Below are 72,089 nucleotides of genomic sequence, written 5' to 3'. Positions count from 1 at the left end.
TATTGTTAGTCAAGGCCATTCTTTTGTAGGGATTATTGAAAGTCAGCTGACGTTGCACTAAAAATATTGTGTGTCAGTTTAGTGATGATTAGGATGAGTAAAGAGAGAACTGTCAGAGTTCGTTCAGTTTTGCTCAGCTGTTTGAAAATCAAATAACGTAAGAGTTTTCCAGCTATGTCATTCTTAATTTTCAAAAGGGAAGTTTCATATGTCAACCCTTTGCCAGGATATTTCACTGGAATCTTCTGATTTACTTCTTGTAGTTTGAGTAATTAGTGTAGTTATTGTTTATTGCTACCGCATAATTGTCGAAAGAATTTCCTTTAAGTTGTTTTTCATTGTTGAACAGTAAAATAGTTGAGGCATGCATGTAGATCCGCACCAAATATTTCGCAGCCGCGCTTTCAGTTAACTAGATATTATTTTCAGTGCTATGTTAATGTGTTTTCTTATTTTTGCTGTTCTAATTGTGCTTTTCTGTGTTATCGTGTGAAATACGTGATAATTATGGCGTGTGAAAAACGTAACACTAGGCTCCCAAGTAAATTGGGAAATGATAGTAACAACGAGCATAGCTAATCAGCACAACCGTATAATGAATTAACAGACATTCAAAGCAGTAATTTGGTAACTGTGCGTAGGGAAGTGGAGCGGGCAGCAAATAATGGTGGCGACAGTAAAACAGCTAGTGAACGGGATAGTTTTGTCAATCGATCGGTCGGCAACAGCTCGCCCCAGGAACTCCAAATGACAAGACACGATCTTGGAAATACCGTAGATTCAGGTTTTGCGTCCTCACCTTTTTCTCATTTAAGTCAAGACACATTTTCTGATATTCAGAATGCGAATGGTGCCGGTGCAAATGCACTGCCGAAAAGCATAGAGGAACAGATTCCAGACACTAATAGATTATTGTTGCAATTAATGCAACAAATGAAACAAAATCAGAGATAAACAGAGCAACAGCTTCAAAACTTAGACATCAGGCTTGAGCAAACACGTGAACGTGTAACTGCTGAATTACTTAAAATCGAATATAAATGTCAGAAAGTTTGTAATGACGTAAAAAGACAAATTTGTGAGCATTTTCAACCTATTTTTTCGCGTCATGAAAAGGCATTACAGAATCACGAAGCAGCTATAAAAGAACCTCAAACTGTTGTTCATGAAAATCACGACACCTAGCGGGCTAAAACTGACTGAGTTGCATCTACCGATTCGGTTACGCGACTTGCAAAAACTTAAAGGACACAGTAGATACTCTAAAACTTGGTTCAGAAAAACATACGGAGGAAATCAATTCATCACACTTTTCTACAAAAAAAACCTTTTTTTCTATTTCTGATAAAACGTATTGTGATCCTAGTTGTATTTTGAGTGCGAATTGAAAGCAGTTTTTGGTTTTTTTCTGTCAGGGATAGTTTATGAGTAGTCGCAATTTTATTTCTCTTTTCAGTTTCCGATATAGGGCAGCAAACGTGAGGTGAAATTCGACAAACAAATGCACATCTTTATGATGTTATAAGTTCATCACATTGATGCAGGGTGGGATCTAACATATAACACAGTAACCTTTCTGTATACACTTTGAAGCATTTATTTAACATGAGAAATTACAGAAAATTGACAAACAATGAGCCACTGCCTTGTAATGCACATCACTTTTTCCTCTTGTATTGTGAATCTTTCTTCTCTGGAATGATATTCCAGCAATAATCTGCTAACATAGAAGGTACCCACTTCCCTTCATAGCGCCTTTCTATGGTAGATATGTCTTTATGGAATCTTTCCCCATGTTCATCCGATACGTCACTACTACTTTCTGTGAAGTAGTCCAGATGAGAGTCCATCATATGTACCTTCAAAGTCATATTGCACCCCAAATGCTGATATGCTTTGATCTTATCCATCACCATTGCTTTGTAGTTAGTAGCTCTTCTTCTTCCGAGGAAGTTTTCCAACACCATCTTGAAGCAGTCCCATGCGGTTTTCTCTTTATCAGTTAAACATGCTTCAAAATTTGCATTTTTCTGCAGCTCCCTGATTTGTGGGCCCACAAATACACCTTCCTTTATTTTTGCAGCTAAAAGACGGGGCAATTTGGTAGCTAGACATGCAAACCCACAGCCTGTAGGATCCATGGCCTTCACGAATTGTTTCATCAGGCCAAGTTTGATGTGAAGCAGTGGAAGTAGTATACGTATATTCAGGAGCTACCAGACTTTCACGTTGTACATTCTTTTCGCCAACTTTCAATCTATGCCTAGGCCATTTCTTTTTCACGTAGTGAGAATTTCGGTCTCGACTATCCCACTCGCAAAGAAAACAGGCTTACTTTTGTGTAGCCCTGTTGCATTTCCGGTACCATATCAATTACCTTGAAATCCGCACATATTTTCCATTTGTGTTCATTGTATTTTAATGAATTTAGCATCCTTTGTACGAATTCCTAATTCTCTTTTGTCAAACTAGCGTAAGCTACTGGAACAGAGGGTATTTTATTTCCGTTATGGAGCAAAACACCCTTCCGACTCGTTTTTGATGAATCTATGAAAAGTCTCCACTCCTGTGAAATATAAATGAAGTTCAGCACTTTCATCAGACCAGCAACGTCATTGCAAAATGTCAGTGCTTCGTCAGTTGAAAAATAAGATAAAGGCATGTTCGCTGTTCCTGAACAAACTGATTTTAGTACTTTGGTGCAGTAGATTATACTCTTGTAATCTTGATCCAAGCAGCTGAGACTTTTGTTTACTTAGTCCTAGATCATGTGATAAATCATTTAAATCTGCCTGTGTTAACAATGTGGCGATGACTCACTTGTGCAGTGATATAAAGAATCATCATGTGTGACTTCTTCAGTACTACTTATTTCACTGTCACTCGGAATTTGACCTCGAGCTCTTGATGGTACTGGAAGGTTGTCAGAGTGCTGCACTGGCATTCTCGCTGAATGCAGATCTGGGTAAACAATGTACCACTTCGACTTTTTGTTTGTAGACCCCTGAATTTTTGTAAGACAGAAATAACAATCAGTAACATGGTCCTTAGGCTCCCTCCACACCATGGGAAGAGCAAACAACGCCACATTCTCTTTACCTTTCCACCACTGAATTAGTTTGCAGTAACATGTAGCACAACTTAAATGTGGTGCCCATTATCTATCTTGGTCTCCTACCTTGTTTGTATGCTTTCTTTATGACTGAAGAAATTTTCCTCCTGTTTCTGGCAAATGTGAACTTCCCACAGATGTAGCAGAAGTTGTTCGGCTTATATCGATATCCACGACTACGTGGCAGTTCTGAAAATTTAAAAATAGCACTTTGGTAATACACCTGTATTAAATTAATAGTAGGGAACTATAGGAACGCTGATGTGTAAAAACCAGCAGTCGTTTTACCTTCAGCACCAGGCTCAATCAGTTAACACACAGGAAATAAAAAATTCAACCATGCTCGGAAATATGACAGACAGTTACTTGACAGCCAAAACACCCACTTGTTAAGACTGACACAAATTGCGGCTAACACCACTGTTGTAAACTCGATGCATCTGCCCCTAGGAGACGTGAAGCTTTACTGCCGACGCAGCGACAGGCTGTGGCCGTTCGAGTTGAAGAGATGTTTCAGGTGGTCTTAATGACATTGGTGTGGCGGGGGATAACCTAATGATGTCTGACTCTTCCCACCTGCTGTTGCACAAGAAATTATCACGTTCTATCACTACTGGATGCGGCAACATACCCGTATTTCTCTATAACATCTCTGTGTTTGCCATGAATTGTGAATATACATATATATACATATTACATAAAAAGTATCCCTGACAACGATATTTTGTTTACATATTTGAATTTCCCACGGTAAAATGCTCTAGAAGCAAATAATTTAATATCAGAAATAGAACCCATGTCGAACAGTGTTATTGGAGAAAGTAGTCTAACTTTCGGATCAGTTCACTAACTTAACTACAAAGGTAAATGATGATCTGAATGACACAAGACCGGTAGCCTTCACTGACACGGAAGAGTAAGAACAAATTAAGAAATTTAAACCAAATCAGAATCAAATTAATACACAGTACAAAAGAGAAATGCGGTAGGTACAAGATCAGTTGACACAGGTATTACAAGAATTACATATTTCAGAGGAGACTCCTGCTCCAACACGGGAAGAGGGACATAGAAATACGGAAAAGCCACAAAATAGTAAGACAAGGAATTTTGGAAATTATGTAACAAATTAGGAATGTGCTCCGAATTTTGAGATGCAACCACCGACACGACGTAACAATGACCGATATGCGACTCGCCGTCATTATGACTTTGACTATAAGCTGTTCATTACTGCACCTTAAATTCATAACATTTAAGAATTCCGGCAACGGCATTCATCCACAAGCATGGCTTCATCAATGCTCCCACTGTTTTCCTCCCAACTGGTCGTTAGAGCACAGAATACAATTTTTGTGTGGCTACTTGGAGAATAAACCAGCTGTGAGATTGCGATCAGTCATTCGCGATTGTCACAGTGAAGGAGAATTGTATCATGTCTTCGTCTCAGCATATTGGTCTCAAGCTACTCAAGATCGAGTAAAAAATAGGATCATAATGATGAAACATTTCAAACAATCTGAATTTTCCAGTCCGGTAAAATATTTTAAGATATATAGCACAAAAATCAGTATTTGACAAATCTGTGCAGCCCCTCAGATTTTATTCGCATTTGCTTAATTAAATTGCCTTAACATATACGACATACTATTTTGCAGAGACGACGTTGAAGCTTTTCAGGGACTCTTACGAGAATTGGAAATTGACACTGACAATAGCGGGACGCGAAACCAGGAAAACACTAATTACACGTCACAATTCTGTGAAGTCAGAAATAATAACTGGACACGACAAGGCTATTCTTACAACGCAAATCGTGACCAAAACATACGCCACCCGTATGACAACAGAGTAAGAATAGTTACAGGGAAATGAGCATGATAGAGACAATCATAGAAACAGGCAATATGGAACCACAACTATTATTAAGGGAGACGGAATAACTGCAGACGCAACAGTCCACCACGCAGTTACGATTCCGGGAGAAATTGTCCACCATGTGACTGACAAGAAAGAACCTATGGAAACTATTGACATGACGACAGACAATAGAATCTTAATAATAGACAGAATTTAACCACAATTTGCATGATTCAGACAGGATAGGGTCCTCTCGACAAGGTGAATTTGTAGAAGTTGGACCTCCAAATCCCAGTAACGGCGCGCGCCAAGAAAGAGGTAACAGTCAATGACTCGCACTGCAGGTGGTCATCTGCAACGGCTGGGCTTGAGAAAAGTAAGCTAACCTTGAGAAAAATTCCAGCATTCTATACCGACATATACTGGATGGTAATTGGTTTGAAGCTGACTCCCTGCGTACCAAGAAAAGTAAACAACTGCACCACATTTCACATGTAAAGCCGTTTATTGAGGGGTAGTCTGCTTTTTAGATTAGTCTTTGCCACTATGACACTTTGTCACACTTAGAAACTGTTACCATGTAACAATGTTTAGAAGTTAACTATCCACTCAAGAACCTAGGAAACTTATTTAGACAGTAATTACAAATGCATTTTTATAGTGAACAGACAAGACAGTGTTACTGTGTGTAATTCTTGTTTGTTAGTTGCACGATTATGTAACAACTATAAGGCTTAGATACTTAGAACATATACTGCTAATTAGACTAATGAAACATTTTACCTGAAAAGACATTCTTTATTTAAAGTACTTTCTGAGAGATTACAGATGACTTAGTATTAGGTTTGTTTGACAGCTAGATGATTAAATCACAACGCTACTAATAAGTGACACAATATACATTATTGCTTTTGTGCTGTATCTGTTTTATAATGGCACAGTTTTTCTACATTCTTATGAAAAGTAAAACATATTTATGTAGTAAGTTTTGTGGTATAGCTGCAATGAGACAGCCTTTTCCATAACACAACAGTATGTTACAGTACAGTACTTTCTTGATGATGGCAATGAGCGTAGTAAGTGCGACATCTATATGCATAGAATTTCACTTTTGTTTATAACAAGGCAAGTACACTGACTTTTGCTGAACCTTGCTTATGGACATATTTATCTAAAACAGAATTACACAGCTATCTGATCATTTAAGAAAGACGAACATTTTTTTCCTACCTCAGTGAATTCACACTTACAAAAATGTATTTTGTCTGTACTTTGTGAACTGTTCATATTTTTTGGAACCATTGTAATGGTATGAGAGCTTTGAATGATGTATTTGGTATGGGATTATATTTTTTAAGTACGGTTGAGGTATATGACACTATTGAAACGAGCAAAGAATTTTTTTAGGTTTTGAAATTATTAAAATAATCTGTGATGATTTTGAGATTTGATTGATGTGTTTTTATGATATTATTACGACGACAATGTATATTATGATATTGAGAATTGATAATGATTGTTAAGCAGATGATATATGTGGAATGTGATTACGTGTTTATAGGTGAATGAGTAATGAATAGGGGTTAGGGACTCTGGTTTGTGAAAAGCATGTTGGAAACCAAGAATCGTACTTTAATAGTTATGAAACGTGTGTACTTCAGTGAATTCGAGTATCACAATGCTGGCATAAATTTTTGGGCACTGTTATGAGATTTTGTTTCTACACATTTCTACTGCAATTTTTCGACCTGCCAAATTTTATTTGAATCAAACTGTCACTGTATTGGAAACTGCTGTAGCAAATATTTCGGTTAGTAAGGTAGGTGACATTGACATAATGCGCTGTGGGTGCCCAGCTGCGTGGCAGTCATGTAGAAGAAAAACCATTAGTATGTGCCTTTCAGAGGCACAGGTGGAGAAAAAAAAGAGGCCGTTAACCTTGCTATTGACATTTCTTTGTAGAGAGCATCGCAAATACGACACACTCATACATAAAAACGTATGCTTACCCTTTGGAGCTCGTAATTTCTGGTATTTGCTAAAATTCCTATGTAATCATAAGAAGTATTTTACATCTACACACCTGATTATGACTACTGTCTTTCTAGTTGAGAGTTTTGTACTGCTTTATGAAATGCCATATGGCTAGTGAATGATGTTTCATGCTTTGCTTTATATACTTACATTTGCCTATTTTGTTTAATATCTATTTTCTAGCTGCGATGCAGCATTGGTTAAAATAAAATTTAATAGATGTACTAATGTAAATATTTTCTGTCTAGAGATCCATTAAATAATAATTTTATAATCTACTTTCTTGAAAAAAGGGAGCACAAATAGACATTTCCCTGCACAGGAACTGCATACATATTTTTTTGTTTTTGACTTGGTAACTTGTTTGGTAGAGTAAGTAATAGTGATTTATGACTCCAGTGTTAACATGTGACTTAGGTATTAGACATTTCCTACCTTTACTGTAAATTTTTCTATGCTTGAGCTTTGTCATGTTTATGTATAGTTTATTGCTTTTGCTGCTGCTGTTTGTCAGGTCATTGTCTTACTGTGTTTCACATTTTATTACTCTGCTAAGCCAATTTTGCTACTAATTATTATTCTTGTTGCTGCACATTAGCTCATATTTGTTGTAATGTTGCTTTTGATTTGCTATTTCATGTTTATTACTGCTTGCTTTGCCATTCTGCATTTTTTCTCATTCTTGCTTGTGTTAATGTTCATGCTGCTGCATTGCCTCATTCTCTAGTATGTATATCTGAGCTCAGTAGATTTAAGTTAGCTTAAGAGGGCTAGATTATATAAGAGAATGAGTTGTGATGAATTGGAAGAAATTTATTGAGAAGCTATAAGAAAAAGGTTTGGCCAAAAAAGTTATGTACAATTAAGAATAATTATTTTGAAAGAGGATATGCACTAAAAAGTAGGGTTTAGGGACAACTGGCTTAGGTAGGATTTTCTTGGAAACAAATGATGAGGTAAGATAACTGAAAATACAGGAATCATGCTTAGATAAGACCTTTTCTACGAAAAAAAATGTTGAAATAAGAGAAAAGATCTATGGAATGAAGTTTTGGGTTGGACTGCATTACCAAATGTCACACTGAAAACAAACCATGTCCTTTTGTGTTATTCCGCTATTTGTTTGTGTACCCTTGTGTATTTGTTTTCTTCCTGTCTTTATGTGTATCTCATAAGAGTGATGTAGAATTTTTTCAATACTGAGCTACATTCACTAAGATGAGGAATACTATTAAACTCAAATACAATTCCCATTAATAGTATGTTCTATACTTTGTAATGATGTTTAGACATTATTTATTCTGTTCTGTTTTCAATGCTCATGTGTGAAGTTAATGTGTTCGAAAGATATCATCTTTTTTATTCATTTACTTATGTCATAATTCCTGTAACAGTGATGCATTTGTTTATTTCTATTCTTCTGTAACACCTGGATTACTACTAATGTTACCATTGTATTTTTAACGATGTTTATTGTACCTTTGTAGTTGCATTCTCATGTTATAAAATTAAACACCAGGTCTTCAAATTAAGTATGTAGAAGGGTTTCATTTCCCTGCACACATTTCTGTTGGTCATAATATATGCACAATATGTGAGAAGTTAAAAAAAGACAAGAAAAAAGGGACTGTTAGTGCTTGCATGTGTGTTGATATTTCAGCAAGGTTCTGGCTAACAGCATTGATGGTTCTAAGGACATTTCGAAAAAAGTTTTTGTGAATGTACAAGTGGTGGTTCATGGACTTGCTATATTCTCTGCACGACTTTTCAATGGTGATTGTGCACCCTCACTGTCGCAATGGACGTCTCCTGTTTATCTCTACAAGGACTACAGTGGGTCTGCACCTTTGGTGGTCCACCAGTACCATAATCCCTACCAAAACTACAGTGGGTTTCCACCTGTGGTGGTCCACTAATAACGTCATCCCTTCAAGAAATACTGTGGGTCTGCTCTGTGATGACCTACCTACCAATATTCTTCGAAACTTCGACTGACTCTGCTGTGGGTTTGTTCCGTTGTGGCCCATTACCTGTCTGCATGTTAAGAGTTAGCACTGTCTTTCCGTTGGAAGGACAACACCACTTCTTCAAGTGTTCATGGAAATCCTCTACTACCACGTGCACTTTCTTATACTGCTCAGACTTGTGCACAAACTGTCATTATTACTGTGATGAGTGATCAGGATTGTCTTTGTGGACTGTGCGGACAATTTTTGCTTTTGACCAACATTGTATCAATAAATGTATGCATTTGTAATCTTTGTTATTGTAATTATGAGAAATTGTATCAAATCAGTATTGCATACTGCCCAAACAATTTGTAAACTTTTTGTGGGGAGCATGGGGTCTATGTAAGTAGGCTGTTTAGGTTTTTACGTTTGTAACGCCGCGTAGTGCTCAGCATGAAAATCTCTGACTGCGCTGTGTGCAGTCTGTGGCTGGTTGGACTCATTGTTGGGATATTCGCTAGTGTAGTGCTGGGCAGGTGGATGTGAACAGCGTGTAGTGTTGAGCAGTTGGAGGTGAGATGCCAGTAGTGGTGGATGAGGGAGAGAGATGCCAGAGGTTTGAGAGGTTACTATGAGCGGACTATCTGGACGTGTGTCCGTCATAAAAAGGAAATTGGTAAGACTTTCAATGGAGCCTTTTAAAGCATCGTTGCTAAAACCATCCATTTGTGTTACAGGATTCTTGCTATTTAGATACGTTCCAGGCAAAACGAAACCAATCGTTTCTATGGTTGCTACAGCTCTGACACTTTCCTTGGCAATTCTCTTTACAGTTCTCTTGGCCGATACCACATGGTTCCCGAGTCCATTCTTGTGCATTCCAGTGTCAACAGTAGGAGACCTATATTTAAATTCACGTGTGAAAAAGTTATAAATGCGGTAAGTAATCCGCCTCGCGTGCTTGTGAAGTACTTCACGTATGTGGCCACCACCTGATTTATTTTTAATTGCACTTAAACATTTGCAAGATACATATTCTCAGCTATACTGCTGCAAGGAAAAATAAAAGGAAACAAAGGAATTGATAGTTGAATGAATAATTCGGCTGTCGCGAAGTGCAGCAAAAGTGCAGCGTGTAGGTGCGAGATTCTGGCTGTCTAGTTGTAACTCCCTGCTAGCCGCTCGGAAAAAGAATAAATATTATCAACTGCCAGTGGCTAGTGGAGGGGGATGCGCAGAATGGCTGATAATTGGGTGGCCTTCTTACATGACGCGAATAATCCTAGCCTCCCACACCAGTCTGTAAGGTGAATATAGGATTGCATATCCCAGTGTTCGTGAAACTGACTTCGCACCAGCACAGGTACGTCGCTATCCAGCAGTACTCTTCCAGAAGTAACACTGGTACTGATAACTTGCTGACTGAGATGGACAGTACTGTTTCATTCAGCCTCATCACAGATGACTCTGGCAATAGGCTGCCGCCAAACGGGTATTTTCTTCACCTCTTATCTCCGATAGAAGTTTGGATTAGGGTGAGTTCATCATAAATTCCATTCCTATTCCAAGCGCCATGCAGCTGGCATAGGAACCTAGCAACGAGAATAATACCGGAGGATTCTTTAAAATACTTTCCTTTGAATAGGTAGAGTAGGCTGTACAAATAATTACCTATGCATAATCAGGGAATTTTTCAGCCAAATGACAGGCGAGTAGGTAGTGGGGCACGTTAAGTACCAATTCTGAATAACTGGGAGTGGATTCCCAATTCTGATACTCAATTTACAACCAATGGAAAATTCTCAAATTCTTGTTCAGAGTCAACGGTTGGTAATATTTCTAATTAATTTTGAGGCAGTATTTTCGACAAAAAAATATGATGTGTGCTGTGATACGATATATTTGGTAGTGTACGTATCGCTATAATCTTTTATGCATATACAGGGTGTTTCACAGCTGGTATTACACAGTTTTCTGACGATTGTAAAGGGTAAATATTTGATGATAAACCCATGTCCGAAAATGTACTGTTTCTGTATTAAATGAGTTTGAAGATCGGAGTGGTTCCAAGTCTACAGCTCCACGGTACGGGCATAGCGGAGGCGAAGAGCTCTGACCTGTCTGCTCTACAGGAACGTTTTTTGTACTTGTGGATATACTACCTTTTATGCGATGAAGATACTTAATTCATTATTCCATAGATTAAAGATAAGATAAATGTTATACAGGTGAATATGTCAACAGAACAGACATGGTACTTTTCCCTTTACCTTTTACTTCCTCGCAGCCGTTATTGTAGTGGGGCTGAAGTGGCAAGCGACATTGTAATTACAACAGGGACTGACAACGGCGCCCTACTGACGACGGCGCCATGTTCTCAGTTTGTGTGAGCACCGAGAGGTAATACTTCTTTAGGAAAACCGTACCTACTAAGTCCACTGTACACCATAGAAACCCGTTATAAGAATTGTGAAATACTGTATAATGTGAGAAGGCAATGAGTGTCTCCATACATTCATTCCACACTGAAGAGCCAAAGAAGCTGGTACGCCTGCCTGATACCATTTGGTTTCCCGCGAGTTCGTAGAATGGCAGCAACACGACGTGACATGGACTCAACTAATGTCCGAAGTCATTCTGGAAGGAACTGACACCATGAATCCTGCAGGACTGTCCATAAATCCGTAAGAGTAGGGGGCTTAAGATCTCTTCTGAACAGCCCGTAAGAAGGCACCTCTGATATGCCCAATAATGTTTATTTCTGGGGATTGTGATGGCCCACGGAAGTGTTTAAACTCAGAAGAGTGTTTCTGAAGCCACACTGTAGCAATTCTGGGTGTCACATTGTTTTACTGGAACTGCCCAAGTCCGTCGGAATGCACAATGGGCATTGATGGATGCACGTGATCAGACAGGATGCTTACGTACGTATCACTTGCCAGATTCGTATATACACTATCACCGGTCCCGTATCACTCCAACTGCACACGTTCCATACTATTACAGAACATGTACCAGCTTGAACAGCCCGCTGCTGACATGCAGGGTACATTGATTCATGTGGCTCTCTACATACCCATACGTGTCGATGAACTCGCCAAAATTTTAAACTAGAATAGTCCAACCAGGCAACATATTTTCAGTCATCAGCAGTCGTATGTCTATGTAGACGGGCGCAGGCAAGGCGTAAAGCAGTCATAAAGGGAACACGAGTGGGTCTTCGGCTACGAAAGCCCATATCGTTGAATGTTACGTATGGTGATACTTGTTGATGGCCCAGCACTGAAATCTCACCAATTTGTGGAAGGGTTGCACTAGTCACGCTGAGCGATTGTCTTCAGTCCTTGTTGGTCTCATTCTGGCGGGATCTTTGTCCGGCCGCAGCGATGTTGGAGATCTGATGTTTTACCGGATTCCTGATTTTCACGGTACACTCGTGAAATAGTCGTACGGGAAAATCGCCACTTCATTGAGACCTCGCAGATGCTGTGTCCCATCGCTCGTGCGTCGACAATAACACCATGTTTAAACTCACTTAAATCTCGATAACCTGCCACTGTGGCAGCAGTAACCGATCTAACAACTGCGCCAAACACTTACTGTCTTATATAGGAGTTGCCGACACCAGCGCCGTATTCTGCCTGCTTACATATCTTTGTTGGTCACCACCTATTTACCCCTCCTGCATGGGAGGAGTACATTGTTTTCCATTCGTGGCAGATGGCACTGTAATCGATAAACTTCACATGTGCTTATTTTTGTAGTTAAGAACCAACGCATTTGGTTCCACATTCCACTTACCATATAGAAGTAAACCTTTCCGTTCCTGCGTTTAATATTTGTATTCTAAATTTCTTTGTTTTGCAAATTTGTTTGTACAGTACAATACCACTAGCAGTTTCAGTGTCTGGTTACAAACTACATTTAGTGTGAACTAACAACTACGACATGGAAGTAATCCTATTCTGTTTCCGTCTGAATACTCGACTTCAATGAGTCTCCTTGCTTCTCACCGCTGCTGGGCTTCATTTCGGTGGGTCCCCTTGCCTCTCACCATTGAGGTGCTTGATTTCGGTGAGTATGCATGGCAGGTGCACCTGACAGTTTCATTTCATGGACATTTTACATTTATACAATCGTTATGGTTTGCGTTTTACCGTTAGTCGCATAGTTGCCAGCGCTGGAGTTAACGGCTGTTAAATAGAAACACACAACGATAGCAGTCACCCTGCTGGCGGGGATTGAGAATGGCCACCAAAATCATACAATTCGATGGATTGGATGCTCAGCACAGTCAGTCCCGCAGGGAACCGAGAACGACGTTACCGTACCTGTTGATTATTTGCCAGAAATGTCAATGTGTAGCCATACTACTTGTTCTGAGGAACCGCACTTGCATGGTTCAAGCAACGTTTGAAGGCTAGTGTTAACAGTAACTTTGCTAAGATAAATGAAATACAGAATCAGATGCTTCGGTTCTTAATTCCAGAAAAAGGCACAGGTGATATTCGTCGATTACAGTGCCATCCACCACGAAAGGGAAACAGTGATGAGAGTAAAAAGTACGTATGTTTCGTAGTAGAATCCGAATATTCAATAGAGATAGGGCATTCACATATAGCGTTACGAAGTTGCCCCGGGCCACGCAGGAGGTATAGGGGGTGGTTAGTTGCAGTACAGACATGTGTGCCCTGCACTAATATAAACTTTCCGCTCAGATATGTGCACAGAAACGCGCTCACTGACTTAATACTTCAGCTAAAACAAGGGCAGTCCAAGGGCGCAGCGCCTACTGGACTGCCGCAGAGCCGTATAGCGTTCCACGACGCAACGCAATGAATGCGACGAGCTCCATTTTCGCCGCGCGCCACGTCTGTACTCGCTGACAATTTACGACAAAATCCATCTGCTTGTCAGTTGTCTATCTATTTAGGAAAATGATATACCACCTTGAGTTCAATGTTCAGCTTGTTCGTCTAGTTGGAAGATATCCTTGTATTTTACGATCACACCAGAATTGACAACAGCAACAGAACGTTCACGATAAACAGTGGGAAACTGTTGAACGTGAAATAGCAGACAGAGGTATAGTAAATGAAATTGATTTATATTAGGTGTGAGAGTGAAGAAGGATGTAGAGCTGATCAGAAATGCAAGATGTTGTTTGCTATCAAATATGTCTATAATCTAGCTGGATGTTTGGTTACATCACACCGTAAATACGTAATTGGTTCTCACAAGACAATTCCCCATTTCAGTTAAGTAAGAAACAACAGAGCTTGTTTCCCAATTTCTTAGCACTGTCAGAAATTTTACGATAGTTTCCTAGAATTTTTTGTGAGACCAGAATGGGATGGTGGGCATTGTGCTGTGCTTCGAATACCCAGAATCTACTACCCCTATAAACTAACATAACACACTGATAGTTTGAACAAACACATCGAATTTATCTGCGTCACAGTTCTTCGAAATGCCTATCATTCGGAATGTTGACACTAAAACCCCACAACAACATTCTACAAATCTTCCTTCCATAAATAACCTATATTAAATAAGCTTCTTACATTAACTTATTGTTTACGAGGATATGATGCCACTAAATGTTCTGTGGTAGGATTATGGAATTTGCATTCTTTTTGACCAAAGGTGAAAGTTCCGAAAATGGGAACTCACCTCCAGACAAGTCTTTATCCTAAAATCTTCCTTTCAAAACCCTCCCAACACTGTTTTTACCAGATTCCCAAACTCAAATTATGAAAATAACTCGTCTCCATCTGAAACATGTAACGAGATAGTGCAGCGAAAATTTTGTGGTTTTTAATTTCTGCTTAGGTTCCCAATACACTTCTGCAGATTCCATAGGTCCCAAGACGATCGGCACTACTCTTCCAAATTTTTTGAGCGGGTGTAGGTCAACATTCAGGCTGCAGGAGTTTGCATGCTGCCTTCGATGTTTGCGATTTCGGATGGTAGTAAGTCTTCATCAAATAATAGAAGAGAACGAGATACGTTCTAAATTCGTTAAACGCTTTAGAAGCATTACATGCCGTCGTCACGTTTCCAGCTAGTAAGGATATACCTACTAATGTCTTTTCACCCTTTGTTGATTAACAATAATTTAGTTACACAAAAGCCTTATCGGCCGAGAAAGACGTTACACTTCAGTTAATCCTAAACACTTCTATTGGGGCCCAGTCACCCTCATGCCACGTGTCGCATCACGGTTCATGCCTCGTAGGTTGTAGCCCTGTCTATCGCCTTGATTGTGAGGTCACAGGTTCGATCTCTAGTAAGGCTCATTTGAAACTATTGTGTTAGTAATTACTAAAGAAAAATGTACATCAATAAAGCGACAGAAAATGGATGTCCGGGAGGTGCAGAGATCAACATTCTATGCGAATTACGTATTACACTTCAAAAATGGGCTTCATCATCATTCAAGAAATGTTCAAAACAGCCAATTAACCTGCACCATAAACACCGAATGAAAAATGACGGGCCACAGTGATCACAAAGTTTTGCACCATCAAGATCGAAGGAGAACTCCTTGGGAGTTACAAATCCTGCAGGATTTTGGGCTGCTTAAAGAATGCGTAGAGAATCATATTGGTGAAACGGGGTAATGAGAGATGATGGAATGTGTGTGCACTCAATAGTCTCTCGGACAGATTATCGTTAAACTGCTTCTCCTTTACAACGAAGCGCAGGTAGTGTGACAATATGTTTCATAGTCATAGAAAAAACAAACATCCAGAAGTCGAATTTGTACAGTGGTTACAGAGGGTTTCTACTGCAATGTCACACGCTTTTCAGGTGGTATGGTTTGATCTGAAGGAGTACACAGACCAGGCATCAAGAGAAAGAAAGTTATTTTGACCTGTTATCGGCCAAAACAAGTGCTTAAACTATAGATAGTAATTTTCTTATACACATTTAAAAAAAAAAAAGTGTGTGAAATCTAATGGGACTCCACTGCTAAGGTCATCAGTCCCTAAGCTTACACACTACTCAACCTAAATTATCCTAAGGACAAACACATACACCCATGCCCGAGGGAGGACTCGAACCTCCGCCGGACCAGCCGCACAGTCCATGACTGTAGCGCCTAAGAACGCTCGGCCAATCCCGCGCGGCTATACATTTTTCCATTCATGCTTGCTGTGAGATAAATATTCCCTACTGCTATTACAAGATCACACACACGAGAAAGAGTCATAAGGGGAAGAGCACCTCCAACTTCTCCCAGCACTAAAATAACATTCCAGCCAATTTACTGAACATGTACCGTACCTGTACCCCGAGCATGGCATTGGCTAAAACCGATGGCATGAATTACCTAGCCGTTTCAGCGGAGGGCTCAAAGCAGCTTCAACTGGACAGAACTCTCTCGTTTCTGAAATGCAGGCAACTTGTGTCGCGTACACACACCCGAAGTTGCTCTGGGAGAAAGTTTGTAAAGATGAAATTGGGCCTTAGAAATAAATTTGTAAAACCAATTCCCTAAAATATTTCTTGACTGGCTGCCACCCTGTGCATTAACAAACGGGTTACCAGTCGGCATAGCTACATACCAATCCTTCAAGGCACTGACATTAGTTGATCCACATACAACTCCCTTTGTACCTATAATTTCCAGGGTTCTTTTCATATTCATTTCTTCTTCAAATCGCGATTTTTCGGAGTTAGAAATAAATACCTTACTGAACGATGATACCAGTTTGTTTATCCCATCCACAAATTTTCGGGCCGGTTCCGCAGTTAGCTGGCCGGTGTGGCCCAGCGGTAATAGGCTCTTCAGTCCAGGACTGCGCTGCTGCTACGACCGCAGGCTCTAAACCAGCCTCAGGCATGGATGTGTGTGTGATGTCCTTAGGTTTAAGTAGTTCTAAGTCTAGGGAACTGATAACCTCAGAACTTAAGTCCCATAGTGCTCAGAGCCATTTGAACTATTTGATTCCGAAGTTTTCTGAGCATCATGAAGTAGACCATTTCGTTATGTTACACATTCCAATTCTGTAGCACTGTTTAAAGCTACACAATCATCCACTGCGCCTCGCAGGGTAGACGATGCGGTCTGAGGAGCCTTGCCACAGTTCGCGCTTGTCTCCCCACGTCGGAGGTTCGAGTCTTCCCACGGACATGGGTGTGTTTCTTGTCCTTATCGTAAGTTAGTTTAAGGTAGATCAAGGAGTGTGTAGGCCTAGGGACCCATGACTTCAGCAGTTTGGTCCCACAGAAACTTACCATAAACATTCATTGCTTTCCTTGAAATCATGGTAATCTAAGTCTCGCGCAATTTGATGTGCATAACGTAGCATGTCACTAACTTGTACATTCTGAAACTGTGTTGAGTATCCTTGAAACGCGAAATAACTGTTTGGGATAACAAATGCGTCTTATTATCCCCACATTATCCGTAGTGTTGTATGCGCTACACGGTCATAACTGATTGTATTTACTGTGCTGCGGATGATCTTTCATGTATGTAACTATGTTTAATACCCACTTCTTGGACAAAGACTATCATCATTTACTATGTTTCAATGACGACAGGACTGCCGGCCGGGGTGGCTGAGCGGTTCTAGGCGCTACAGTCTGGAACCGCGCGACAGCTACGGTCGCAGGTTCGAATCCTGCCTCGGGCATGGATGTGTGCAATGTCCTTAGGTTAGTTAGTTTAAGTAGTTCTAAGTTCTAGGTGACTGATGACCTTAGAAGTTAAGTCCCATAGTGCTCAGAGCCATTTGAGCCAAGACAGGGTTTATGGCTCCGTGTCCGACATGGATAAAGAACTGTGGAGCTCGAGACTTCTTTCAGTATCACTTTCACTGGTTGAGCACTCATCGTCATCACTGTGCTCATGTTCAGTCTTAGACATAAAAACTGACCACATCCGGCCGCAACAGAGCCTAGGTCTGAGTCGTTCACTTACGGTGGCCAATGAAACAGACTGCCTTTGACAATGCTAAGTCCAGAATTTGCACAATCTGGCAACACTGAGATGCAGAGTTGTCAGGAGGAAGTGTTGTCTACTTCTGAGATGATATGTTGTGTTAGCATGTGGACTAGTGCCATCTGTAATTAAAAAACTGAGTTAATGGATGAAAAACTAATTTGAACAAGCCTCATTGAACGTCCACCCCGAACAAATACAATGACCAATAACGAACAAAATGATATTTTATGCAGACACGGTAGCTCTGCATGTTCGGTCGGAGAACTGGGTGCTCTCTGAAATAAATAAAACTGAGTGAAAGGATCAACAACGAACATCAACGGGTGTCATGTGACGTCCGCTACGAGCAGAAGAAGGAAAAAAAGGAACAAAACGCAAAAAGAGAAGTGATAGTCGTAATACATTCAGACCTTATAGTTGCGTGTTCGCGTCTGATCATGTCCCTCTCTTTCTCCTTTTTTTTCCACATTTCGGCCCTCGTCTAAAGTTATGAGGCTGATTGAACATCGAAGATAGTTCCCTTCACATTCTACCCGCCACTAATAATTACTTCCAGAAACCAATTCCGATGATACTAATATAGTTCCCAGTGGTTTCACATTAACAGGCTCTTTTGGCTCTCGGAATACTCACATGGGAAGTATCAAAATGGATTTGCTAGAACACACAACTACCCTAATAACACCTAATTTTGGATTGAATATGACTCGGAAAGCGACGTTACTTTTACGTTTGCGTCCGTCTCCTAACGACTTACTAAGTAAAGTCTGAAGTGCATTCACAGTTGTGTTGCCTGCCGTATGGACTGTCAAGTGTTGTGGCAGCTGCCAGTCATTGCTGAATACAGACATGTAAAAATATATTCACTACTCTAGGGGAACTTATTTGTTGCAATTTTTTCATATCGTAATTAGCACAATAACATAAGGCTCATTCTGCCGAAGTGCTTGATGCCTGTAAGTCCTTAAATAATCATCCGCTAGCGGCAGTAATGCATGAAAGGTAACAGACCGTAACGGAAACGCAGATACCAGGGGGCTCTCCATTCTTTTGTCCAACAGTCTACGATAAGAATCTGGTGTCGTATTATGCTTCAGAAACCTAAACTGCTTATTTTCACTCGATACTAACACAAAAGCTATGATATGAGAAAAGGAAATGACTTATATGCTACTCAGAAACTTTTGATTTTTGTGTTCATTTTCGCAATTCATACTAAAATAAGACTATTGATATGAGAGAAGGATATGACGTATATGCTTCCAAGACATAATATTTCCTTGTGTGCTACAACTGCGAGAATGAAAGCTCAGCAGTTAATTGTTGTGGGTTGGATAAATTTTGGTATCACCTCACATTACTTTGTGAGAAGGTTCCTATTTTCTGGGGATTTAAGTAGATTGGACATTTTATCACTGGTTAATATTCTGATGACTAATAACATAATACCCGTTACAATTGTTCCACAGCACCTGTGAGTAAAATCTCGCCTTGGTTACTGTAAGAACATGCAAGCAGTGATGTCCTCTCACAGCAGTCAGAGCCGAGGTGATTCTTTCTGTTCATAGCGAAGCGTGTGCTGCAGTGTCCAAGTTCAGCCAACACAAACAAATCGCAGTAGCATTGGGCATTGCTAATCGCTGCACTTCTCGCGGGCCGCAGCAACAAGAGCGCACTGTGTCTGCTATCAATACTATGGAGTTAAAACCTCTTATTTACTTAACGTATTAAGTAGGCAATGCGTTGGGTAATAATTAAATTTATAACTTTCCATCGCAATAAAATACTTCACAGTTATACAGGGTGGTCTATTGATCGTGACTGGGCCAAATATCTCACGAACTAAGCGTCAAACGAAAAAACTAAAAAGAACGAAACTTGTCTAGCTTGAAGGGGGAAACCACATGGCGCTATGGTTGGCCTGCAAGATAGCGCTACCATAGGTCAAACGGATATCAACTGCGTTTTTTTAAATAGGAACCCCATTTTATATTACGTATTCCTGTAGTACGTAAAGAAGAATGATTGTTTTAGCTGGACCACTTTTTTCGCTTTTTGATAGATGTCGCAAGTGGAAAAAGGTGTAACATCTGTAACACAAAATTTACTTTTGGTATAATACAGGGGTGAATGCAGAGGAGGCAGCTCAAAATATTTGTAATGTGTGTGGAGCGAGTGCTTTTGGGAAAAATACGACAGGAAAAGATATTCTTCTTTCAACAAAGATTGTTCTGGCATGAATGATTTTCCACATTACGGAAGCCTCAACTACTGATGTAAGTGATGTATTACCATTTAACCGTCACGCGACATTTGCATTCAACAGGCAAGGATCAGAAGTCTTATGTAGAAGTACTGCAGTACTGATGATGTTCCTTACCCTCAGATAAGAACGTTCAATACAGTATATTTATTGCGTTATTCTTTTCTTCAGCAGGGCTGTAGATTGCACTCTTACACACAAAGTCTCAGGAATTAGAGCAGAGATCGAGATGTAGTCCTGAAAACTAAAATGGAAAAGCTGTTCGGAGTAAATCAGAGTATGATCAAATAAGGAAATTTAATGGCATGTGCGTCAGAAGAGAGAAATGTTCTATTAAGCGTTTTGCAGGCGGATAGAGTGGGATGCAAGCACTATGGATTCTTTGAGTTACGTACGAGTGAATACCACATTCGACATTTAGCGCAATTAATTATCTGAAGGAGACTTTTTGGCAGCCTATTGTTTCTTTCTGTTAAATATGTGATGATAACGTCTAACGTCTAACAGTCCGAATCCTTAGATTAGTGGTCAGTGCAACACACTAAGTGCAGTTGAGCAGGGATCCTTGAGTGACCAGCGACTGGGACCTTTGTTTTAGATTTTCGCTTATCATCTATTAGATGTCACAAAAAACACTTGGGTTCATTGGTACTGGAACAAGAAACACTAAGAGTTAATTTGACCAAATCCTTAAAACAAATGCAGCAACCGCAGCTATAAATTTGGAATTAATATACTCGTAAAATTCCTCAGAAATCTTTTAGCTGCTGAGACCAGTTGAATTTTCGATATATATAGAACAAATGGACTTCTAAACAATTATGAGCAACAATTGTTTGATGACCACTTAACAAACCAATTTAAAAAATTACCACTAATGATTGTAGTCTTTTAAATGAGTTAATTAAAATTTGACCTCTACATTGACAATTTCAGAGAAAAGACAATTTTAGCAATAATTAACTTGGTTATAAATATTTTACAAAACTTTAATTTCAATAACTGACAAACTGACTCAACTGGAAAACTACTGACATTCTGCACAGGTCGCTGGGCATATCTAATTTAGAAATTTCTGGTAAGATTATATGGACCAAACTACTGAGGCCATCGTTCCCTTGGCTTACTCACTAAGTAATGTAACATAAACTGACTTACGTTAAGGACAACACACACACCCTTGCCCAAGGGAGGACTCAAACCTCCGACGGCGGGAACCGAGCGAACAGTACAGGACGCCCTAGACTGCGCGGTTACCACGAGCAGCGCCATATCTAAGAACCTTCACTCACATATAAGATATCGAATTATCTTGTTACTTTAACAATCAATAATGAAAACGGAGGGAGACCCCTTGCCCGTGGCGGCGGCGGCGGCGGCGGCGGCGTCACAGGCTGAAGGGGTATGCTCAGTAAAATATGCCAGTGAGCCACGCCATAGCACTGGTAAGGCAATCGTGTAACAAAGCTTCTTATAATATTTACTTTTATTTTTATTTATTTACTTATTTTTACGCTGTTCGCAATTACAGGCTCATGAACTGCAAATTAATTCAGTCGCATCCATTTGGGAAAAAGTAATGCACAATTCAGTATTCAAGTCACTGAAGACCGCAACGACTGTCCACACTATCTTGAAACTGGAAGATCAGTTATTAAGTCACTTTGCTTTAAAAGCGTGTTGAGATCATACTTTGCTTGGACACATTTGAACTACAATAACAGTAATGTAAACTGTGCATCTCTTGCTCTAAGTGTTTAAAAACGCAAGCCTCAGGGTGGCGTCTGAAGCACCTAGGCTATCTTATCAGTTTAACTAAGTGGGCCGTAACAACAATGTTTTCGCAGGAACCAGAAAACCTGGCAGACACTCACCCGTTATGGACCAGCAGAAAGCCGTAAAGCTCGGGTTGATCCGACCACCACTCCCAGTCCCACAGTCGTGTGAAGTTAGCACCCTTTTTTTCAGATATGTATATTTTTCTCAGAGTTCTTGACAGATATGCTATAGTTCTAGAATTCTTTGTACAAAATTTCAATAGTTCTGCAGAATTTAGCGAAGAAAACAATAGCACTCGTAAAAATTGTGGTATCGAACGATTTTTTGTCGATTTTTGCAAAAAGTAAATTCGTAAAACAGTTCTGAGGATAGTTCTCAACAGAGCCACAATAGTTCTATCGAAAATGCAAATAACATTTTTTTGTGCAGCTAATAGTTTGAGAGATAATTGCAATTTAAGGAGAAAGTCTTTTCACTTACTGTGAAGTTGGCACCCTTCTTTTCATAAATGTATATTTTTTTCAGAGTTCTTGATAAATATGCCATAGTTCTAGAGTTCTTTGTATTAAATTTCAATAGTTCTGCAGAATTTAGCGAAGAAAACAACAATGTATAACATAGCTGATTCAGGAGCCTTTTCCTTCTGGTACAATTCTTACTGTTGCCACAATAAAACACTTGTGCATAGATTCCAACCGTATTGACCATTACAAAAATATAACCAGTTACCAACGGCGCACATTTCTTGCAGCGTTGTACAAAGCATTCAACTTATCCGCCGTGAAAATACCACACTTAATGCTATTGTAAAATTTACGATGGATGGCTTCCGTTTATCTACAGTATCAGCATCTGTCGAATTATCTTCATGCAAAAATGAAGCCAGGATCACACACTTCCCCTTTTTAGGTACGAAGGAAACTAGAGTTCAGTCTTGTGGAAGCCAAAAAGGGAACTGTGGGCAGCCCTTCTTTTACTGATAGCAAAGTCTACAGAAATCTCAAGCTTGTTTTTCTTCATCGTGCCAACAAAAGGAAATTCTCCCTCCATAGCTCTATTATCATTCCGATACTAGTATACCAGTTGTCCGCTTTCGTATTTCGACCTGACTGATATATATGTTACACAGTCACAGAACAACATCAAAATGTTTATTGCTCAGTTGGTAAATCCCTCAGGTTGCAACACAGTGTATATTTCCAAATTGTATAGGTAAAATACTTAAGAATCCACAAAATCATAGATTTTAAATCCATATTTGTTTGTTTTGATAGTTACATATTGGTGAAAACTGCACCTTCCTCAGAATCCTTCCAGCTTCTTGTCTACTGTAACACTTTCTCCGAGGGTATAAGATTTCTGGTTGTTGCGTACAAACACAGTAGATATTTCCCGAATTGCTGTTAGCTTGTCTACTTGTCTCCTTTCATCACGAATAGCGCGACTGTAAAATCTAAGGCACTCCACAATAAATTTGAAACGTTTTAAGTTCATTTGCGAGGTGAAATTTTCCAGTTCCATCCACATCAATACCACAGAGATTTTCCAGGCTTTATCTGTTACTTTTGTTAACAACAATTAAAAACAAGAGACTGATGAAGGCTTTCAATTCAATAACATCTATTGATTTTACCGCTCTCTCACGCTAAAATGAAGCTTTGACGCTCTCAAAATGCCGAATGGAATACAAAACTACAATAGACAAATGTCGTCGTCTATGAGGCAATTACAGCATCACAAAGGCTGCTTTGGCTGCGCCTATTGTCCGGGTAAGTTTCTAATAATATTATCCTCTTCGAACAATATGCTTTGGATTTCTTCAAAATGATCTGGTACATCCCACTTAAAATAATAAAATTCCTATAACATAACGCAACCAGGCGCAGTGTATTGATTTGATATCTGACGTTCAGACAGCGGACACTGACGATTAAACAGCTCAAACAGAATTTAAGTGCATTTTACATTATGGATTAGCTTTGTACTACTTATAACGTTGATAAACAAATAAATTAATTGCTGAAATGAAATACGAAAGGGCACAGTGGATAAAAACGAGCAATCGGCTCATATCTCATCAAGAGAGCATTAGCGTCGATACTGAATCATACAACAATGAAAGGCATACACAGAAAGAAAGCTATAACGTGAAGGCACCAGTGCTGCCAATTGTTGACAAGTAATTTACAGAATCACACAACAATGAAAAGCATACGGAAAAGGGAAGCTATTAACGAGAAGGCGCCAATACTGCAAATTGTTGAAAAGTAATTTACAGAAAATTTCGACATGTATCAATCTGAATAGCTGCGCCCGATGGAAGGATAATAAAAACAATGATACGTCTCTGAGACCTCTCAAGACCAAAAACTCATAAACAAAGCACAGCAACAATGCAAAAGTCGTGGCACTACATCTGGAAACAATGAACACGTGAACTGCGTCTTTTAAACAATCGACAAACGACGTCAGCGTAGCAGTTACAATAGAGGTACCATGAAAGCTTCTCGCGGTAGCATCAAAGCTAATGACAACAACAGCTGCACTTTTTGGGTGGCACGCGAGCCGCGTCGTGTGAAGGCGCCCGCCAGCGCTGCATTTCACTCTTTGATCTCCCCCTAATGACTATACGTAACAATACTACTCACTCTCATGCGAATTATCATTATGCTCGTTCAGTCAGAGCTCTTGTGCAGGCGGTGCCTGTTGTGCAGTCGGTGCTGTTGTGTAAGTATATTTATGAATCGTAATACCCATAAAAATGTACAATTTACCAGAATTAAAACGTCTTCTCAGCATGGAGGAATTTAAAGTAATCGATGATAGAGGCATTAAATTCACTCCGTTTCATCTGGTCTTCCAAAAATTGTCCGATGCCATGGCCGACATCGGCTCGAAAGTGTCTTCAAAACATATTTACACAACAATTAAAGAAGATCGCCATGGCCTGCTTACTTTTGTTAGAAACACCTTCTGGCTGCAATGTTTCGTTGAAGAAAAAGACGACGACTGCAAAGATGAGTCGTGGAATGTTTTTGGTTCTTCGTGCAACAAGGACATGACAAAGTAATTTGACTTACAACTGTCAGCAGAAAAATGGTCTTCCATAAAACCAACAAAGAGGAAACTTTGAAAGTAAGACTGGAAATAGGGAAATGGACCGATTTGATGGCTGATAAAATTTATGAACATCACAAAATTCCATGTGCCTTTTCTTTCAAATATGCGAAACTGTGTGACAGTTCAAAGTACTTCTTGAAGATCAATGGAAGATGTACAGAATGCGGAGCCACTTTCGAAGGGATTACTCTGAAGGAGCGAAAAAAGGACAACGAAATTATTCTGAACTGCAGACTTTCAAACTTTTCAGATGATAGTAATCACCTGAAAAGAAGACAACTTCGTGGCACGAGAAGACAACAGATAGCTGCTAAACTGGTTGGTTACAGGATGCCTGCAACTCTTTGGCGAAATGATAAAGCGAAAAATTTGTCTATCGGAGACATGATTCCTCCAAATTTACTGAATGGTGATGTCTTGAGAAAGGCTAAAGAACGCGAAAGGGACAAACGATTTGGTATAACTACGAGTAAGCCTTTTGAAAACCTGTAAATCGCAAAGCATACAACCCATCGGGACAAAATTCATGCAGTCGGATTGGACCCATTCTTCTGTATATATTGACTGAAAGATCAAAGTCAGTTGCACAAATATTGTCATAAAATCAGTAGCAGTGTATACGATTCAATAGATGCTACAGGTGGCGTTGCATTTCGAGTTATTTCACTATTTGGGGATCTGTCAAACAGGGCTGACTGTGTGTAAATTAAGTCAAAGTACATATACCTGTACCAGTACATGTGCATCCGCGAAGTAAACGTCTCTAGTAACGATCCAAATATCGTCAATCGATCGTCAATCAGTTGCCCAACTTATCAGATGATATCCTCTAGGCATGACGCATAATTATTGTCATTTTTCTTTATGGAAATCATCAGATCTGGAGCTCCCATACCAAAATTCATGGTAACTGATTTCGGTAAGGCTTTGTTGGTTGCCATTTCTAGAACAATAGACAATTGCTCGGACTTAACAGATTATTTGAATAGTTGTTATAGTCATATTGTTTTGCATGAAAGAGTAATTCTACCCTCGTGTTGCTTGAGAATAGATTTAAACCATTTCATGGACATGATTTCGAGGTGGAAATGCTTCTCAAGAAGTAAATCACAAGTCAAACAACTTTATCTTCGAGTTTTGGCCGATATTTGATACATGATACATTTGATACATGATACATTTTCGTGATATTGAAAGTGCTTTGCGCTCACTTTTGGTTGTTGCGTTGAGTGAACGTCTTGGTATTGATGAGTGCGGTCAAGAATATTCATCAATGGAACATCAGCGCCATGTTGATATCACTATCAGAGGTGGTCCACGTCATTCATATATTGACGAAAAGAAAGATGATGACAAGAGAATAGATGATGTTGAAAACAATGATGACTGTCTTTTGGAATCAATTTTGAACTCTAAGGAATCTACTGCAAACTCGTGGGTTGATAAGGCAAAACGTATCTACAATGAAGCTGAAATCACGAATCAGACTAATGATGACAATCTCTTTGATGTGAATCAGTACAACATTCCAAATGCTGCAGAGATGCTGAAAGAGTTGATGAACTAATTGCGACTGTGGACAGCTGTGATGTATCCTTCTTCCCATATTCCTTTATCCATTCGTTCATCAGCAGCGATGGAAGGACAATTTTCATAATTATAGACAATAGGCTTTGACAAGCTGCCTTTAGGAGCAGACAAATTCATTTTTCAACATTTGAAGTGGCTGCATGAGGAAACAAAGCTATTGGCGCTACTTATGATGGAAAAAGAAGATTCAAAGCAAACTGTGATTCACAAACCAACTGAAGCATCATTGCCTTACCATGAAGAAGAAAACTGGAGAGGAAAAAATAAGAAGCTGAAGATAACAAACCCCAAAAGCAATCATATACTCGATAATTCTGAGAGCACACTGAACAATACCTTACGAAGTGAGACACAACACGAAGATGGCAATGAGACAGAGTTAGACAAAATTTTAATAGTTTGGAATACAGATTTTCCCCTACTTCGAGCTCACTTATTATGAATGCGGAGAACAACAGTCAAGAGTGATAGTGTGTGTATTCAGCGCTCTTCAGATAATAATTTACTGCCCAATTTGGACTCTAAAGAGATATTTCATTCCACAAAAGACTATCAAGAATCATACTTCACCAGGGATGTCACTGAAATTTCATCCTGTGGTTCTAAAACAGAAGAAAACAGAGAGACCTGTAACAATAAAATGGAGGAGAGTGCAATGCTGAAAAAGCTTCAAAATGAAATCGTTGCGACATCGAGCATACAAGCTAAGAGCAAGAAAAAACTACTTAGATGATTGCCCTAACTGGAATTCGACTAAGAAATTCATAGATATTAATTTGCCACTTTTCCTAAATGGGTCCTCAAGCAAATTCAAATCTGCTACCTACAACTTGAAGGGAACGTGCGGTTTCGATTCTTTCATGACCTTACTCATGCCAGCAATATCACTCAGTGATGATTTCAAAAGTAAGATTCAAATGGTGGGCCATCCATTTTTGGATCTGGCTTTGGATGTTTTGGACAAAAAAATTATAAACTCCCAGCATTTTAAGCAGAGATTTGATATTTTATAAGTGATACCGTTCCTAAAAAAGGAGTAATCTCTCGAAAAATATTGTCTCTGAATGAAGGAATTATACGAGAAAATATTAAAATATATCCCGGTTTGCAACAAAAATATGTCGTGTCTGACGTGCCTAAATTCACGCTATGTAAAACGACATTATATTTCCGTTGATACGTATGTTCTTTTCAGACTTGGTTATAATTTCATGCAAGGGGGTGTAGATGCAACAAATGGAGTTCTAAAGACTATTTAAAATGCAAGAAATGTAAAGGAGAAGCAGTCGAAGAAAAGAAATTCGAATGCTACTTGATGATGGATACTAGTATAACAATTTGTCAACTAACTGATGATCAGTTTCCTCCGAATCAAAGGAAGAAATGTGTTTTGCAAATGATCACGAAAGAAATCGTAGTCAACAATCGAGAGTACACTCTCGTTGGAGCCATTCATTCTAATATCTCCATCAAACATTATACGGCATATGTCTTCGATGGAACCTACTGGAAGCAGTACGATGACGTGTATACAGATTTATAGAAAGTTTCAAAAGAAACGATAATTTCTCCGCACCTGTTCATGTATGTCACGACAGGAAAATTTTCAAATGGCAGCTACAAGACCGACGAGACGAAACAAGTAGTTCCTACATAGGAACTTTGCTTTATAAGGAAAGCAATTACTAAATTTTGGTATCTAAATATTACAAATACAGCTCTTATGTTAATTCTTAGTATCTTTGTTTCTGGTATCACAGCCTCCTGTTTTGGTTACTAGAATAAGAGCATTTTATGCCGTAAATTTCACGTATATATTTTTTGTACTTATTTTTCTTAGTTGTTTCAGACCTCATAAATTCTACGCTTATTTATTACTTAATTCCCTACATATGTATTTCCTCCTAGGTTTTAGTGCATCCTGAAGAAGAGCTGTTAACGGGACCTGTACATCACAGCCTGTAGTTTTTACTGGTGCTTTGAAATTTAATAATGCAAGACTGTCAATAGATTCAGGAATGAAACTTTTATCAAAGAATTGGTATGTTGTGAGCTCCAGGTGAAAAAAATTGTAAATCTGTGGAATACACTGTGCAGTGAATATTGATGCTTCCTTACATACTGAATTACACGTAAATGTTATTTTAGGTTCAATGTACTTAACGCTATTCCAAATAAAAGATAAAAAACTAATTTTATTCTTTGAATTATTACATTGTTGAAACAGCAAACCAGTAATATTTACATTTCATGTTTTGATTATTTAAAAAATGTATTTTAAGAGTAAATTTTTTCTCCTAATGATTTAAGAACATAATATGAGATACTGCATCTTAAAATACTTAATCCATTGTTCAATAATGTGGTTCAGTGTGTAGGCAAGCACTATATTATTATTCATCCATAGCTTTGTTTATGTAGCTTTTAATAGTGGATGAGATACCGGTAACAGTATCTCGGTATGCAAACACATTGATTACAGAAAACTGAAACTAAAGATTTGTATGTCATTCTCTTCTCAATGACGACATTCAAACCTTTCCTGCTCCATAATCTTGTTGATACCTTTCGTGTCCCTTTCATTTTCTTTATTTTTACTTCTTTTCTCTGTTATTCTGGCCTCCTTTTCATGCTTTCAGCAGCTTTTTCAGTTTATGTGACATGTTGCCTGTCCGCCCATACCAGCACAATTTTCACGCGGTTCCTAGTTTTGATGCCTGTTCTGCTCATTGTTTTTAATCTTTACTGCACCAGGTCGGCCAGAGTAGCCCAGCCGTTCTAGGCGCTATAGTCTGGAACTGCACGACCGCTTCGGTCGCAGGTTCGAATCCTGCCTCTGGCATGGATGTGTGTGATGTCCTTAGGTTAGTTAGGTTTAAGTAGTTCTAAGTTCTAGGGGACTGATGACCTTAGAAGTTAAGTCCCATAGCACTCAGAGCCATTTGAACCATTTTTACTCCACCATTAAAACAAATTGCTACTGCTGAAACGCATTCTGATTATGTTTTATGCCATGTAAACATTTTTCCTGCACATACGACAGTCGACTGGTTCTTCAAAGATATTATATAAACGAGATTCTATGGAAACTGCGGCACCCAAATTAAACAAAATGACATTTAAGCATCAGGATGACGAGGTACTGTACATGAAGTGTATATTTTTAGAATCAGGAAGAACCAGAAGAATTTTATTAGGTAAAACTGTAATTGTTTTGAGGTCTCATGACATCCAGGACCCACTAACAGCTAAAAATATGCCCAGGACCCTCATGGATGAAGGTTATGTGGCAACATCGCCAGACGCTAGGATACATAAAAACATGTGCTGTGTGTAACGAATAAATTTGAAATTGCTAACGTTAATATTTTGCAAACATTTGTTCTAGTTAGAAAGGAAGTGTGGAAGTTTGATGAGTTACACTACAGTGAGAGTCAAAAGTCTTTTCAATGTATAGAAATGTAAGTATATTTAAATGAATATATTGTACAAACGAACTAAGTAGTATGTTTAAATCGTAATTCAGTACATGACTGATAGAGGCGTTATTATGTTGAGGGAATAAAGTATTAACGTTACTGAGGAGTTCGAAATTTGTAAATAAGAACCTCGTTTATTTGGTCCTCACTAATCCGGATTTCCGGTTTATCCTGATTCATATTTCGTGTGCCTTGGTATTTTTCTCTTTTTTTCTTATAAAACGAAGGTATGTAGTAGGTGAGGTACATAGGCTGCTTATCACTAGGCCGCTAATTTAGTCTAGTACTGAGTGATAAAGGAGCTCAGAGTGTTTGAATGACATTGTTTCTCAAGTATTGTACATTAATATAGCGGTGTATTGGTGTCCATCAAGTAAGTTGCATAGTAACCACGCCTACCGCACTCCACCAGAGCTCATTGTACCTCTGGTGCGTTTATCGACAGGTGTGACACCACCTGGTTAGTGGCGTGTGTGAATGTATATGCCCTCTCAGACATCTGTTTTGCACTGACGAGCCTTCTCTCTTTCAATCATCTAAGCGTGTACATCCCACGCTTCCACCTACAGTTGCTACAATCAGTCTTAAGAACGTGTACCGGCATTTGTACAGTGCTGAACATTTAGACTTTTTGTATTTAGTAGAATATATATCCGGATTTTAGGTTATCCGGATTACTTCCGGTCCCACGTAGTCCGAATAAAAGAGCTTCTTGTGTACCGCTCTGCACATTGTAACATTGTCTATGTCTCACATAATTCCAAATAAAAGTGAGAATTTACGATCCGTCCTCATAGCTGTGCTTCTAGCAGTACCTCATCTCCTGCGTTCCCAATTTCGCAGAAGTTGTCCTACGAAAATTGCAGAAGTAGCACTCCTGGAAGAAGGGATATTGTGACGATGTTCCTTCGTCACAGCTTGGGGTTAGAGACCCGGCCCGGTACACAGTTTTTATCTGCCAGTAAGTTTCACATCGGCGCACACCCACTGCAGAGTGAACACACAATCTATCTCATAATCTATTGGCACCATAGTAATGTTATGAGGGTTTTTAAAAGAACTCTTTTGGTGCTTTCCAGAACTGTCAGGAAAAGGGTTGTGCCAATTTACTATAATGTAGACCAAGTGGACCTCTCGTAAATGATATTATCTCATTAATTGTTATCCCCACAAAAAATGTTATTACAGTTTTCGGTAGAACTCTTAGGGTCCTATTAAGATATGCCATCAGACCTTTTTCGCGAATTTATTACTTTTACATGACAAAAGTGAGTTCCACATTAATAATCTCATATAATGTCATCGTCACGATAAATGTGATTATAGTTTTTGGTAGAACTCTGTAGGTGCTATTTAGAACTGTCATCAGTACTATTCTACGAATTTTGTTTTCGTAGAGAAAGTGAGTATCAGATTAAAACAATTATCGTATAAACTATTATCGCCACAAAATTGTTTTTATCAGTTTCAATACAACTCTTCAGGTGCTATCTAGAACTGCCAATAGAACTGTTATACAAATTTATTTTTTCCAAACTGACAAATAATTTTTTACTATACCAAAATTTTGCCCAGTTACTGTTTTCTACCCGTAATTCTGCAGAACTATTCGTGTTTTGAGCAGGGAAATCTAGAACTATTGCATACATATAAAGAACTATGAAAAAAAATGTATATTTCTCGTAAAAGTGGTGCCAACTTCACGGGAAATGCTCATAAGCATTCCTTATTAAATGCAGTTACTACGTAAACAATTACCTGCACAGAATATGTTACCAGTATTTTCGATAGAACTCTTACATTGCTATCCAGAGCTGTCATCAGAACATACGAATAGTTATAATTTTTTTTAGAGTAAGTGAGCCCCACAATTAATCAATTATCTTACAAACTATTATAACCACAAAAATTGTTATTATGATTATCGATAGAAGTCTTGGGGTGTTATCCAGAACTGTTCATCAAAACTGTTTGCACGAATTAATTTTTTTCTGTGGATATAGTAGGTCTACCATCAAAGCAGTTACCGTATAAACTATCATCGCCACAAAGAGATGTTATTAGGATTTTCGGTAGAGCTCTTGGTGATCTGTTCAGAACTGTTGTACGAATTTATTTTTTTCGAAAATTGACAAAGAATGTTTTCGATACGAAATTTTTTTCGAATTTTGTTGTTTTCTTCGCAAAATTCTGCAGGACTATTCAAATTTTGTACAAAGAACTCGAGAACTATGGCATTTCCATCAAGAACTCTGAAAAAATGTACATTTCTGAAAAAAAGGGTGCCAAATTAACAGTAAGTGAAGAGGTTTCCTCCTTAAATTGCAATTATCTCGTAACCTATTAGCTGCACAAAAAACTGTTATTAGGATATTCGGTAGAACTATTGGGGTTCTGTTCAGAACTGTCCTCAGAACTGTTGTACGAATTTACTTTTCGCGAAAATGGACAAAGAATGTTTGCTATACGAAAATTTTTTCGAGTATTGTTGTTTTCTTCGTTAAATTCTGCAGAACTATTGAAATTTTGTACAAAGAACTCTAGAACTATGGAATATCTGTCAAAGAACTCTGAAAAAAATATTCATTTCTGAAATAAAGGGTGCCAACTTCACAGTAAGTCAAAAGATTTTCTTCTTAAATTGCGAATATTTCGTAAACTATTAGCTGCACAAAAAAATGTTACTGGGATTTTCGATAGAACTCTTGGAGCTCTATTCAGAACTGTGCTCAGAACTGTCGTACTTATTTACATTATGCGGAAATTGACAAAGAATGTTTTCGATACGAAAATTTTTTCGAGTATTGTTGTTTTCTTCGCTAAATTCTGCAGAACTATTGAAATTTTGTACAAAGAACTCTAGAACTATTTCATATCTATCAAGAACTCTGGAAAAAATATACATTTCTGAAAAAAAGGGTGCTAACTTCACACGAGTCCCACCCTTCCTCCGTCGCTATGCATTACGACGCAATTCCACGCCTACGACGGCAACAGCTCCACAGCACCTTCCTCTTCGGCTGACGGTTCCAATTATCGCTGCCCTTTCCCAGGACCTCACGTGTCTTGCATGCAAGCCGCTCAGCACAAATTAGTCACGCCCTCTCCCTCTGCAGGCTTGTGCTGTAACCCAAAGCCCGGCTCCGCGCTTGATCACAGTTTAAGCAAGTATTTTCATACCTGATTGGCACCTTCCGACGAGTTAGCCGGTCCAAAGACTCTCAGCGGCGTTGACAATCGATACGTCAGCAACGACTGTGTTAGTCAACGTGCGTGACTCCCATGTAGTGGAACCGAGTTTTTTTACCAGGGGTGAAAGAGGTTCGGAGATTTTCTCCGCTCGGTCATTGAGTGCTGTTCTCGTCCTCATTTCCTCACCATCGACACACAAGTCCCCTTGTGTGATGCTAACTGAGAAGAAATGCTACTCGGTGACCGAACTTCCCGATGTGGGGATTCCCAGCCATCAGTGTCATACGAATGTTTCGTTTCCGGACACTAATACACATTCGTCTACACAACAAGTAAATTTTAAATTTAAGCATTAGTCATTCCATTTAGGCACAACGTACAGAAAGGACTATTGTACAATAGAAGAAGAACGTCGGTTTCTATTGCTCTGCAGTGTGACTTATACATCCAAAAGTTCTCGAAATTAACTATCACACCGCTCCCTATAGGACAGTTGATGTGATTCGAAAATCGTGATAACTACTCAGGCGATAGATTATTACCGGTTACTGAAGCAAGTAATACAAAGTTCCGTTATTACCAAATGAAAGGTGGGTATCAATAAACCAACAGAGACAACGATCTTATCTCATGGTGGTAAGACATCGGGGAACGTCCACACTCCGCGCAACCCCGATACTTGGTAGAGGTCACGCTCTCACCTCCAAGCGGTGGGAAAATGAAGGACAGCCATCCATTGCATCAGTACAGGCCCAGAAAACGATCTAAGAAGACTCCACACCTCTGGGGTGTGGAAATCCGTACCATAGGGTTGTCGTAGAGAGACTGAATATTGTAAACCCCAAATCCTCCAAAAATAAAAATATACGTTTTCAAGATGTGACTTGAATTCAATGAAATAGTATCGGCACCAACTGAGAGATTTATACGAAATTAATTAGCAAACGACGTAGCTGATCCTCCTTGGTACACAAAACGTATGAGAACACTTTTGCAGAAAGAACGAAACAATCATCCCAATTTAAACCAACGCAAAATCCCCAAGATTGGCGATCTTGTACAGAAGCTAGAAGTTTAGTGCGGACTTCAATGCAATGTGCTTATAATAGTTTTCACAACGTAACTTTGCCACGAAATCGGGCATAAAATCAAAAGAGATTCAGGTCTTATCTGAAGTATTCTAGTGGCAAGACACAATCAATGCCTTCTCTGCGCGAAAGCAATTGAGGTTCTATCGAAGACAGTGCTGCCACAGCAGAGTTACTAAACACAGCCGTCCGAAATGCTTTCACAAAAGAATACGAAGTAAATATTCCAGAATTCGGATCTGGAACAGCTGCCAACACGAGTAAGAAAGAAGTAAATATCCTCGGAATAGTGAAGCAACTCAAATAAGTTAATGAAAGCAAGTCTTCTGGTACAGACTGTATACCAATTAGGTTCCTTTCAGAGTATGCTGATGTAATGGCTCTATACTGAACAGTAATATACAACCGTTCGTTCGACAAAAAATCCATACCCAAAGACTAGAAAGTTGCACAGGCCACACCAATATTCAAGAAACGTAGTAGGAATAATCCACTGAGTTACAGGCTCATATCATTAACGTCGATATGCGGCATAATGTTGGAACATATATGGAGTTCGAACATTACGAATTACCTCGAAGAAAACGGTCTATTGACACACAGTCAACATGGATTTAAAAAACATCGTTCTTGTGAAATACAACTAGCTCTTTATTCGCATGAAGAGCTGAGTGCTATTCACAAGGGATTTCTAATTGATACCGTATTTCTGGATTTCCGGAAGGCTTTTGATACTGTACCGTACAAGCGGCTTGTGCTGAAATTGCGCGCTTGTGGAATATCGTCTCGGTTATGTGATTGGATTTGTTATTTCCTATCAGAGAAATTGACGGAAAGTCATCGAGTAAAGCGGAAGTGATTTCTGACGTTCCCAAAGGTAGTGTTACAGTCCCTTTGCTGTTCCTTGCCTATATAATCGATTTGGGAGACAATATGTGCAGCCGTCGTAGCTGCTTTGCCGATGATGCTGTCGTTTATCGACTAATAAAGTCGTCAGAAGATCAAAACAAATTGCAAAACGAATTAGAAAAGATTTCTGTAGAGTGCGGAAACTAACAATTGACCATATATAATGAGAAGTATAATGTCATCCACATGAGCGCTAAAAGGAATCCGTTAATCTTCGGTTACACGATATGTCAGTCAAGGCCGTAAAGTAAAAAAAACGACTAGGAATTACAATCACGAACAACTTAAATTGGAAGGTTCATACAGAAAATGTCATGGGGAAGGCCAAATAAAGACTGTGTTTTCTTGGCAGGACATTTAGAAAATGTGACAGATCTGCTAAGGAGACTGCCTATAGTATGCTTGTCCGTCCTCTTTTAGAAAGTTGCTGCACGGTGTTGGATCCTTACCAAACGTGATTGACGGAGTACATTGGTAAAGTTCAAAGAAGGGCCGCATGTTTTGTATTATCGTGAAATAGGGGAGAGAGTGTCACTGCAATGATACAAGATTTGCGGTGGACATCATTAAAACAAAGGCGTTTTTCGTTGGTGCGGAATCTTCGCACAAAATTCCAATCACCAACTTTCTCCGGCGAATGCGAAAATATTTTGTTGGCCCCGACCTACACACGGAAAAACTATCATCATGATAAAATAATGGAAATCAATGCTCTTTCGTCCTTTACGCTCGGCACACGTGATTGGAATAATGGGACATCGTAAAGGTGGTCCGATAAACCCTCTGCCAGGCACTTAAATGTGATTTGTAGAGTGTACATGTAAATATAACAGTAGAAGAGTCAAGTTCCCAACCTTCTACACGTACTTTTAGTAGAAATCCAATTATGGCATCGTCATTCTTTCTCCTTAGGCACTAGTGAAAGGATCAACAAGACGCACCAGCAGCAGCAGCACCAACAGAGATAGTGCTCCAGGCAAAATAAAAATTATAAAAGTGTCACATTTGAAATTAATTATTACTCCTTCCATTGTTACATTATCACTGTTATTATTATTATTATTATTATTATTATTTATTAATATCCTATATGTTTCTAGTTACGTTTCGTTATTTCTCCCAGCAGTGCAGTGCGCTCCTGATGCGGCATAAGCAGAATTACTGGACAGGGATACGTAGGCTGTCTCTGCCATCACAGTAACCCACACTCGGCCTTCCACAATTACCCCAGTATTCTGCACCGCCACAGCAACAGCCGTCTGAACATCCTCAATTAGGTGCGAGCACAATACCGCTGTTCGTCAATATGTGACTGCTAGGGGATCTAAACATGTGATTGTGAGACGGGCACCTGATAATGACTATGAAATATTAATTAAAGTGGAGAATGTCCTATGTTGTGGTAGCAGAGTGCATTATACGTAGTACCAATGGGACTACCTTCCCTGTATGATGAACTGCGTTAGGAGGAAGACTGCCAGTGATTACAATCTGTCACACACTCCAATTAACGTTCATACGTTTGGAAGGAAGATGTCAACAGTCGATACATCTGGAGAAGTGGTGATGGAATTAACCTCAAGTAACACATTCAAGTACAGTTAACGTCACAGAATCATTAAATTATGTGAACTATATTGTGCATTAGCGATCACGACAGACAGGTTGTGTCACTGGCGTTTGTATGTTATAGCTGCATACCATGACTTCGCAGACTATTTACACAATATTAATGTAATCGTGAGCCAATCAGAATAATGTGAAATTCTTCTGATCAACCACTGCCAAAGTCTGCAACAGCTGAACGCATTATGTGAGCCATCTGTTTATCAGGGAATCTGTACAATGTTACCTACCAGCCGGCTCTCTGTGGCGACATTGCAATAAATTTGCAATATCTTGACTAATTATGGCATGAACCACCTTAGAGGTAAAAATACTTTCACAATAACTTTATTCCTTTTAAAAACACAATTTTTACCGCATTTTTCAAGAGGTGGTGCACCACAGTTCTTATAAACTTGAGAAATGCCGTGCTGCCGCTTTGAGCTGCTGGTAAAATACTTTATTTGTACAACTACCTTCAGTCGTCTGACTGTCATCAGGTTTATAAAAGTGTTCACAATCCCCTGTTAGTAGAAATATAAAAATTCGTTATCGTCAAATAATTGAACCATGAATAATACAGTGTCAACATATCGAAATACAAATTACGTCCTCAATCTAAATGACACTGCTAGGGAGTTTATAGTTATCTATACTCTTCGGTTTTTAGGGATATATAGTTTACTCTTATTCCACTTAAAATATTTTTGAAGTATAACTTTTACTGCACATTTGCACAGGGTCTAAAGACAAAAGCAGAATGTTACGAACATACTGGTTTGGTGCACCTATAATACATAATTTCACATTTTCTATAGTATTTTCTACAGAAAAACGTGTATCTTCTTTCCTCTGCTGGAGATTTATCTGACCTTCCTGGATCCGGTACTACCAATTAATTTACTGACTTCTTCACCCCCCATTCCCCCATAGCTACTTTCCCAAACTGTTTATGGAAGTCTGAGACTTTTTTTTTTTTTTTTTTTTTTTTTTTTTTTTTTAGTAGCCAAAATCCTTCAAATTAGGTATGCATTAGTTACGCTTGCATCGATCATTTTGAAGATAACCACCAATGTTCAGCACTTGGTTATTCACATTGTAGCATCACGTCTTATGGATCATGGTGTCAACGCCACTGAAATGCCCTGCTTAACCCGCAAGACAGGACAGATAGAATAAAATATGGAAAGTGGCCAAAATAAGCGGCTACCAGTTACACTCGAACATATAACTTTATAATTTAATCAAACATTACACGGGCCTAAAATTTTTTTTTAAACACACAGCTTTCATCTTTGGGACTTAATTACCGGCTTAAAGCCACTTTAATTAAAAAACGGCTGAAGGCCAATAACTTAAAACGCAAGCATAATCAGAAATTTAAAAGGCAAGCCTTACCTTAAAACAGTTCATTAGTTACGTTGAAGTAAACAGGTTAAATTGAAATCGGCTAAAGGCCGAATACTTAAAAACTCAAAAAATTTTTAAAATGCCTAAAGGTTTACGTGAGACAATACTTTAAACTAGGCTGAAACCATTAAGAGTAAAACAAATCTAATTTAAAACACAAAACCGGCTAGAAGCCATACAAGTACCAACAAAAAGGACAATTTTCAAAAAATAAGACAATCCACACAAGGGCGCCCAGATGTTCGAGGGCCGGCCTGTAATTGAAACATTATCGCTCGCTTAGGTGAGACAGGCCGTCGGGCCAACCATTCACGATCCGATGACAACCCAACCGACCAACAGTCAGCGAACCCATCGACGAGATGACTTCCACTTCACCCGACCAGGGCATAGTAGGAAGTTCCACGGAAGAAAGTAGAAGATAATGGCGCCCACAACCAATCATACACAGAGCTGTCAAGCTACTCAGCGTGCTGGAAGGCAGCAGCACAATGAGGAAACTACACTGCCTGAACCGGCCGGGATGGCCGAGTGGTTCTAGGCGCTACAGTCTGGAACCACGCGACCGCTACGGTCGCAGGATCTAATCCTGCCTCGGGTAAGGGTGTGTGTGATGTCCTTAGGTTAGTTAGGTTTAAGTAGTTCTAAGTTCTAGGGGACTGATGACCTCAGCAGTCAAGTCCCATAGCGCTCAGGGCCATTTTGTTACACTTCCTGAAATTTATGTCAACGCCCAGGGCAGGCAACGGGAACGTTAACGGCCAGAAGGCAGAAGATTCCGCGGGTGCAGTTCATTTCAAATAACCAAATACAGTGAAACTCCACCGGAGGGTGGCTGTAATTTTCCAACTTGAAAACAACGTTGTTGCTCGCGGGAATATCCCAACAGCCGACAACGAACTCCAAACGACACATTGTGAACAGTCTTGACTTGCTGGTACGTTAAATCAAAAGAACTTTCATGTTCAGGGACGGTGAGCCACGGGCCTCGTAGCAGTGAGAACAGCGCCACACACTCCGACACCGCGTAGAGACCGCCAGCGGGACCCGGCCTAACTACGCCCCGCCGAGAATTCCTCACTGCTCCACGCCAACCGACCGACTTCTCAGAACCAGTACGCCGACAACATTTTAAATAACTTGTCAATCGAAATCATAAAAACTACACACAATTTCACAAACACATGCACGAAGAACCATACAGTACTAACGGCAGTGACTGTACAATAACAGGGACGAATCACGAGTCGGCACGTACAGCCAACCCATAAGCGATCGCCGGCCAAATACACGTCGTCCTGCATAATGACCGACCGACGTGACCAAGCTAAGTCGTCGCCACTCCAATCATGTGTGTCGGCAACCGTCGCACGAGTCATGGCGGTCCGGACCTCACTGCTGCCGCGCCCCAACTGAACTTGTGCTGCGTGCCAACTCAAACACTGCCAGTTCCGAACTAACTGACAACACACGACGACCAGGAAGTAATAGTAGTCCAGTAAAGATAATACGGGAGGGCCTATATCGATAAGCGCTGCTGCTGCCGCTCACGGGCAGGCAAGGCAGCAACTGAAAGTAACATAACGAGGTGGCAGTACGGCAAAAACAAGATTTCAAATAAGAGATGGCACTGACACGAGCGACGCACGGCTCAGATTCGTTTTTTGTCATTGTATGTCATTATAAGTTCAGGCTACTTTACTTCTGATGGTTATTAAGGACTGTTACAACATTGCTCATCTTAGCAACGTTAAGAAACTGTGACAACATCCCGTTGCAAACCAGATAACATAGAGTTTACCTCACGTGATTCAGAGAGACGTAAATCAATTTGTCACAGGTGAAATTACGTACAGAATTTTCAAGTTCAGTCTCCAGCGTTTTTATAACAATCTTGCTACGTTGTACGGCTCTGGTCCCTTCCTCCTTCCCGAAATACACTTTCATCTTCCAGCTGTAACTTAGTAGACTGTCACAAATTTCGCAGAAATCTATTCTTTATGTAGCAGGTTTAAATGCATTGTTGAAGTGGACAGTGACCTCGAAATGTGGTCAACTGTTCATCCGCGGCATGCTACATCCTGTAATGTAGGTATCCCTCAGAGTGGTTTCCTTTACCTCAGAACCGTTTCTGATTGGTTTCAGTTGGCCAACTGTGAACAGAATACTGTCGTGAAATAATGCACTACGAGAAACATGTACTTCTCACAATGAAGACTCCTGTGCACTCAGAAAATAACAGCGGTAGTCAACAATAGCAAATCACTAGATGTCTGCGTAGAGGGACGTCTAATGAACGAAATATTACTTCTAATCTCACGGGCTCATACGGTAGGAAACACTGACGAAGACTTTAATACAAGACCATAGGTAAATTTTTATAATTATTTTTCAAAATTATAACTAAAAAATTAAGAAAAGATCATAATTTTATTAAAATAAGGTGTATAGTTATCAATAGAGAAGTTTTAGAAATTACAGACGGGCCTCGACTTCCTATTGCAATAAACGATAATGTGTACTGAGCACAATAATTTGCAAAATACTGCAGAACATAAATAAATGTTAGTAATAATTACAGTTCATTATTCCCACTTGTCTCTATCCTGTCATTAATATGCTTTATAACTACAGATCGCTAGAATGATACAAAATAGCAATATACCGACCGACACACGTTAAGCAACCAAATACTAACTATAGGGCTCGATCACCGTCGCTGTACTGCTTGGACGCTGCCACCTACCACCAGATTAGAAGAATTATCTGCCGCACGTCATGCCTTGCCTCGCCTCGCCTCATGATGTGCCATAGCAGAGCCATGTGTGGGTTCCACATGCTTCCCATTGTGTCAGATTGCCGAATCTGCATACTACTGTGTGTTACCCGAGGATTTATCAAACGATAACTTGCACTCTGAGCAACCTCTCCACCACAAGATAAGGATGTTAGCGGAATTGCACTGTACTTAAAACAAAAAAAAAGCTAAAAAGGAACATTTATCCACTTTATGCCCATTGCAACATACCAGGAACCGGTCTGAGGAGTGAATTACGCTGCCACTCATTGTACGCAAGGCACTTCCTGCCTACATTATAATCTCTCCGACTGCGATAACAGGTGCCTGGTCGTGACAAGAAGTTTCGGTTATCCCCAGGCCTCTGGGGGCCACAACTTACGTTAAAAAAGTGAGAAACCGCCACTACCCCTCTCCTCGTTTTTCTCTAAAGAATCCCCGTGCGCCTCATCATTTGTGCTCCTTTCGCTATAGTGAAAGGATCACCAGGGGCAGAGTTAGCCTACTTAAAAATGAGGGCCAACATCCAGTACTGATACTCTACACTATCGCTGGAAATACTAAGATTGGAAAATACCTAGCAGCAAGCATCTGAAGTGAGCTGAAGCATATGTTAAGATTAGATTCCTTTGCAGAAATCTTAAGGGAATATACCAAATCATCCTCGAAAGACGTGGTCTACAAAATTCCTATTGACTGGTCTGTCTTCTTACCAAAATTTGCTCGTCTGTCTGGCCTCTTAATTTTGTTGTGATATATAAAAAGGTTGCATTAATAAAACAGCTGTGCCTTTTTGTCTTACATTGTGAGGATATTACGGCACAGTCAACTGGAATAAGAATGGTCCACATGGTTTACATACAAATAACTAAAACTACAGACAGACAGAGCAAAGTTTATTACGTTGATTTTTGCACTAGTCAATACTCCTGTGTTATTGTTACTGCAGAACGATGTTAGTGCTATATACGCGTACTGGGTGTTAAAAATAGGGTCCAATATTTTGAGAGGTCAAAGTACTCACCAAAAGGAAAGAAACAATTTCTAATAAACATGGACCATGAAATGAGCATGTGTTTGCTTTTGCTACAGTGAAACACATCTCCTCTATGGCAAAAGTACTCATAGCTCGTAAGGGTATGCTCTTCAGGGCCCTTCTATAAATGATATTTTTTTCTGTTTTTTATGGGTACTACCAACTCACAAAGTATTTGACACTTTTTTTAACATCCTGTGTATGCCTTATACTTTAATCTAGCTATTCGTCGGATATTTCCAGTTTTCGATTGTCGTATATTTGCACACCGTGACGGTTGTTTAACTTTAAAACCTAGGATGTCTTCAGGCATACCTTGACAAGCTGCTAGGTAGCTTCTCTGTGCCGGGCGTTGCTGCCGAGCGGTTCTAGGCTCATCAGTCCGGAACCGCGCTGCTGCTACGGTCGCAGGTTCGAATCCTGCCTCGGGCATGGATGTGTGTGATGTCCTCAGGTTCGTTAGGTTTAATTCGTTATAACTCTAGGGGACTCATGACCTCAGATGTTAAGTCCCATAGTGCTTGCACCCGTTTAAATTGGCACCTTCTCTGTCCTGTTGTCAGTGATGCGTAATTACAGCGGCTCTGGCGTGTCAGTAGCGGAGTCAACCCTGATCTGCCCCATAGCACTGTGATTAGGGAAATGCAGTCACGATTGATGTTCTACTGTCCTTTCCGACGATCTGCGACTGAGTATGTCGTCGAGATTTTAACGATACTATGGGGTTGCCTATTTACTATGGAAACAGGTGTAGAGGGTGAACTGTTGTGTTGCCCTGGTACGTAGATGTTGACCATTTGGACTAGTGGTTCGGATGAGATAACGAACAGTAATACTGATAATGGACAACTGTTTCTCAAGAACGTTGGACTGGGAATATCTCTATATGATGACTGTTTATTGGCACTTTGGAAACCATTTAGTAGTAGTAAGTCTACTGTTGCCTGCGGAAATCTGAAATGCTGTAACACGCCGCTGGGTAACAAAGGATTTTCCTAAATCGATGCTCAGCACCCCTGATTTTTGTGTCTGAGGCTGCCTTCGGATGACTGATGAGTCTCTTAAGGAATTCCTACTACGATTGTATTTTGGGTACACTCCAGCTCGTCGATGTCTGAAAGCGTTTTTTTCTTATCTTGCCGCTATGATTTGCGTATGTGCGAATAACAAAGTTATACGCATGAAATCTGCTTTTTTTCTATTTTCTAGGAGAAATGAATAAGATTCTTCCAGGTCCATTTTCAGTGTGTATGTGTGTACGACGTTCTTCCTCTCTTGCCACCTCTGTCAACTCTTTCTACATGATTGGCAGGAAGACTTGTAAGAGGTCCGTGATTAAGGAATTTGTTGCTAGCGCACTCGAGCAGATGTAATTTCGATAGATTGCTCACGCGCTGCCAGCGATATGTAAGCTATAAGACAATCTCAGAACAGAGAGCAATGTTGTCAGGAGTACGAACTCTGTAGCAGTAAGAGTAAGTGGTTGCTAGCAGTCTGGTGTATCGTGTTCGCTGGGCCGGTCGTGGGGAGCGATGGCGGAGCCTGAGCGATATAATATAAGCTAAAAGCAGCCTCGCACATATGTACTATTGTTATGTCAAGCCCCATGTAAAGGTTTTAAAAAAAATCTCTTAATAATAATCTTTCTTATAAAAAATTAACTTTTGACAATCATTCATCTCAATATAAAGAACTTAATAATTTCTCCAATCCATGGCCATCCCGATTATTGTCAAGAAAAATCAGTTATTTCTTTTTATACATGACAAATCTATCGGCCAGCATTGCACAGGGCTGTACCAGAAAAGTTTCTTATAGGAGCAGATATATACGCGTTATCCGGCAACCTTATTGAGGTAAGAATTTTCAATTAATTCAGAATGACCTTTCAGGGCCATGACGCAGCGCTGCTGACATCCAAAATTCACCAGTTTAAATTCACAGTCATTATTGAAAGGTTGTAGGTGAGCGACATTTTTATGGAGAAGTTAGTCACATTGTATTATTGGTGGTTTCCGAAATTTTACAGTTGGGAGGTTTCGGAGTGTACCTGTTGGGAGGTTACGCTGAATGTGAATTATACACTTATATTTTTTACTGTTGGGAGGTTATTAGACATATTTTTTTATCTGTGGGGAGGTTACACTTGTCAACAACTGGCCAGGATCGTATTTTTGTGAATTTCTAAGAGGATTGACAGGACATACGGATATTGCAGTAACTTCTGGTAATTAGGTCAGAAGGTGAAGGATACATTAAGTCTTATGCTAGTCATCTTTCAGAATTACATTAGTATATCAACTGATATGAATAGTTATTGGCACTCATTGGCTAGTTACTAAACATTTCTGTACTATGTATGGAGTATTACAGAACATTATGCATAAGTCATCTCATTACAGTAATCATTGGTATAGCATTTCTGCATAAGTCATCTCATTACAGTATTTATTGGTTTAGCATTTATGCATAAGTCATCTCATTATAATAACGATTGGCGTACCATTTATGCAGTATTACAAAACATCATTCATAACTCATCTCATTACAGTAATTATTGGCATCATGTCATCTCATTACAGTAATTATTGGCATAGCATTTATGCATCAGTCATCTCAAAACAGTAATCATTGGCATAACATTTATAGAGTATAACGAAATATTATTTACAGAAATGGCATAGCATTTATAGAGTATTACAAAATATTATTTACAGAAATTATTGGCATAGCATTTATGCAGGTAATGAAATGTGGACTTAAGATGTATGTACTCCAGCAGTCTTTCACAAAACATCAGTCATTGTACATATTATGCTGAAAAGTAGTAAACTTCAAATTAACAGGTAATGAAATGTGTACTTAATACGTATGTACTCTAGCTGTCTTTCCCAAAACATTCAGTCATTATGCTATGCGACATAAGACATGCTGTCAATAGGAACTGCAACAAATGCTTAAATAACTACATTGTATTTCTTAACTAACAGAAAATATATAACTTCATCATTATCATCATCTGCATAGAAAAACTTCATTATTCATATTACCATATTCTTCATACAACTATTCATCATCATTCATTATCATCCGTAAAAAATTTACACTTCATTATTCATCATCATATTACCATTTTCCCCATACAACTATTCATTATCATTCATTGCTTCATATATTATAGAGTTTCTTTCTTTCAGCATATTTCATCACTAAAATTAACATGTGTAGTTCTGTCTGACAGCCTGTATCAATCGCCTTATATTCTGAAAGAAAAATAATTAGTTAAAACTGCAATTATACAGTGTGTATAGTATATTCTTGTTAATTCTGATCCATTTACTCTTGCTGACAAGGTATTGCATTTTCTTTCTTTCATTCCAGTTGTGAAATTCCCATTTCATAGAAAACCACTGTGGTTGTATAATATATCTCCCTTACATGGTATTGCTTTCTGAAAATGATGAATATAGATTAATACCTTGCATTTAATTCATATACCCATTAAATAAAAACTTGTTCCTAGTGATATAACTAAGCATACAGCATAGCATGACAGAAAACGTATTAGGTCAAAAACATAGACAATTTTATAGTGCAAAAAATGTACACACAGAAAAATTCAGTAGCAAAAAATGTAGAATAGTTAAGATATTGAGATATCACAAGGCGAAATTGTCAAAGTCAACTTGTTTGTTACATCTTAAGGATTTCATAGTGCCTACAGAGAAAAATTCTACTTACGATAGGAAAACAATCATACATACACAAAAAATGGCAAATGTCCACGGTCTGATGTATAACGACAAGAAAAGCGACCTGCTAACCTTAGCTTGCCAAGAAAAAATATCATCATCATCAGTAACTGTTCATAATTATAATTGCATAAGTGGTCATATAAATATCAGGAATTGTCATTACAGTGTGATAAATCATAAAATATGTTCATTCAATAAGGGGTTTAATATTGGAAATATGGAGGTTGCCCTTGCTTTTTCTGGTTCTTAAAGTTTCGACGTGTACTACATTGGAGTGAGGAATGCAGCGAATTCTATATGGACCTGCGTATAGAAGCTCGAATTTACTGCATCTACTCTTTCCTCTGTTGGATAGATAGTGTGTGCGTACTAATATTTTCTGTCCTATGTGACAGTCACGTCATGTACAAAACTGTTTTTGCTGTCTTCTCCGGCGCTCTGCGGCACGTTTGATGTTGTTGAGCGCAATGTCAATTATTTCATGCTGGCGTAGTCGACGAGATGTAGGAAAAGATACTAATTCTTTAATTTTGTTAGGTGGTTCAATATTTTTCAATATAACAGTCGGAGATAGCATAGTAGATTAATTTGGTATGGAATTAATTACATCCTGGAATGAGAGTATGTGTGTATCCCAATCAATATGTTTTTATGGCAGTATATTCTACATAGTTTACCAATTTCTTACATTAGTCGTTCAGAAGGATTCGAAGAACCGTGGTACCTGGATATATAGATGAGAGAAATGTTTCTTGCTCGTAACATGCGTGTCCATATAGCAGATCGAAATTGTGGTCCATTGTCAGCAATTACTTTCAATACATGCCCTACATGAAATAAAAAATCTTTTACAAAGGCATTAGAAATAGACGTAGCAGTAGCTTTGGGCAATGTGGTGAAGGTAACAAATTTCGAAGTGAGTTCAACAGCGACAAAGACATGGCAAAAGCCTCTATTAGTTCTGGGAAACAGTCCAAACATGTCTACAGCGGCCATGTGTCTCAATGTAACGGGTACAATGGGATGTAACGGAGGAATATGTGAAGTCGTGTCTGATTTAGCTTTCTGGCAGATTTTACATGACGCTAAAACTCGTCGAATACGTTTCTCCATGTTGACAAAATAACAGTTCTGTCTCAGTATAAGAAAACATTTTGTGGCTCCATAATGTGTGTAACTGAAATGAGTATACCAAATTAATTTGTTAACAAGTTCGACAGGAATGCATAATAACAAGTTGTTGCTGTCAGGGTGAGAGCGGCGAAACAGAATGTTACTGCGTACAGTGTAATGGTTCCTAATGGTAACGTTATTCTTATCTTGTCAAAGGTGTTTAATTTCTTTCCAAACGTTGTCTTTGCACTGCTCCTGTGCTATGTCTCGTAATGACGACGAAATGAAAATTTCAAAAGCAACTTGTTGAATATACGTGACGCTAAAGTTCGCTTGGCTGAAGTTGGTTGCGATGTCTTGCTGATTGTTGCTGAGAGGACGGGATAGTGCGTCTGCTACAACATTTTGTGCACCGGGAATGTGAACAATTGTAAAATTAAATTCCTGTAAATAAATTTTCCATCTGCTTAATCTGTCATGTGTAAATTTAGCGGAAACTAAAAACTGTATAGCCCTATGGTCTGTGTAAACGGTAGTATGTCTTCCGTAAAGAAAATGCCTAAATCTGGTAAATGCCCATACAACACATAATGTTTCAAGTTCTGTAACAGAATAATTGCGTTCAGCAGGTGACAGAATGCGACTTGCAAAGGCGATGTTTTTAATTACTGTGTTACCGTCTTCTTCAATTTCCTGAAAAATGTGTACGCCTAAAGCTGTGTTAGAACTGACGGTGGCAATGGAAAAATTTCAGGTAGGATCAGGGTGTGATAAAAGTGGTGCGTTCAACAAAGCTTGTTTTAGATTGACAAATTCAGACTGTGCTTGGCTATCCCACGACGAAATGGCGTTTTTACCGGTCAACTAGCACAATCTAGGGGTGTCTAAAGTAGAGTAATGAATAAATTTACGGAAAAAGTTAACTAAACTCAAAAAGCAGCGTAGATGTTTCTTCGTGGTAGGAACAATAACGTCACGTAAAGCTTGAAGTTTTTTAGGGTCAGGCGCAATGCCTTCTGATGAAACTACATGCCCAAGAAATTTTATGGAAGTTTTACCAAAATGTGATTTGTCACATTTCTTCCACTTCTTGCTGTAAAGACGACACATTTCTACGCAATGTATTATTGTACGAACTTATCTAGCTGATTGTCTGCTGTAAATTTTGGAATTCGGGTGTTAGATTGAAAGAAATTGGTGACGTATCGTCTGATTTGGTGTCATTGTTATTTTCGATAACGTCAATACGACTGGCCAATTCATCAAATTTTTTAGTCAGTGCTTTTACGTGATCGTCGTTTTTAGTGTCACAAGCATTAATTTGTTTTTGTGTTTTACGTGTGGTTTTGTTCAATTTCTTAACATGTGCTTTGGCGGCATCAGTATCCTGTATTAATTCTAATTGTTCAAGTGTGTTGGTCACTGTCTGAAAGGCCACTGTGTGTGTGTCTGTTTTTGTGTTAAGATAGGAGATTTAATCATGCAATTCGGTGTTCAACTGTTTGATTTCGTCTGATACTGTAGCAATAATGTTTTCTACGTATGTTTTTGCCTTCGTAAATATTTTACGCTTATCTTGCTGTCTCTGTGCAGTAATTGTTTAAATGGATTGTTTCTTTACTTTGTTCTGTTCCTGTATGAATTTACGGTAACGCGTTTCACTGTTTTGTAGGTGGTGATTAAAACGTTCGTCAATTAGGCTGTTTTGTTGTTCAAATTTCTTGTCGACTTTCGCATCCAGCGACATTAATTTAAACTCGTCGCGTAACTGTGTTGCGTTTTCAGAACATTGTTTAGCGACTGCACGAATTTCATCTCTAAGTAAATTCGTTGTGGCTGCATGTGTATTGCGTATCTCTTCACTATTATTCCTGGCACAGACCTTAATTTCCTCACGCAATTGTTTTTTAGTTTTACTACATTGCTCCGCAACGGCTGTAATCTGTTCAGTAAGCTGTTCAATAGAGGTGTCAAGCTTTTCATTAATTTGTTTGAACGACCTGTCGTGGTATTCATTGGACTGTTCGACATTTTCATTAAGTTGTTTGTTCGATTCATTAAGGTTGTCGTATTTTTCATTCAACTGTTTGAAATTTCCATTAATTTGTTGTTTGAGATTTTCATTAAGTTGTTTGTTCGATTCATTAAGGTTGTCGTGTTTTTCATTCAACTGTTAGAAATTTTCATTAATTTGTTATTTGAGATTTTCATTAAGTTGTTGTTTGAGATTTTCATTAAGTTGTAACAATAATGCCATAACTTGAACCATGTCAAAATTAGCGACTCTGTTTTCTGTGCTGTGTGATGGTGTATCTGCAAGTGTCACGTTTTGTGTAACCATTTGGTCATTGTCTGATTCACGAAAAGATTTGCTAACTGTATGTGCTCTGTTGCTCACTACATCGGAGTCAAACATATCTGACGTATTTTGAGTACATTGTTCATCTTCTCTAGAAACATTTATGTGCTCGCTGTGTAAATTTTGCAAATCAGGTCCGTCAAACTGGGCAGCGTTCATTGTAGCGGAACGTGCGGCGTCATCAATAATGGTTAAATTTAGTGTGGACATAACAGAATTTGTTTGTTCATCATTTGGATGAAAATCATTACTGGTGGTCGCCACGCACTGATTGTCTGTAACTGGAGGATTGTCATTAAGACACTCAGTGTCGCTAGTACTATCAGTCAAATTATTAAAGTCGGCTTTTTCACTCATAACGGATCGCGATGCAGTGTAAGCAGTTTTTCGCGGCATTTTCACAAGACAAAGTTCAGCACAAAATCAAACAAAGACAAAGCAAAAATGGAAAAAAATACAATAACAACAAAGAGCAATAAATTGCCGATGATCTGTGAAACATAGAGTGACAAATTAGTAAATGCGTTGCGCCAAATGCAAACTAAACATTAAGTAAATAAGAGCAGATATATAACTGACTACTTCTCAGAAATTCACAAAAATACGATCCTGGCCGGTTGTCGACAAGTGTAACCTCCCCACAGATAAAACAAATATGTCTAATAACCTCCCAACAGTAAAAAATATAAGTATATAATTCACATTTAGCGTAAACTCCCAACAGATACACTCCGAAACCTCCCAACAGTAAACTTTCGTAACCTACCAATAATACAATGTGACTAACTTCTCCATAAAATTGTCGCTCACTAATAACCTTTCAGTAATGACTGTGAATTTAAACCGGTGAATTTTGGAATTCAGCAGCTTTGCGTCATGGCCCTGAAAGGTCATTCTGAATAAATTGAAAATTCTTACCTTAATTAGGTCGCCGGATAACGCGTATATATCTGCTCCTATAAGAAATTTTTTCTGGCACAGCCCTGTGCAATGCTGGCCGATAGATTTGTCATGTATAAAAAGAAACAACTGATTTTTCTTTGCAATAATCGGGATGACCATGGATTGGAGAAAATTGAGATGAATGATTGTCAAAAGTTAATTTTTTATAAGAAATATTATTATTAAGAGATTTTTTTTTAAACCTTTACATAGGGCTTGACATAACAATAGTACATATGTGCGAGGCTGCTTTTAGCTTATATTATATCGCTCAGGCTCCGCCAACGCTCCCCACGACCGGCCTAGCGAACACGATACACCAGACTGCTAGCAGCAACTTACTCTTACTGCTACACAGTTCGTACTGCTGACAACACTGCTCTCTGGTCTGAGATTCTCTTATAGCTTACATATCGCAGGCAGCGCGTGAGCAATCCATCGAAATTACATCTGCTCGAGTGCGCTAGCAACAAATTCCTTAATCATGGACCTCTCACAGTGTTTTATAAAATTTATAGGTACATCATCTACTCTTGTGTTTCTGTGTTCCAAAATAATATGTGAGATCTCCCACAGTTTTTATTTTCTTGCAGCTGTCAACATGTTTTACCCATACTGAGGCGGATTCTGATTCATTTATTTTATGATCATTCCGGGTTCTAATAACCAACGGCATGGAGGACATGCAATACGATTTACTCATGTCTGTGTCGTACGCCGCAGAAATCTGAAATGTCCGACAGGCGATGACGACACCACTGTTAAAAGATTCAAGCCCAGGACCTTTTTCTACTTTAGGACCGCGTACTACTGGTGCGACGGTAACCCAGCCATTACCATGCTCTGCGGCGTCATTATTAGTAATTGTAAAGTTCTGACCACCACAACAATACACTGACGGACCATGCAGTATCATTTGCGCGCCGACATAGTTCTCGGTAGTAATAGGAATATTATCGATTTCTTTATACACTGTAGGGCGAGTACGCCTTTTCCTCCTATAATAACGTGGCACCGGTACAATGCTGTTGCTCGAGCGGCTGCACGAAGACTGTGTTTTGTCGATTCTCACAAAGATGTAACATTCTCGTACGATGGATATACAGACGACTACGCTATTAATTATAGTACCCTCAGATTGTTGTGATCCATATAACATTTGGAAATGTTCTTAATCACCTCCTGGTTAACATATTCGTAATTCGTACCTGTCTACAGACAGGATGTCACACACACACACACACACACAAATATATTTAAAAAACTGTGCCCCTAGAACACAATTAAAATGATAATGACAATTTAACACTTATTTTCTTCAAGAAAACAAGAACCTCAATGCTGTTTGCCCAGAGTCTTCTCATCACAAGCCTACAAGGGCTTACAATAACAGAAATACTGAGTCAATCACTTCCTAATCCGGCAACGTCCTCGCCGCGGCACGATACTAAAAGAATAACAACAGACTGCTCAACTTGAGGCCTGAACGGGAGCTCCGCAGAATCGCCTGTGGCCTGCCAACACTTAGGTTTCGTGCGATGGCGGGAAGGCTGCCGAAACAGAAGGCAATGGCGTTCCTGCCCCTGGCCAGTAGAACAGTGGTTATCATCTGTACACTGCAATATGCTCCAAAGGGATGAGACCACTTTCTATGGGCTTGCAGCTGCGTGATGTCTGTCGAGCAGGGATGAATCAGCCAGAAAGTGTCATCAGTGGGAAAGGTTGTCAAGAACGTCTTTCTGTTGCTCATCGCGCTGCAATCTGTCGTTTTCTACCACGAGATCTGTGCGAATTATCGTCTCAAGGAAAGAGATGGTTCCATTGATGTTCAAATGGTTCAAATGGCTCTGAGCACTATGCGACTTAACTTCTAAGTTCATCAGTCGCCTAGAACTTAGAACTAACTAAACCTAACTAACTTAAGGACATCACACACATCCATGCCCGAGGCAGATCCATTGATATCCTTTGCGCCACACCCTGAAGCCTTTTCGTTTCGATTCTGGTCTGCGTCGTGTCTGAATCATTATCCTAGCCACTCATAAGAAAATCGCGTGATTTGAACGCTTGGTGTCGCGCTTGTGACGTCCATATTAACCCACTATGGACATCACATGAGCTTCTGAGCTCTGGCGTTTTCTCCGCATACATCAATATCTTGGTATCCGAAGGGTCTTCGACACAAAGGGTGACGTCGCACGACGTCAAGCTTTTGCGACATTACAGAAGAAGATTGAGCCAAATATCAAACTTATGCTTCAGCATAAGAGACAATTATAGAGTTATTAAAATGTGTACACTTAATTTTGTTGCGCAGTATTGTTCAAAAATTGAGTGCCCAAAGTGACAGGGAGGATGACACAGACCAAAATAAATACATTTCGCAATGCAACTACATGCCACGTGTCGGTAACGCAGATTGTTGGAGTACGGAATATGCAGGACGCTATTGTGTGTGACTGAGAATAAAACGGTGTTAAATGTTTTCCATTCCTTTATTGTTATAATAATTATTACATTTCAGTGAAAGTTGAACGAGTACCACTGACCTCAGGGCAGAGCTGGTATAGACCCGTAACGGAGTCCTGTGTTCGCTGGAAAATGTGTGGTGTAGCTGCTGCGGGTCAACAGGATAGAATACACCTTGGCTTTCCTGTAGACCCAGGGAATGACGTCTAATGCGTTGAGGTCTGCCCGTCATGTAGGCCAACGTACAGGTCGGCCCTCGCGTTTCCATTAATAGCCAAAAGTACTAGTTAGTAGAGCCCGGACTGGTTCTGCAACGTGCGCTGTGGTCCCGTCGTCCTGAAACGACATCCTCCTTCTCCCTTCTGACTGCGCTGCACTGTAAACAAGAGCATGTCTCGCAGTTCCCACCATGTGTAGCGCTCCATGTCGACACTCTCACCTGTCATACAGGAACCAGTGCTACCCTCCCTTTACTGCCTCAGTGTCGAGGAGCATGATATCACAACATAGGACGTATCTCAAATTAACATTTGGAATAACAGAGTTAGACACAACGACTATCTTCTCTACCCGTGGATTAACTAGGCATGCTCAGTGCTCACGCAGTATGGGTTTCCGAAACATTGTTGCTTTACGAAAGATATTTGCTTCTGTCTCCTGTGTCATCCCTGTTACTTTGCGTACTGAATTACTGAACAGCCTGTATACATATAGGGCGTCCATTGTTAATGTTTCAGTTTGATAACTCTGCAGAAAGAGAATCACTGCTCAGAATGAAGTCAAATTTGAACAGCCTCTAATTGACCGACGGGGAAACGTCATGGAGGAAAAACGTATAACGAAAATCTGACGAACAGATGGTGCCGTAAGGGTCAGAATATGCCCACGAACAGACGTGCGACACAAGGCCGTTCCTCAGTTTTCATCCGAGACGCACAACATGACTAACTCTGTCATGAATTGAGCGCTGCTGGTAAAGACTATTTAGAATAATGGTGACTACACCAGTAGTCCTCTAGAAGTTCCGACACTCGAGGGAATGAAAAAAAGCTTTGGTCCAAAGTCGGCTAAGGGTCTGGAGAAAATGATTGTAAAATTCGTAACGACAGGTTCTTTTGAAGTGTAGTGTGACAGAGAGGGGAAAGAAGTTGATCTGTCGAAGATGTCGCCACAGCATTGCAGGAGGTGTCGGGCGGTAGTGGGGAAAACTGCGATGTACGGGGAATTGCGGGAGTGTTGGACATGCCTGACAGCACGGTGCATAAAACACCACAAAATATTCTGCATTGCTATCCATACAAAATTATCCATGTTCAGGTGTTGCTTTCTACTGACCTGCCTGCTCTGGAATTTCTTGGTGTCATGGAAATGGAGAATTACTGGCATGGAACAGTCTGTTAACAGACGAAGTGCATTTCCATCTCCAAGGACATATTAGTGATAAAACTGCAGAATATTCGCTGTGGGAAATCCATACGCACGTCAACCGGTACTATGTTGTTCTCCAAAGATATCTGTGGACAGCATTCTTTATTGTAGGGCCGTATTTTTACTAAGGAATGAGTCCTGCGAGTCCTGTTATCTGTACCGTTACTGGTAAACTTTGGGGGAGTCTTCCGACCACCAACGTCATTCCAACTCTTCAACATCGCGGAAGGGTGCATAGGATCATTATTATGCGAGATAGTACTCCTCCGTACACTGCACAGCCAGAGAGACGCATGCTGCAAAGGCTTCTGGGAAATGCTACAATTATCAGCCGTCATTTCCCTACAGCCTGGTTAACCAGATCACGTGTTCTTAATCCGTTTTACTTCAGGCTGTGGGGTTGTCTGAAAGATGTTGTGTGCAGTGCTCTACCTACGAACATAGCTGAACTAAAGGTACGAATTGCGTAACGAATTCTGCTTATGGACTCCGAGACACTCCGATCTGTTTCTCTATTTATGCTTGTGGTAGAAAACGGTGAACACCTTATTAAACAAGCCTCACACCAGCCTTACAACAGTTACAAACCAATGTCACTTTGCTTTTTCTACGGTTTTTGGCTCCAGGACTACTAAAAGTCGATGCTATTTAGCTTTTTGCGCGGTTTTAATAACAGATATCGTTTTGGTTTCAATGTGGTTTTTGGCTTGAGGACAGTTAGGAACCTTCGACTTTGCCGTGGTGGATGGGGTTACCTAGCTAATATTGCCGCAACTTTTGACTGCAGAATTTGAGCAGTCATGCATAGTGAACAGTAGGGATGGAGTAAAGTGCAACTAAAATCATAGCCGGCATATTGCAAATTTCGTGTCGTGTAGCTGATGTTATTTACGTCACGAAGCTTGCAATACCCGCTACTCGTAAAATATTAGTTAACTATTTTTCTTTCTTTTTCCGTTTTTGTTCCATGACGTTTCCCCTGCATCAATAACATTCTGTTCAAATTTGACGTCATTCTGAGCAGTTATTCTCGTTCTACAGCGTTTTGAAACTGGAATTTTAACTATGGACACCCTGTATGAATGTCTGCACTATTTTGTTTCTCTTCTTAGTTGTTACAATGCTCCAATTCTCATCTAGTAGGTACCGGTAATTCTTACATTTGATAATTGCCTCTGCTAGACCGCTTTCCTGCAGCTAATATTTTTGAACTGCGGGCCATTTTCCGACTTGTCCACAAGGTTATTATTAAAGGAATGTGGCCAGAAAATAAAAAACTTAATGCAGAGTTAATTTTCAGTGGACATTTAACGAAAATAATACGGGAAACGCGGGGATAGCGTACAACTCCGTAAAAGCAAAATAAACGATTTGGTAACTTTTATTATTGTTATATATCTTCAAAAATGGTAAACAAGCTTTGACATATCGTAACAAAATTGCTGAAGCGAGAAGGTGCTTGTGTAAATATGTGGGTGAGAGTGGAGAACGTCTAAATGCAATTTCTGATGGTACAGACCAAAAAAAATGTTCTATTGGAAAATAGCGGTCTTCGACGTGCGCAGAGCTCCAGAAATATAACTGATGGGAAAGTAGCTGCCTGCGATATTCATACAGAAACGGAAAACTTTTAGATGGGAAAATCACGACCTCCGATGTGCAAACAGGGCAGAACTACGTCCGGCGCTGTATCAGCTGGACCCGCGAAATTGTCTGGAGAGAGGTGAACACAAAAGTTCGCATCGCCCGTGGCTGGAGTGTTAAATCACATGCCGGATCTGCCTTGGTGTTTAATTTCGCGCGCTGTTCGCAAGTCACAAGCTAGGAACATTCGTCATTTTTCCTCCTGTCGTCTTCTAACCTTAAGGTTACAATTTTATATTGTTTCTAGGTATCAGGTTTCATCATATAACCTCGTTAAGAAATAAACTTTTCCAATTGATCAATGACTGGTTACAAGCACCGAACTATAATGTTACATGTGCTGTGTGGAGCATGCTACAAATATAATTTCCAGCATCCTCCAGCAATTATTTTTGGATGATGTACACCTTCCAACTTCAAACGATTATGGTACAGCGGTTTGTGAACTGACATCGAAGAAGATGTAATCTTACACATCTGTTCCCTCTGTCGTATAAATTGTGTCAATCCTTGATGCTGCTGCTGCAGAGACATAAGCGTAATAGTAAGTCTCTTGTTAAATGTCGCACTGCGAAAATGATTTTACGAGGATAGGGATGTATTTGTTAAAATATAATACTGTGCTAACTGTTCAACGTGTGTTATAGGTGTATTTTGATAATGTGGTGGTGGAGTGCTGCTTTATAGCTATCTTAAATACAGCTTTGTGCCTACTGATTGTTATAAAATGTATCCTTGATGACCTTCAAACAACTGATGACATCCATCTGTACTTTCTTGTATGTCAATAACACAGATTACAGTCCAGCTATGGCTGTCATAGCTTCGTATACACTCTATAGTCACAAGATGGAAATAATTTTCAGCATGCTGATCAAATGCTGCTATCAAAACTTAAGAATGTCTGGATATTAATGATATAGAATGTTTATATGTAGCAGATGGAAGTAATAATAATATTAAGAACCTAACGTTATCACATTGCTATCGGATTCCTCTGCTAATCAAGCATGTACAAAGTGTTGCTCCACTGGCAGTCTGCTCTTGCACAGAGCAGCTGTCGTTTGATATCAGGTGGCCACAAAGCTCCCTTTTGTTAAATATCCCAGGAAAGCCTTGCGTTATACCCACGAAGATGCTACAGTAGTCGAGACACTCGAAACGCATTAAAGTATACTTTATATGACGTAGTCATAGATTCCTTATCTTTCCTCGAAATGGCTTCCTTTCTACTTCTTGAGTTATTTTTATTTTTGTTGCATTATGTACCCACATTTAGGGAGGAAGTTACAGTTTCCTCTTGATACTACGTCTCTAGACTTCTTCTCCTATACCTGGTGGTCACATTGAAATGTTACAGCTTCCACCTCGAAATATTCCCTCTGTATAAGGCTTGTTGGTTGCTCTTAGTGAATGTGTGCTGTGATTCTTCTCGAATACATCTAGTTCTTATGCCGCAAATTACTTACTCTGTAGACATATAAATACTCTATTCTCGTTCTGTGTTCTTATGTTATCAATATTTTCCAAATTTTTACAGGTCTTACTCTATTTTTTTCTCTATCCACGTGTAAATGTAAACGTGTTAATTACACTGTCAAGCTTCCTTACCATTTAACAGTGGTCTAGATTCCCCATAAATGTAGGGTGCATCTAGAAAATGTCCGCAAATCACTCAGACCTCTTCCTCCAAATTATCAACCGGGAAAAATGTTGTCAGCCAATCCTTATATATCCACTAAAATGCACGTGGTTTGCCGTGGATGTGGAGTAGTGACTTTAGCTCTCTGAATCATAGTTTCTTACAAAAAATATCACATCGTGACCATCAAACAAAGAAAACATATATTTGTACATTCTCTTATTTTGTTAAGAAAGATTACACTCCAACGACGACTATCAATGTTTCATATTCACTCTTAAGACGCATGATGGAAATAATGTGGGAAATACTGCTCAGTTCCCGCTATAAAAGCTTAACAGTATCTATAGACTAAAGACCCAAATTGTATGTAACAGATTGAGAAAACAAAGATTCAGTCAAATAAATGTGACCACCTGTCAAAAGCCTGAGTAACCACTTTTTTGAGCGCGAGACCGAGGCGTACAGGAAGAGCGACAGTGAGGTACTGAGGGGATGTGGAGCCATTATGACTGCAGCGTCAAGGCCAGCTGCGGTAAGTTCCTCTGGTGAGGTTTACGGTGCTGAAAGTACGATCGAAGTGGTCCCACAGATCATTAAAAAAAAATGGTTCAAATGGCTGGGAGCACTATGGGACTTAACTTCTGAGGTCATCAGTCCCCTAGAACTTAGAACTACTTAAACCTAACTAACCTAAGGACATCACGCACATCCATGCGCGAGGCAGGATTCGAATCTGCGGCCGTAGCGGTCACGCGGTTCCCGACTGTAGCGCCTAGAACCGCACGGGCACACGGGCTGACCACAGGTCATCTACTGCCCTGAAGTGCCGGTAGTTTCGTATCCCGGAGAGTAAGCTGAAATCATCCTCGTGTTCTTTGAACCGCGCACCTACACTGCAAGCCGTGTGACGCGTTGCGGTGTCCTGTTGGTAAATACCATTCTGCTGAGGAAAGAAAACTGCATTTAGGGGTGGACATGGTGTCCAAGGATATATACGTACTTGTTTTGACCCACTGTGCCTTCCAGAATGACGACATTATCCAGGGAATGTCACGAAAACATTCCTCTGATTATAAAAACGCCACCGCCTGACCTCAGAATCTTCGCTGTAAGAACATTTCAGGCGAAACACTCATGGCAGCCCGTCTGTCCTAAGGAGTATAAAACCTGGTTCATCTGAAGAGGCCATTTGTTGCCTATCAGTGAACACCCATTTGTGTTAACGTACTAATTCCAGCCTTCATCCGCGATGGAAAGCTGTCAGCTAGGGTGCATGAACCAAAGACCCGCTGTGGAGGTCCATACGCAACAGCGTTCGGTAAACGTTCGTTGATGAGCCACTGTTTTTAGGCTCCTTGGTTCATCTGAGTGATCACTCGCTCGACAGCTGCACTTCTCCTTGCGTGTGCACATTCTTTCAGTTGTCGTTCACCTCCGCCATCTATGGTCCATGGAGCAGAATAGTTGCCTTGGTGCCACTTTTGGATAGAACCGTTTTGCCTAGGAATGTATGCTTTACCAGCGAACTGTTTACAAATTTAGCCTTTTCGGAAATGCTCCCACTCTTGGCATGAAGTCAATGGCCATGCGGTTATGGAGTCAGATAAATCGCTCTGTTTCTGCATGTATCCCGCATTGCCCCGTCACCCTGTACGTACAGTCCATTGATAGTGATTGTTAGTGATTTTTGCACGTTGGTGTCGAAAACTTGTGGCAATCACATTAATTTGACTGGATCGTGAAATAAGAATGTTTGAGGAAATGACTTTATACTATTCTAAACACACAAATTCAAATTGTGCTGGTTTTGTTCGTCGTTTCATACATGAACATCGTGATCCTATGACAAAAAGGCAAAGTTCTTTTTTTAATCCTATTTGTTTAGTGTCTCAGACCAACACATAAGTACTTGTAAAAGAAAAGATCGGTTAACAGGTGTCTTTTAACTTACTTTTTTCATGGATGATGAAGTACATTCTCTGTGAATTAACCCAACACAGATAGATGCTTTAGCTCGCTCCTGGTGCTTACTCCTAGGTATTATGCCGTAGGTAATAATAGTATGGAGATTTATGCTGGATAATTGACATCATTTTTTAAATAGGCTAACTCAGCTGATAACGATCCTTTCACTACATTTAATCGAGTACAGAAAACGTAGCTTATGCAAATGCTGTGGGATGAGAATAAGGACAGGCAGGGGAAAACCGCCTTTTTAATTGTTCCTGTTGGCCTCCGTAGAGAGGGTTGGGAGGGCGGTGTTTCCCGTCTTTTTTAACACAGGCAATTGCCCCTAGAGGCGTTGGATGATCTCTCCACGCGCCGATTTCTTGTTGTGCTCTACCACCCGTTGTTGTGGCTAGAGAGATTCTAGCGTAGGAGGGAGGTTGGTTGGTTGGTTGGTTTGGGGAAGGAGACCAGACAGCGTGGTCATCGGTCTCATCGGATTAGGGAAGGATGAGGAAGGAAGTCGGCCGTGCCCTTTCAGAGGAACCATCCCGGCATTTGCCTGGAGTGATTTAGGGAAATCACGGAAAACCTAAATCAGGATGGCCGGACGCGGGATTGAACCGTCGTAGGAGGGAGGTGACTTGTGTAACACGAACGGTGGCATCAGTGGCTCTTCAGCCATCTTTCTCATGTGTCGCTTCTTGGGACGAAGAGGGTGGAGGTTAAAGTTTTGTGTATTTTGTTTTGTAATGAAATTTCATTACCTCTGTCATTCCTGTCCTACAATGTAGAGATTGTTTAAAGCGTGATTTATTGCTTGATAACTCCTCGACTGCTAAACGGTGGTCTGATGATTCAGCGCATTGACTCAAAAGTGGAGGCAGCGACACCGCGTGAAGCTCTGCGGTATGTTACGGCGTCCCTGGAGCGTGCCCAAAGTCGACCTCTATACCAACGCTGAATAGGAGGGTTGGGCGGAAAGTGGAGTGTTGACTCCCTGGTCTGGTCAGAAAGGTGGCGATGGAACCTTAAACTTAATATACACGTATTCCACGTGTTTCAGTCAGTAGCGTTGCTATTATTTCTCGCTCACCAGCGAGCTGATGTCAGAAAACACAGTGACGGGTTGAAATAATAACAATTTTTAGGGAATATTATTATTATTTATTGTTTCACACAAACATACACTGTCACAAAATTACATTCGTTCTGTTGTGCAATATTTTGCAAGTAGTTGTTTGCTGTGTGACACAAATTCGGCCTGAATCACATTCGACCATATAGCAGCAATTACATACGTGATATTCCGTCTGTATATTCCGCTGCTATAGTATACTTCAGACAACTTGGTGGCACCTCAATATTTAATGTATGTGCACATGAACCATGGACCTTGCCGTTGGTGGGGAGGCTTGCGTGCCTCAGCGATACAGATGGCCGTTCCGTAGGTGCAACCACAACGGAGGGGTATCTGTTGAGAGGCCAGACAAACATGTGGTTCCTGAAGAGGGGCAGCAGCTTTTTCAGTAGTTGCAGGTGCAACAGTCTGGATGATTGACTGATCTGGCCTTGTAACATTAACCAAAACGGCCTTGCTGTGCTGGTACTGCGAACGGCTGAAAGCAAGGGGAAACTACAGCCGTAATTTTTCCCGAGGACATGCAGCTTTACTGTATGATTAAATGATGATGGCGTCCTCTTGGGTAAAATATTCCGGAGGTAAAATAGTCCCCCATTCGGATCTCCGGGCGGGGACTACTCAAGAGGACGTCGTCATCAGGAGAAAGAAAACTGGCGTTCTACGGATCGGAGCGTGGAATGTCAGATCCCTTAATCGGGCAGGTAGGTTAGAAAATTTAAAAAGGGAAATGGATAGGTTAAAGTTAGATATAGTGGGAATTAGTGAAGTTCGGTGGCAGGAGGAGCAAGACTTTTGGTCAGGTGATTACAGGGTTATAAATACAAAATCAAATAGAGGTAATGCAGGAGTAGGTTTAATAATGAATAAAATAATAGGAGTGCGGGTTAGCTACTACAAACAGCATAGTGAACGCATTATTGTGGCCAAGATAGACACAAAGCCCATGCCTACTACAGTAGTACAAGTTTATATGCCAACTAGCTCTGCAGATGATGAAGAAATTGATGAAATGTATGACGAGATAAAAGAAATTATTCAGGTAGTGAAGGGAGACGAAAATTTAATCGTCATGGGTGACTGGAATTCGTCAGTGGGAAAAGGGAGAGAAGGAAACATAGTAGGTGAATATGGATTGGGGGGAAGAAACGAAAGAGGAAGCCGCCTTGTAGAATTTTGCACAGAGCAAAACTTAATCATAGCTAACACTTGGTTCAAGAATCATAAAAGAAGGTTGTATACCTGGAAGAATCCTGGAGATACTAAAAGGTATCAGATAGATTATATAATAGTAAGACAGAGATTTAGGAATCAGGTTTTAAATTGTAAGACATTTCCAGGGGCAGATATGGATTCTGACCACAATCTCTTGGTTATGAACTGCGGATTGAAACTGAAGAAACTGCAAAAAGGTGGGAATTTAAGGAGATGGGACCTGGATAAACTGAAAGAACGAGAGGTTGTAGAGAGTTTCAGGGAGAGCATAAGGGAACAATTGACAGGAATGGGGGATAGAAATACAGTAGAAGAAGAATGGGTAGCTCTGAGGGATGAAGTAGTGAAAGCAGCAGACGATCAAGTAGGTAAAAAGACGAGGGCTAATAGAAATCCTTGGGTAACAGAAGATATATTGAATTTTATTGATGAAAGGAGAAAATATAAAAATACAGTAAATGAAGCAGGCAAAAAGGAATACACACGTCTCAAAAATGAGATCGACAGGAAGTGCAAAATGGCTAAGCAGGGATGGCTAGAGGACAAATGTAAGGATGTAGAGGCTTGTCTCACTAGGGGTAAGATAGATACTGCCTACAGGAAAATTAAAGAGACCTTTGGAGAGAAGAGAACCACTTGTATGAATATCAAGAGCTCAGATGGCAACCCAGTTCTAAGCAAAGAAGGGAAGGCAGAAAGGTGGAAGGAGTATATAGAGGGTTAATACAAGGGCGATGTACTTGAGGACAATATTATGGAAATGGAAAAGGATGTAGATGAAGATGAAATGGGAGATACGATACTGCGTGAAGAGTTTGACAGAGCACTGAAAGACCTGAGTCGAAACAAAGGCCCCGGGAGTAGACAAGATTCCATTAGAACTACTGACGGCCTTGGGAGAGCCAGTCCTGACAAAATTCTACCGTCTGGTGAGCAAGATGTATGAGATAGGTGGAATACCCTCAGACTTCAAGAAGAATATAATAATTCCAATCCCAAAGAAAGCAGGTGTTGACAGATGTGAAAACTACCGAACTATCAGTTTAATAAGTCACAGCTGCAAAATACTAACGCGAATTCTTTAAAGACGAATGGAAAAACTGGTAGAAGCGGACCTCGGGGAAGATCAGTTTGGATCCCGTAGAAATTTAGAAACACGTGAAGCAATACTGACCTTACGACTTATCTTAGAAGAAAGTTTAAGATAAGGCAAACCTACGTTTCTAGCATTTGTAGACTTAGAGAAAGCTTTTGACAATGTTGACTGGAATACTCTCTTTCACATTCTTAAGGTGGCAGGGGTAAAATACAGGGAGCGAAAGGCTATTTACAATTCGTACACAAACCAGATGGCAGTTATAAGAGTCGAGGGGCATGAAAGGGAAGCAGTGGTTGGGAAAGGAGTGAGACAGGGTTGTAGCCTCTCACCGATGTTATTCAACCTGTATATTGAGCAAGCAGTAAAGGAAACTAAAGAAAAATTCGGAGTGGGTATTAAAATTCATGGAGAAGAAGTAAAAACTTTGAGGTTCGCCGATGACATTGTAATTCTGGCAGAGACAGCAAAGGACTTGGAAGAGCAGTTGAACGGAATGGACAGTGTCTTGAAAGGAGGATATAAGATGAACATCAACAAAAGCAAAACGAGGATAATGGAATGTAGTCAAATTAAATCGGGTGGTGCTGAGGGAATTAGATTAGGAAATGAGACACTTAAAGTAGTAAAGGAGTTTTGCTATTTAGCGAGTAAACTAACTGATGATGGTCGAAGTAGAGAGGATATAAAATGTAGACTGGCAATGGCAAGGAAATCGTGTCTGAAAAAGAGAAATTTGTTAACATCGAGTATAGATTTAAGTGTCAGGAAGTCGTTTCAGAAAGTATTTGTATGGAGTGTAGCCATGTATGGAAGTGAAACATGGACGATAACTAGTATGGACAAGAAGAGAATAGAAGCTTTCGAAATGTGGTGCTACAGAAGAATGCTGAAGTAAGGTGGGTAGATCACATAACTAATGAGGAGGTATAGAATAGAATTGGGGAGAAGAGAAGATTGTGGCACAACTTGACTAGAAGAAGGGATCGGTTGGTAGGACATGTTTTGAGGCATCAAGGGATCACAAATTTAGCATTGGAGGGCAGCGTGGAGGGTAAAAATCGTAGAGGGAGACCAAGAGATGAATACACTAAGCAGATTCAGAAGGATGTAGGTGGCAGTAGGTACTGGGAGATGAAGAAGCTTGCACAGGATAGAGTAGCATGGGGAGCTGCATCAAACCAGTCTCAGGACTGAAGAACACAACAACAACAACAACAACATGCACATGTATCCTGATTTTAGCTCTCATACTGTTTCCGTGCTTATCGACTGAGGACATCTTTCTTCCAGACATATGGACCTTATTAGGAATGTGTAATGGATTGTAGTCGCTCGTCATCTTCCTACAAATATAGTGCATCATACTGTATATTTAGGTCTACTTGAACTACATATAAAGTACCATGTTACGAAGTCGTGGCAAAGCTCCCACTCCATTTAATATTTCAGACCAGATTTCAGGTATGAGGTCTATATCCACGTGTTTAAATCCACTAGCAGTCACCTTATAACTACTTGATAATAGCAGTATTCTGACAGTGCTTAACTGCAGATGTTCTGACGACTGTGGCGACGATGGTTCAGAATATTTCGATTAATCTGGAAGGCCGACTCTTGGTTGTTCTGGTGGCAAAGACTGTAGCAAGTCGAACACCTGCGTACCCTGTTCCAGTGTTATAGCTAGCGCCGCATCAGGGCCACGTTGCACGGTTCGGAAAAATAAGGAAACGTATATATGAAGGCATGCAATATTAATTATTAAACAATATTAATAATGGATGGAGGAAAACTTACTTCCAAATTTTAGTCTTTTTCCTTTTCATCTGGCCGGTAGTCAATCTCTGCTGCTGCTGAGGCTGCTTGCACTTCATGATGAGTTATTCACTATTGCATAAGGAACAAGAATACTGCATAAGGAACAAGAGTGAAGAGTTTTAGAGTTTGTGACACCTTACGGCACCACAATCCCAACCCATCCAATTTATTCGCCTAATATATTTGGCCCAAAAGCAATGTAAGAAAATGTTTTCCAATTTTGAACGCCTTATTGTCATTTCAGGTTGCGTTGCAGTTTATTGAAATTTTTGAACAACATTGTACACATTTTATCCAAGAATTTCTCGAGATACTTACAAATAACACAGCAGAGCGGAATGATAGTAGGTGGAAATGGCTTAAAGCGGGGACAGTGAAATGGTAATACTGAAACTTAAAAAAAAAAATTCATTTCTTTAACGCTGAACTAAGATCGGATAGATTTCAGATCAAATACACGTGGCACTGATCACGTGAGTTGTCGGCCGTGGCGCTCAGGTGGCCTAGTTGTAATGGAAACATCTCTCGAAAAGCGGAAGACCTAATTTGAATCCTGTGGCAGGAAAAAAATTATTTTTGATTGTGTCATAATAACTGTTGTCGAAGTCACGAATTCGATGACAGGTTAGGTACAGTTGTCAACATTGCTCTAACCACTGCACCTCATTTTAAAGCTACGTCAATAGAGCACCATACCACTGGCTCACTATTAAAGATTTAGTTTCCACTACAATTTTTTCTATTTCCACTCCCCTCCTTCCGACTTTCCTACCTCACTAACTTAACAATTTATTGACACTTGTGCTTTACCCTTTTATCCCCTATTTTAATCAAGTTCTGCCGCTCAACTCTTTTGTACCCACCGGCCGGGGTGGCCGAGTGGTTCTAGGCGCTACGGACTGGAACCGCGCGGCCGCTACGGTCGCAAGTTCGAATCCTGCCTCGGGCATGGATGTGTGTGATGTCCTTAGGTTAGTTAGGTTTAAGTAGTTCTAAGTTCTAGGGGACTGATGACCTCAGAAGTTTAGTCCTATAGTGCTCAGAGCCATTTGAACCAATTATTACCCAATTTAATTTAGCCCTTCTTCATTACTTACTTGATCTACTATCTTGTCTTTTATATTCTGTTTTGAGACATCAGTTTTTATAACCTTATATTCTCTTCTTGTCTCAACTGTTCACTGTCTATGTTCCTTTGCCACATACCACTATACCCAAACAAATCGATTCCAAAAAAAAGAAGAAAATTCTAAGTCTTTCACTCAGTGCTATCTGATCGTATGTATACATTGTGAGAACCATGGTTGTAGTACAATTATAACGTTTATAATTTAAAACAGCAAGCTGTTACAAGTATATTTGTCCATAGTTGCTGTTTAAAATTATATACCTTACAGTTAGACTCAATTTTAACAATTTTTTCTATTTCAGGTAAATGTTTCTCGCTATTTACAGTCAACATTCGGTATCCATCTCACCTCTGCTGTACACAGAGCTGAAGGACATAGAAATAGGAACAACCTACAGTTTCAAAAATGGTTCAAATGGCTCTGAGCACTATGGGACTGAATATCTGTGGTCATCAGTCCTCTAGAACTTAGAGCTACTTAAACCTAACTAAGGACATCACACACATCCATGACCGAGGCAGGATTCGAACCTGCGACCGCAGCGGTCTCGCGGTTCCAGACTGAAGCGCCTAGAACCGCACGGGCACACCGGCCAGCGTACTGTTTCGTGACGTACAGTTTGATATCGTAAATTCTAAGAGACCGACAATTTTGGTTCATAATAAAATGACAATAAAATTTCTGAACCAGTGCCTACTTGGGCCACAATTATTATGAACATGTCCAAGTGATGAGGATACTCTATTTCTCGCCTTCGGTATGTGGGATGGGGTTGGTAACCTCTCGTTCAGGTATTTATTATAGGTGTCTACAGATCTACCCTGTTAAGACTACACGGCTATCCTCTCCAGACTTGACGCTGTGCTAGATTCAGTTTCTAGTAAATACATGAAGCTGATTTTGTGGAGGAGAATTCAATATCACCACTCTCAATTGTCCTCGAAAGAAACTAACGTTAATCGACTTACCCAGATGCTGATACAGACTGTATACTTTCAAATTCATATCTCAACGTAGTTAAAAACACGGATGTTGGAAGCCAATGTCAAAGGGGAAACTTGGCAAGAAATCTACAATACAGAGAACTTAGACGACAGATATAATACATTTCTTCCAAATTTTATAGTGTTATTTGATAGTTCACACAGTTCTAAAGTTACTAGCAGGCATGGAAAACTAATAAGCAACTAATTGGAGTAACTAGGTGACACTACAATATAATTTTGGAGGAAATGGGGCACATATCATAAGCTAACACAACCATTATGTCAAGAGAATAATAAAAAAAATTGGAAAAAATTTGAAGCCGTATGGCCTTTTGTGGAAGATGTACCATAACAGAATGTGGATGCTCAGTATACTGTATCTCTAATATCTGAGAATGGAACTGTTAATGATTTATCAGAGCTGCGCTGAATGTTTAATATACGCTTTATATGAGTAGTCGTCTAATTAAATAAAAATTATGTTTCTATTGTTAAATATGTCGAGCTGTAGAGCGTTGGTGTTCCGAAAGAACTACATCACATATAGCCACAGCAAACAATCAAAGACGAAACTCAATGCATTGTTACAAAATTAAAAAGTAAGAACACATCGATGAAATCAAATATCAAACAAAATTATGAAAATCAGTGCACCGTATATTAGTTCTGCATTCAGTCAACTGTCTCTAACGGTATCACCGACAACCTTAATCCGCAGTCGATGCTAACGTTAAACATTTGAGAGGAATTTTTGAGTAATTTGTGACCATGAAATAATCTAATGGGAACAGAACAATCAGATTGGGATTCGAAACACTCCAGCAGAGTACAACCAATATTAAACCGGTGGGTCAGGAACAGACGTTCTCCCAGCATGAAAGCAAGTTATAGTATTATGTATTAATATTGGTCGCCAGCCTAATTAGGCATTCTTGTGTCAAGCAATATAATAAAGCAGAAGGCTATGACAAGGCTAACATAACCCTGCTTGACCCACACACTAAACTCTTTCCCTATATATCTGTTTACACTATATCACGCCATACCAAACCTTGTAGATAAATATATTATTAGCTTGGAAGTCAGACAAACAAATGGTCAATGAGAAGTAAACAGTAACATATGCCTCTCAACAACACGAACTTAAATGAAATGGAGGCAGCTGTTTATAGAACCAATCACCAGCACACATGAAAGTAACAGCAATACTAAACACAGAAGAGCATGAAATGACATAAATCAAGGGGTCTATTAATGGTCACACTCTATAACATCATTGCTTAATACGAGGTCTCTGTAACTGTGCATTAACCAACTTGTAATGGAATATATAACACAGTAAATATTTATTTCTTGAGCTCAGTTTGAAACAATGTAACAGAATGCAATTCTAACAGCACTGGCTCTGAAGGATCTTTTGCTATGCTTCATTAACCATCTAGCCTAGCACATGAGGGCCCTTAAAATTTCATGGTTTGAAGACCCGTGTTCATTAACAAAACTGTAAACCGGACCTTTACACTATAACTCCACACATTAGAAAGCAATAACAACTATTTTTACAGCTGCCAAATAAGTCTTTCCATAATAAATTAGGACACTCGGAATGAAATTTACTAGGATAAGATTCATGTCCGGATTTGTGATTCGGGATAACCACTTGTGTAATATTTTTAGCAACATTACGATTATTATTAAAATCAACCAAATTTCAGAAATACCTGATCCATTTACAGAGTATCAAATACAAACAATTAGGAGGATGGATGGTGACACTGGAGGCGTAATTTGCAGTGGCTGTTAACACGGCGGCGTGGCAGTGATGGCAGCACTGTTGACCTAACCCTGTTACAGGTCTTCTTGACGTCAGACTTATGTGTTTACAGGACCAAAACAAGTGCAATGATAATAGTATCACCAAATGCAGCATCCGAGGCCCATAAATACTGCTCTCAAGCTCCTCTGGCCTCAAAACTCCCAGAATATTATCTGCTACTGCTAGTGAGATGTTAAACACATCACTTCTCAGTCCAGACTCCTTATCCATCGCAAAGGACGAGTTGCCGCTTGCACGCATACCACACTTTCTCCACTCCGTCAGGCTCTTTCCGTAGCTACAGGGCCTCCCCACAGTTTTTACATTCAACCCTTCGTTCCCCAACTATAGACCAAGTCATTTACAGTACGTTATATAACAATCCTTCCAGTAGTTGTTTAAATACAAAAGCACAGCTTAAACAACATCGTTCAAAAAGTTCACATAACTGAAATATGTATACCCTACATATTTAAAGAATTTCCATGACAGTCACAACATGCATTGTATGCAACACACTTGCACAAGTCAGATGACAAACTTTTCACAGTATACCAAAGGAGAAAGGAAAAAATTGTGCACTTATTGTGAGTAACTTTCATGCTGGTTGTAAGGTCCATGAGAATAAACTTCCAGAAACTACGAGGTTTTATAATGAAACTAGGGGCTCATTCGATATAGTTGATCAGATGATTAGACTTTACGGCATCCGAGATGGCACGTATTGATGGCCTGAGCATGTCCTTTACGACACTCTTAACTTTGTAATGATCAATCCAAATACAGTTCATAAGTTACTTACCAATACGAATATTTGACGGCGAGACTTTATCCTCATAGTAACAGGTGAACTTGGTGGCCCCTACAGGATGCAGAGAGGAGTTCGCAAACCCGGAAAGAGGAAGCTTTGTCAAATTCAACTTTCCTGCGAAGGACTACAAGAGAATAAAACATTTCGCTAATGTTTCAAGTGCAATAAGTGCGTGTGCAAAGTCTGCGAAGCTAGAACTATTGCAGAATATCTGAAATGTGAGTCCGTACCAACTTAGGCACTTCTGTCCACTCCTTTGTTTCTGAATACTTCCAGATATTTATAATTATAGAGTGAAATTGTTTTGCTTGTTCTTACGTTTTTTTTCTTTGATTGCTACAAGCAAGAAAACTCACCGACTACTTTAGTCACATGCTGCCATGTAGAATCTTTTTCAAGTCCTCGGTACATAATTAATTAGCCTGCAAAAGTAATTAGCACGCTTATACATAGTAAGTACTGACGTTGCTTTAATTTTCTTATATAGAAAAACCGTCTAACATTATTTTACTTATTTCTTTCAGGGATGTTTGATAAAAGAACAAAGAATTTCTTCTGTAAAATTTGAATGAAAAAAGTTAATTCCTCAAAATTTCTTTTTGTGAGAGTGCTATTCATTTTAGAGTCGAAATTATCCTCTGATAACACTTTAGAGTCTTCCTGAACGAAATGTTGACGTGGCGGCACCCAGACTTTCACTCAAATGGCAATTAAATTGTGGTTTCCTCCTGTGGTACGGGGTAGTCTAATACTTAAAACGTTAAATTGTTTATCACTGTTTGAATGCTGCCCTTAGACAAATACTGATTTTTGCACAGTTCTAATATCAGAATGTACGTATACCGATTTTTCTCATTTCTTTTTTATTAGTGTTGTGATATCCTTCCACCCTCCTTTTATCGAAACAAATCACCGGACCCCCTGCCAGTAGAAGCAATTCGATATCCCGGCGCCCTGTTGTTATTGACGCATGCACAAAATGGGGCAAGCTCCTTTCATTTTCGCCAAGAGCCGTGGAAGACAGCCGAGTTGCGGTTGTGCGTACCTCCCAAACATGGCTGCTGTTTAAAGCTCAAAATTTACGTAATCCCTTGTCCCCAGTGCGCATCATCATTTCATTGCCCTTCGTCCTCATATGTACAGGGCTATTACAAATGATTGAAGCGATTTCATAAATTCACTGTAGCTCCATTCATTGACATATGGTCACGACACACTACAGATACGTAGAAAAACTCATAAAGTTTTGTTCGGCTGAAGCCGGACTTCAGGTTTCTGCAGCCAGAACGCTCGAGAGCGCAGTGAGACAAAATGGTGACAGGAGCCGAGAAAGCGTATGTCGTGCTTGAAATGCACTCACATCAGACATAACAGTGCAACGACACTTCAGGACAAAGTTCAACATAGATCCACCAACTGCTAACTCCATTTGGTGATGGTATGCGCAGTTTAAAGCTTCTGATGCCTCTGTAAGGGGATATCAACGGGTCGGCCTGCAGTGAGCGAAGAAACGGTTGAACGCGTGCGGGCAAGTTTCACGCGTAACCCGCGGAAGTCGACGAATAAAGCAAGCAGGGAGCTAAACGTACCACAGCCGACGGTTTGGAAAATCTTACGGAAGAGGCCAAAGCAGAAGCCTTACCGTTTACAATTGCTACAAGCCCTGACACCCGATGACAAAGTCAAACGCTTTGAATTTTCGGTGCGGTTGCAACAGCTCATGGAAGAGGATGCGTTCAGTGCGAAACTTGTTTTCAGTGATGAAGCAACATTTTTTCTTAATGGTGAAGTGAACAGACACAATGTGTGAATCTGGGCGGTCGAGAATCCTCACGCATTCGTGCAGCAAATTCGCAGTTCACCAAAAGTTAACGTGTTTTGTGCAATCTCACGGTTTAAAGTTTACTGCCCCTTTTTCTTCTGCGAAAAAAACGTTACAGGACACGTGTATCTGGTCATGCTGGAAAATTGGCTCATGTCACAACTGGAGACCGACAGCGCCGACTTCATCTTTCAACAGGATGGTGCTCCACCGCACTTCCATCATGATGTTCGGCATTTCTTAAACAGGAGATTGGAAAACCGATGGATAGGTCGTGGTGGAGATCATGATCATCAATTCATGTCATTGCCTCCACGCTCTCCCGACTTAACCCCATGCGATTTCTTTCTGTAGGGTTATGTGAAAGATTCAGTGTTTAAACCTCCTCTACCAAGAAACGTGCCAGAACTGCGAGCTCGCATCGACGATGCTTTCCAACTCGTTGATGGGGACATGCTGCGCCGAGTGTGGGAGGAACTTGATTATCGGCTTGATGTCTGCCGAATCACTAAAGGGGCGCATATCGAACATTTGTGAATTCCTAAAAAAAATTTTTGAGTTTTTGTATGTGTGTGCAAAGCATTGTGAAAATATCTCAAATAATAAAGTTATTGTAGAGCTGTGAAATCGCTTCAATCATTTGTAATAACCCTTTATTAGTCATTCACTGTAATTAAACGTCGCACGCTTCAACAAAGCGACAGCGCAGTTCCTGGCTCAGCGATGCCTGTGAGACGCACCTAATTGTCGCTTGATCCCTACCATGCGACGGA

This window comes from Schistocerca serialis, chromosome 4 (genome assembly GCF_023864345.2).
Source record: "Schistocerca serialis cubense isolate TAMUIC-IGC-003099 chromosome 4, iqSchSeri2.2, whole genome shotgun sequence".
Classification (NCBI taxonomy): Eukaryota; Metazoa; Arthropoda; class Insecta; order Orthoptera; family Acrididae; genus Schistocerca; species Schistocerca serialis.
The sequence above is the reverse complement of the archived record's forward strand: the minus strand, read 5'-3'. Positions refer to the sequence as shown.